The sequence below is a fragment of the Rutidosis leptorrhynchoides genome, chromosome 8, assembly GCF_046630445.1.
Source record: "Rutidosis leptorrhynchoides isolate AG116_Rl617_1_P2 chromosome 8, CSIRO_AGI_Rlap_v1, whole genome shotgun sequence".
Taxonomy (NCBI): domain Eukaryota; kingdom Viridiplantae; phylum Streptophyta; class Magnoliopsida; order Asterales; family Asteraceae; genus Rutidosis; species Rutidosis leptorrhynchoides.
In genome coordinates this window covers 238,212,348-238,284,436 of record NC_092340.1, presented here as the reverse complement: position 1 = coordinate 238,284,436, position 72,089 = coordinate 238,212,348, and the positions used below count along the sequence as shown (strand labels likewise).

General features: G+C 35.2%; 1 pseudogene; it reads right to left on the bottom strand.

The window, feature by feature from the left end:
- Positions 1-33,179: 33,179 nt before the first annotated feature.
- LOC139864044 (ATP synthase protein MI25-like) lies at positions 33,180-34,445 on the bottom strand (annotated as a pseudogene).
- Between the last annotated feature and the right edge of the window lie 37,644 nt (positions 34,446-72,089).

Sequence of the window (72,089 nt, the reverse complement as noted above, 5' to 3'; positions counted from 1 at the left end):
CAACAGTTATATGTATACATATAACATTTATCTCTTAGAATTATGATCTTCCATTCAGAAATTCTGAAAAGCACCCAGTTTAAGAAACAGTTCTTTAAATTTTGAAAAGTGCTGATGAAGCAGTAAAAACTGTAAACGACCCTAACAGTCAGAAGTTTGATGATAAAGAATAGTATGTTGGCAAAGCTCAGAAATGTTGGAACTAGAAAACGGATTAAGCAAACCATGAAGGAGGCTGTGGACAAATCATAAGGACTAAACCTGACTTCAAAGAATCCAAATGATTCAGTATCTGCTGAAGTCATTAACGAATACCTTGTTCCTGACTCTAAACCTTTACGGACAAATCTTCAACATCATCCATCGATGTTAGAAATTTTAAGATATCATCGTATATTTTATTATATATATCCTCAATATTTCTGAAGATATCTTCCTAAATATTCTTGTTCGATATTATTTATCTCTCCGAGCTATCTGTGTTACATCAGAAAGGAAACTATTTTAGTTTCTAAATTCTGGAGCATTCGAATTTAAAATTTGAATGTTTTTGAAGTAGTCTTGGGAACTGAAGCAGGAGTTAGTATAATATAATGACACTTGATCAATGTGATAATATTACAGTAAGTCATGCTGAGTTTCTAATGGGATGTGATGATTCATAGACTCTAACGTCATCATGTGCCATGTTACACAACTCTTACATTCTATCTAATCTATAGACATATCAAGAACATATTTTCTTGATAGTCCTATCTTTTCTCCTGAATTCCGGTAATTTAACCAATCAAGATCGTGCTATTACAATTTCTCTCTTAGAACATTAGTTATGTTCATTTGAAACTCCATACCTACGAATTTTGGACCATTATTCACTTGACTTAAAGTCGGGAAGAGAAAACAAAAGAATGGAACACCAAAATATAAAGGAAACGAAGGGAGTGGATTTATAGTGAAATATCCGACAGAGCAATCGAAATAGATTATTGCATCTAATCAAAGAAGATTCCAATTTCCTTAATTACCGAAGAATCAAATCTTATTACAAAGATTTCCTCTAAATCCCTTGAATTCCGGAAATCAACCATATATACGTCAAAAGATTTGACGAAACACTATTTTCTCATTTCACTCTTTTGTGATAGCTTCACTCGTACTCTTCAACTAAACAAATTGTTTTATCCATATTACTTACTGATGATAAAACTCTAATTTCTAACTCATTTGAGTAATGAAAACATACTTATTGTCATCTATGACCATCCCAATCAAATTTCGGGACGAAATTTCTTTAACGGGTAGGTACTGTGACGACCCGAAAATTTCCGACCAAATTTAAACTTAATATTTATATGTTTCCGACCCGATAAGCAAAGTCTATAATGTTGAAATCTCAAATTTTTTGAACTATTTCATATATTAAATTGAACTTCGACTGTTCTCGACGATTCACGAACCACTATTTGTAAGTAGATACATATATATTTAAATATATGATTATAGGATAATAATTTAAAATATAATTTGAAATATTATATGATTTGGTTATTTAAAAGTAATTATGAAAATTAAAATAAAAATATGATAAAATAATAAAGATAATAAATTTAAAATTTTGGAATTTTTCTGTGAATTTTATCCGCCATTGATTAACAACAGAGTACGATAACCAGTCCGTAGAAGAAATTAAGACACTAATACCCGGTGGCTAATATTTGAGTACTATGTTTAATTGATTGATATTTAATTCATTCAATCACTGTATGTAGATTCCTTGTGTTTCTAATCGATATATTTCACCATCCACGATCACACACCCCTTATTCTATATATTTTGTTTCTTCCTTCTTGTTACCTATCTTTGTCCATCAATCATTCAATAACAAAGCATTAGATAATTTAGTATGCAAACTTCCAATGGCTATACTATTAAACATATATTTAAATGTGAATTATTTATGAAATCCCTGTTTTTGTTTCCTACCATAATCGTTATCAATGATATACTTACATCATGAATCATCACCATCCACAATCTCAATTATATTTATATACATATACAATGAATTACATGATTAAAAACCACAATATCCAATCTCTTCTCTGTATATTTACACGAACCATATGCATATGAGATATATGAAAACACTTTCCTCTATTCTTGTTTCTTTCATGTATCAACACTACACAAGCCTAGAAAAGTTACTAATATTATTACTTGACTACCTTTCTGTTATATATCCCTCTCTATCACTATCTAACTTTATCTATCTTTATATATATCTTCACCTATCTATATAAGGAATATACACATATACACATATGGATTACAGAAAAAGAAAATGGGAAAAACCACTTGAATCAATCAACACACAATCAACCGTAACCACCTTGAATCACCACGTATTCCTACTTTATTTGTTTCCTATTATTGTTCTGCCGCTGCTGTTGGGATTTGTCACCAGAAACCACCCTCAATCCCCTTCAATCTCCTTCTTCAACTCGATAATCACCACCACTGCACCCATCACCAACACTACTTACTACTACTGCTACAGCAGTCCCGTATGGCTGTTTTCACCACCATATCACCACCACAACCACCCTTTTAAGCCACTTGAATGTTGCCATTTATTTTCCTGTTTGCAACTGTAGTGACCCAAACTTTTCCATGTTTATATATATTAAATGAAATTTTTATTTACATGATTAAGTGTTTCCAACATGTTAAGCAATCAAACTTGTTAAGACTTGATTAATTGAAATAGGTTTTATATAGACAATTGACCACCCAAGTTGACCGGTGATTCACGAACGTTAAAACTTGTAAAAACTATATGATGACATATATATGGATATATATATATATATATATATATATATATATATATATATATATATATATATATATATATATATAGTTAACATGATTTTATGATAAGTAAGTATCTCATTAGGTATTTTAACAATGAGTTATATACATAAAAATGAGACTATTGAATTATGAAACTCAAAAACGATATATATAATGATTATCGTTATATCAACGTCATACTAAATACATATGGATCATTTTAAGATATTGTTACATTATATAATCATGATAAATGATAATTAATCATATCATTAAGTATATTAACAATGAACTACATATGTAAAAACAAGACTACTAACTTAATGATTTCGAAACGAGACATATATATAACGATTATCGTTGTAACAACATTTAACTGTATATATATCATACTAAGATATATTAATATATCATAATATCATGATAATGTAATAATTTAACATCTCTTTAGATATAATAAACAATGGGTTAACAACATTTAACAAAATCGTTAACCTAAAGGTTTCAAAACAACATTTACATGTAACGACTAACGATGACTTAACGACTCAGTTAAAATGTATATACATGTAGTGTTTTAATATGTATTCATACACTTTTGAAAGACTTCAAGACACTTATCAAAATACTTCTAGTTAACAAAAATGCTTACAATTACATCCTCGTTCAGTTTCATCAACAATTCTACTCGTATGCACCCGTATTCGTACACGTACAATACACAGCTTTTAGATGTATGTACTATTGGTATATACACTCTAATGATCAGCTCTTAGCAGCTCATGTGAGTCACCTAACACATGTGGGAACCATCATTTGAAAACTAGCATGAAATATCTCATAAAATTATAAAAATATTAGTAATCATTCATGACTTATTTACATGTAAACAAAATTACACATCCTTTATATCTAATCCATATACCAACGACCAAAAACACCTAAAAACACTTTAATTCTTCAATTTTCTTCATCTAATTGATCTCTCTCAAGTTCTATCTTCAAGTTCAAAGTGTTCTTCATAAATTCTATAAGTTCTAGTTTCATAAAATCAAGAATACTTCCAAGTTTGCTAGCTTACTTCCAATCTTATAAAGTGATCATCCAATCTCAAGAAATCTTTCATATTTACAGTAAGATATCTTTCTAATACAAGGTAATACTCATATTCAAACTTTGATTCAATTTCTATAACTATAACAATCTTATTTCGAGTGGAAATCTTACTTGAACTTGTTTTCGTGTCATGATTCTGCTTCAAGAACTTTCAAGCCATCCAAGGATCCTTTGAAGCTAGATCTATTTTTTCTAATTTCCAGTAGGTTTATCCAAAAAAACTGAGGTAGTAATGATGTTCATAACATCATTCGATTCATATATATAAAACTACCTTATTCGAAGGTTTAAACTTGAAATCACTAGAACATAGTTTAGTTAATTCTAAACTTGTTCGCAAACAAAAGTTAATCCTTCTAACTTGACTTTTAAAATCAACTAAACACATGTTCTATATCTATATTATATGTTAACTTAATGATTTAAAACCTGAAAACACGAAAAATACCGTAAAACCGGACATACGCCGTCGTAGTAACACCGCGGGCTGTTTTGGGTTTGATAATTAAAAACTATGATAAAATTTGATTTAAAAGTTGTTCTTATGGGAAAATGATTTTTCATATGAACATGAAAAATCATGGTTAAACTCAAAGTGGAAGTATGTTTTTCAAAATGGTCATCAAGGCGTCGTTCTTTCGACTGAAATGACTACCTCTTATAAAAACGACTTGTAACTTATATTTCTGACTATAAACCTATACTTTTTCTGTTTAGATTCATAAAATAGAGTTCAATATGAAACCATAGTAATTTGATTCACTCAAAACGAATTTAAAACGAAGAAGTTATGGGTAAAACAATATTGGATATTTTTTGATTTTTGTAGCTACGCGAAATATTGTAACGATTCTATACAAATCATATCCTAGCTAACTTATATTGTATTATACATGTATTCTAATATATTATGTAATCTTGGGATACCATAGACACGTATGCAAATGTTTTGACATATCATATTGATCCATGTATATATATTATTTGGAACAACCATAGACACTCTATATGCAGTAATGTTGGAGTTAGCTATAAAGGGTTGAGGTTAATTCTAAAAATATATATACTTTGAGTTGTGATCTAGCCTGAGATGTGTATACACTGGGTTATTTCTGTACATCTAATTTTGGACAACTAGTTGTAGGTTACTAACAAGGACAACTGACTTAATAAACTTAAAACATCAAAATGTATTAAAAGTGTTGTAAATATATTTTGAACATACTTTGATATATATGTACATATTTGTTATAGGTTCGTGAATCGACCAGTGGCCAAGTCTTACTTCCCGACGAAGTAAAAATCTGTGAAAGTGAGTTATAGTTCCACTTTTAAAATCAAATATTTTTGGGATGAGAATACATGCAGCTTTATAAATGTTTTACAAAATAGACACAAGTACATGAAACTACTTTCTATGGTTGAATGATCGAAGCCGAATATGCCCCTTTTTGCTTGGTAGCCTAAGAATTAGGGAACATCACTAATTTTGAGAATTAGTGCACGCCTAATTGACGCGAATCCTAAAGATAGATCTATTGGGCCTAACAAACCCCATCCAAAGTACCGGATGCTTTAGTACTTCGATTTTTATATCATATCCGATGGATGTCCCGGAATGATGGGGATATTCTTATATGCATCTTGTTAATATCGGTTACCAGGTGTTCACCATATGAATGATTTTTATCTCTATGTATGGGATGTATATTGAAATATGAAATCTTGTGGTCTATTATTATGATTTGATAATATATAGGTTAAACCTATAACTCACCAACATTTTTGTTGACATTTTAAGCATGTTTATTCTCAGGTGATTATTAAGAGCTTCCGCTGTTGCATACTAATATAAGGACAAGATTTGGAGTCCATGCTTGTATGATATTATGTAAAAACTGCATTCAAGAAACTTATTTTTGATGTAATATATTCTTATTGTACACCATTATGTAATGATCGTGTGTAAACGGTATATTTTAGATTATCATTATTTGATAATCTACGTAATGCTTTTTAAACCTTTATAGATAAAATAAAGGTTATGGTTGTTTTAAAAATGAATGCAGTCTTTGAAAAACGTCTCATATAGAGGTCAAAACCTCGCGACGAAATCAATTAATATGGAACGTTTATAATCAATATGAACGGGACATTTCAGTTGGTATCTGGGCGTTGGTCTTAGAGAACCAGAAATTTGCATTAGTGTGTCTTATCGAGTTTGTTAGGATACATTAGTGAGTCTGGACTTTGACCGTGTTTTCTTTAAAAATGATTGCTTAACACTTTTGTTGGAAACTATATATTATTAACATGTAAATATTATGTGATATATTAACCTCTTAATGTGTTTGATATTGTGTGATAGATGTCTACCACTAGTACAAATCCCATCGACTCACCTAATAATAATGAAGAGTCGAATATACTTTGGGAAGATTCACAAATTCCCGAAGAGGAACCGGAAGAGGAGGAACCGGAAGAGGAGGAACTGGAAGAAGAAGAGGTTTCAGAGGAAAGAAATATTGATACCTACTGTAAATCGATAAAATAAAAGAAAATCCTCAACCAACGGACCAATTGGATTGAAACGGTGGACCGAGAAGGTCGAATCGGTGTTTGCCGTAAGTAAGTGTACTGAAGAGGACAAAGTTAAGTACGCTACGCATACCTTCACAGGTACGGCGTTAACATGGTGGAATGCCTATTGTGCCTATTGTGTCCCAGAACATTCGAAGACGAAGAAGAGAAGATCGACGCATTTGTAAAAGGGTTACCAGAAAGAATTCAAGAAGATGTGAGTTCACACGAGCCCGCCTCCATACAAAAGGCAAGTCGAATGGCTCACAAATTAGTGAATCGGATCGAAGGAAGGATTAAGGAACAGACGACCGAAAAGGCTAACATGAAACAAGTCAAGAGAAAGTGGGAGGAAAACAATGACAAGAGTCACCAATACAACAACAACAACAACAATCACAACCACAATCGCAATAACTATCCCAATAACCACAACATCAATCGCAACAACAACTTCAACAAATGTCCCAACAACAATTACAATAACCGTCCCAACAACAATAACAACCGCAACAACAACAATAATCAGAAACAGCAATGCCAAAGGTGTGAAGAGAATCACCTGGGGTTCTGCAAAACATTTTGCAACAGGTGTAAAAGAAATGGTCATAACGCGACAAAGTGTGAGGTCTACGGACCAATGTATAACAGAAATAAAGGAACAAATAATGCCGGAACTAGTAATGTCGGAATAAGTAGTGTCGGAGCAAGTACTGCCAACGAAGTCTGTTATAAATGTGGAAAACCGGGCCACATTATTAAAAATTTCCCAAATCAGGGGAATACTAATGGGCAGAGCCGCGGAAGAGTTTTCAATATTAATACGGCAGAAGCGCAGGAATACCCAGAGCTTGTTACGGGTACGTTTCTCATTGACAATAAATCTGCTTATGTTTTATTTGATTCGGGTGCGGATAGAAGCTATATGAGTAGAGATTTTTGTGCTAAACTAAGTTGCTCAGCAACGCCCTTGGATAATAAATTTTTACTCGAATTAGCAAATGGTAAATTAATCACAGCAGATAATGTATGTCGGAATCGAGAAATTAAACTGGTTAGCGAAACATTTAAGATTGACTTGATACCAGTAGAGTTAGGGAGTTTTGATGTGATAATCGGTATGGACTGGTTGAAAGAAGTGAAAGCAGAGATCGTTTGTTACAAAAATGCAATTCGCATTATACGAGAAAAAGAAAAACCCTTAATGGTGTACGGAGAAAAGAGCAACGCGAAGTTAAATCTTATTAGTAACCTGAAGGCACAAAAACTAATAAGAAAAGGTTGATATGCTGTGCTAGCACACGTCGAGAAAGTCAATTCCGAAGAAAAGAACATCAATGATGTTCCCGTCGTAAAAGAATTTCCCGATGTATTTCCGAAAGAATTACTGGGACTACCTCCACATCAATCCGTTGAATTTCAAATAGACCTTGTACCGGGAGCTGCACCAATAGCTCGTGCTCCATACAGACTCGCACCTAGCGAAATGAAGGAACTTCAGAGCCAATTACAAGAACTTTTAGAGCGTGGTTTCATTCGACCAAGCACATCACCGTGGGGAGCTCCTGTTTTGTTTGTCAAGAAGAAGGATGGTACATTTAGGTTATGTATCGACTACCGAGAGTTGAACAAACTTACCACCAAGAACCGCTACCCACTACCGAGAATCGACGACTTATTTGATCAACTATAAGGCTCGTCGGTTTATTCGAAGATTGATTTACGTTCTGGGTATCATCAAATGCGGGTGAAGGAGGATGATATTCCAAAGACTACTTTTAGGACGCGTTACGGTCAGTACGAGTGTATGGTTATGCCGTTTGGGTTGACTAACACACCAGCTGTGTTCATGGACCTCATGAACCGAGTGTGTGGGCCATACCTTGACAAGTTTGTCATTGTTTTCATCGATGACATACTCATTTACTCGAAGAATGATTAAGAGCACGAAGAACATTTGAGAAAAGTACTAGAGTTGCTGAGGAAAGAAAAACTGTACGCTAAGTTTTCAAAGTGTGCATTTTGGTTGGAAGAAGTTCAATTCCTCGGTCACATAGTGAACAAAGAAGGTATTCAGGTGGATCCAGCAAAGATTGAAACTGTTGAAAAGTGGGAAACCCCGAAAACTCCGAAGCATATACGCAAATTTTTAGGACTAGCTGGTTACTACAGAAGGTTCATCCAAGATTTTTCCAGAATAGCAAAACCCTTGACTGCATTAACGCATAAAGGGAGGAAATTTGAATGGAAGGATGAACAAGAAAAGGCGTTTCAATTATTAAAGAAAAAGTTAACTACAACACCTATATTGTCATTACCTGAAGGGAATGATGATTTTGTGATATATTGTGACGCCTCAAAGCAAGGTCTTGGTTGTGTATTAATGCAATGAACGAAGGTAATTGCTTATGCGTCTAGAAAATTGAAGATTCACGAGCATAATTATACGACGCATGATTTGGAATTAGGCGCGGTTGTTTTTGCATTAAAGACTTGGAGGCACTACTTATATGAGGTCAAAAGTATTATATATACCGACCACAAAAGTCTTCAACACATATTTAACCAGAAACAACTGAACATGAGACAGCGCAGGTGGATTGAATTGTTGAATGATTACGACTTTGAGATTCGTTACCACCCGGGGAAGGCAAATGTGGTAGCTGACGCCTTGAACAGAAAGGACAGAGAACCCATTCAAGTAAAAGCTAAGAATATAATGATTCACAATAACCTTACTACTCAAATAAAGGAGGCGCAACAAGGAGTTTTAAAAGAGGGAAATTTAAAGGATGAAATACCCAAAGGATCGGAGAAGCATCTTGATATTCGAGAACACGGAACCCGGTATAGGGCTGAAAGAATTTGGGTACCAAAATTTGGAGAGATGAGAGAAATGGTACTTAGAGAAGCTCATAAAACCTGATACTCAATACACCCTGGAACGGGAAAGATGTACAAGGATCTCAAGAAACATTTTTGGTGGCCGGTTATGAAAGCCGATGTTGCTAAATACGTAGGAGAATGTTTGACGTGTTCTAAGGTCAAAACTGAGCATCAGAAACCATCAGGTCTTCTTCAACAACCCGAAATCCCGGAATAGAAATGGGAAAACATTACCATGGATTTCATCACTAAATTGCCAAGGACTGAAAGTGGTTTTGATACTATTTGGGTAATAGTTGATCGTCTCACCAAATCAGCACACTTCCTGCCAATAAGAGAAGATGACAAGATGGAGAAGTTAGCATGACTGTATTTGAAGGAATTCGTCTCCAAACATGGAATACCAATCTCTTTTATCTCTGATAGGGATGACAGATTTATTTCAAGATTCTGGCAGACATTACATCAAGCATTAGGAACTCGTCTAGACATGAGTACTATCTATCATCCACAAACTGATGGGCAGAGTGAAAGGACTATACAAACACTTGAAGACATGCTACGAGCATGTGTTATTGATTTCGGAAACAGTTGGGATCGACATCTACCGTTACCAGAATTTTCCTACAACAACAGCTACCATTCAAGCATTGATATGGCGCCGTTTGAAGCACTTTATGGTAGAAAGTGCAGGTCTCTGATTTGTTGAAGTGAAGTGGGGTATAGACAGATTACAGTTCCGGAGATAATACAAGAAACTACCGAGAAGATCATCCAAATTCAACAACGGTTGAAAACCGCCCAAAGTCGACAAAAGAGCTACGCCGACATTAAAAGAAAAGATATAGAATTTGAAAATGGAGAGATGGTCATGCTTAAGGTTGCACCTTGGAAAGGCGTTGTTCAACTTGGTAAACGAGGGAAATTAAATCCAAGGTATATAGGACCATTCAAGATTATTGATCGTGTTGGACCAGTAGCTTACCGACTTGAATTACCACAACAACTCGCGGTTGTACATAACACTTTCCACATCTCAAATTTGAAGAAATGTTTTGCTAAAGAAGATCTCACTATTCCGTTAGACGAAATCCAAATCAACGAAAAACTTCAATTCGTCGAAGAACCCATCGAAATAATGGATCGTGAGGTTAAAAGACTTAAGTAAAACAAGATACCAATTGTTAAAGTTCGATGAAATGCTCATAAAGGACCCGAGTTCACCTGCGAATGAGAAGATCATATAAAGAAGAAATACCCGCACTTATTTCTAGAAGATACGTCAACACCTCCACTTAAAATTTCGGGACGAAATTTATTTAACGGGTAGGTACTGTAGTGACCCGAACTTTTTCATGTTTATATATATTAAATGAAATTGTTATTTACATGATTAAGTTTTTCCAACATGTTAAGCAATGAAACTTGTCAAGACTTGATTAATTGAAATAGGTTTTATATAGACAATTGACCACCCAAGTTGACCGGTGTTTCACGAACGTTAAAACTTGTAAAAACTATATGATGACATATATATGGATATATATATATATATATATATATATATATATATATATATATATATATATATATATATATATATATATATATATATATATATATATATATATATATATATATATATATAGTTAACATGATTTTATGATAAGTAAGTATCTCATTAGGTATTTTAACAATGAGTTATATACATAAAAATGAGACTATTGAATTATGAAACTCGAAAACGATGTATATAACGATTATCGTTATATCAACGTCTTACTAAATACATATGGATCATTTTAAGATATTGTTACATTATATAATCATGATAAATGATAAGTAATCATATCATTAATATATTAACAATGAACTACATATGTAAAAACAAGACTACTAACTTAATGATTTCAAAACGAGACATATATGTAACGATTATCGTTGTAATAACATTTAACTGTATATATATCATACTAAGATATATTAATATATCATAATATCATGATAATGTAATAATTTAACATCTCTTTAGATATAATAAACAATGGGTTAACAACATTTAACAAGATCGTTAACCTAAAGGTTTCAAAACAACATTTACATGCAACGACTAACGATGACTTAACGACTCAGTTAAAATGTATATACATGTAGTGTTTTAATATGTATTCATACACTTTTGAAAGACTTCAAGACACTTATCAAAATACTTCTACTTAACAAAAATGCTTACAATTACATCCTCGTTCAGTTTCATCAACAATTCTACTCGTAGGCACCCGTATTCGTACTCGTACAATACACAGCTTTTAGATGTATGTACTATTGGTATATACAATCCAATGATCAGCTCTTAGTAGTCCATTTGAGTCACCTAACACATTTAGGAACCATCATTTGGCAACTAGCATGAAATATCTCATAAAATTACAAAAATATTAGTAATCATTCATGACTTATTTACATGTAAACAAAATTATACATCCTTTATATCTAATCCATATACCAACGACCAAAAACACCTAAAAACACTTTCATTCTTCAATTTTATTCATCTAATTAATCTCTCTCAAGTTCTATCTTCAAGTTCTAAGTGTTCTTCATAAATTCTATAAGTTCTAGTTTCATAAAATCAAGAATACTTCCAAGTTTGCTAGCTTACTTCCAATCTTGTAAACTGATCATCCAGCCTCAAGAAATCTTTCTTATTTACAATAATATATCTTTATAATACAAGGTAATACTCATATTAAAACTTTGATTCAATTTCTATAACTATAACAATCTTATTTCGAGTGGAAATCTTACTTGAACTTGTTTTCGTGTCATGATTCTGCTTCAAGAACTTTCAAGCCATCCAAGGATCCTTTGAAGCTAGATCTATTTTTTTCTCATTTCCAATAGGTTTATACACAAAACCTGAGGTAGTAATGATGATCATAACATCATTCGATTCATATATATAAAACTACCTTATTCGAAGGTTTAAACTTGAAATCACTAGAACATAGTTTAGTTAATTCTAAACTTGTTCGCAAACAAAAGTTAATCCTTTTAAATTAACTTTTAAAATCAACTAAACACATGTTCTATATCTATATGATATGCTAACTTAATGATTTAAAACCTGGAAACACGAAAAATACCGTAAAACCGGACATACGCCGTCGTAGTAACACCGCGGGCTATTTTGGGTTTGATAATTAAAAACTATGATAAACATTGATTTAAAAGTTTTTCTTCCGGAAAAATGATTTTTCTTATGAACATGAAACTATATCCAAAAATCATGGTTAAACTCAAAGTGGAAGTATGTTTTTCAAAATGGTCATCAAGACGTCGTTCTTTCGACTGAAATGACTACTTCTTACAAAAACGACTTGTAGCTTATATTTATGACTATAAACTTATACTTTTTATATTTAGATTCATAAAATAGAGTTCAATATGAAACCATAGCAATTTAATTCACTCAAAACGGATTTAAAACGAAGAAGTTATGGGTAAAACAAGATTGGATATTTTTTGATTGTTGTAGCTACGGGAAATATTGTAACGATTCTATACAAATCATATCCTAGCTAACTTATATTTTATTATACAAATATTCTAATATATTATCTAATCTTGGGATACCATAGACACGTATGCAAATGTTTTGACATATCATATCGACCCATGTATATATATTATTTGGAACAACCATAGACACTCTATATGCAGTAATGTTGAAGTTAGCTATACAGGGTTGAGGTTGATTCCAAATATATATATATATACTTTGAGTTGTGATCTAGCCTGAGATGTGTTTACACTGGGTCGTGGATTGATTCAAGATAATATATATCAATTTATTTTTGTACATCTAACTTTGAACAACAAGTTGTAGGTTACTAACAAGGACAGCTGACTTAATAAACTTAAAACATCAAAATATATTAAAAGTGTTGTAAATATATTTTGAACATACTTTGATATATATGTACATATTTGTTATAGGTTCGTGAATCGACCAGTGGCCAAGTCTTACTTCCCGACGAAGTAAAAATCTGTGAAAGTGAGTTATAGTCCCACTTTTAAAATCTAATATTTTTGGGATGAGAATACATGCAGCTTTATAAATGTTTTACAAAGTAGACACAAGTACATGAAACTACTTTCTATGGTTGAATGATCGAAGCCGAATATGCCACTTTTTGCTTGGTAGCCTAAGAATTAGGGAACATTACTAATTTTGAGAATTAGTGCACGCCTAATTGACGCGAATCCTAAAGATAGATCTATTGGGCCTAACAAACCCCATCCAAAGTTCCGGATGCTTTAGTACTTCGAGTTTTATATCATGTCCGATGGATGTCACGGAATGATGGGGATATTCTTATATGCATCTTGTTAATGTCGGTTACCAGGTGTTCACCATATGAATGATTTTTATCTCTATGTATGGGATGTATATTGAAATATGAAATCTTGTGGTCTATTATTATGATTTTATAATATATAGGTTAAACCTATAACTCACCAACATTTTTGTTGACGTTTTAAGCATGTTTATTCTCAGGTGATTATTAAGAGCTTCCGATGTTGCAGACTAAAATAAGGACAAGATTTGGAGTATATGATTGTATGATATTATGTAAAAACTGCATTCAAGAAACTTATTTTTGATGTAATATATTCTTATTGTAAACCATTATGTAATGGTCGTGTGTAAACGGTATATTTTAGATTATCATTATTTGATAATCTACGTAATTCTTTTTAAACCTTTATAGATAAAATAAAGGTTATGGTTGTTTTAAAAATGAATGTAGTCTTTGAAAAACGTCTCATATAGAGGTCAAACCTCATGACGAAATCAATTAATATGGAATGTTTATAATCAATATGAACAGGACATTTCAGCAACCATCACTCACGATCACAAACAGCCACCTCTGCCACCTGCAGCTATTTTTGTTGTTGTTGTGAACTGTTGCTGCTATAGTTTGATCACGCACTCCCTAAAACCCCTATTAACCGTCACTTATTTCTGCTACACTCCTTATACCTTTTGTTTTCTTTTTGTTCTAATCGAAGGTCACCAGGAAAGCCACCATTTGCAGCTGCTTCTTCCTTCTGCAGTAATGTACAAACATAACCATCACCTTTTCTTATTCAACTTATCATCACCCAACCACCGCCACTACCACTGCAACACTCGGAAACCACCTCACCACAGACTACCATCATTAAATTCTTTTATAAATGTTTGACGAGATAGACACAAGCAAAACATTACTCTAATGAATTATTATGCAGACAGAAGTTTTGTGAATTATTATTGAATTATGTGGACATGATAATTGCCACCAATTGATGTGAATATTTTCCCCCTGATTATTATTGCTTGGTAACCTAAGAATTAGAATCGGGTATGACCCTAATTCACGCGAATCCTAAAGATAGCTACCGGGTTTAACACCCCCACCCAGAATGTTCACTAGACGGAAGAGCTAGTGGGTGTGGTGTTTAGTACTTCGAAGTTTATATATTATACAGACGAGATGTTCTATTTTGGGGATATTATTGATGCGCATTATATGTTAAGGTCGGTTACCATGTTGAGCAATAAAATCGAAATGAATGTTATGTATCGAGAGAATGGTTTTTATACACAGGTTATGTGTATTAGTTTTGTGCACGAGATATGTGCACGGTTATTTAAAAATCGCGAGGCAACCTACGGGGGAGAAAAGGATACGAACCTACTCTGCTAAGCATTATGAAAAATGATTTTGTACACGAGATAGGTGTACTGTATTTGAATCTTGTGGTCTATCAAAATAATGAATTTTATTGTTTATGATAAACTTATGAACTCACCAACCTTTTAGTTGACACTTTAAAGCATGTTTATTCTCAGGTATGAACGAAATCTTTCAATGTGCATTTTCTCATTTTAGAGATATTACTTGGAGTCATTCATGACATATTTGAAAAGACGTTACATTCGAGTCGTTGAGTTCATCAAGATTATTATTAAGTCAATTATAGTTGAATGTATTATGAAATGGTATGCATGCCGTCAACTTTCATTATAATGAAAGTTTGTCTTTTAAAAATGAATGCAATGTTTGTAAAATGTATCATATAGATGTCAAGTACCTCGCGATGTAACCAAATGTAATGTATTCGTCCTGATGGATTAGGATGGGGCTTTACAACGGACGGTCGAGGCAAGAGGATTCACCAGGCATTGGTGGATATTTCTGTGGGTCGCGTGACGAATTGCGAATTTTTTGGGGGAGATAATTTGTTGTTGACGGGATTCTAGTACACGAATAGTTTCCATGCTAGTACTAGGAAGCCGTAATTGTAAGGATGTGTTGGAGGGTTTAAGGGAGAAACCCTGTATCTAGTGTTGGTGTTTCTTCTAACTAGTGGGGTATTATTGTCGTCCTGGATTAATCCAGAGACTAATGGTCGTGTGCGAATCGAATGATGCGAAAGTTTGTGTTCCCAGTGTGATTATTGGGTGATACCAAAATTTCTTCATTGAATGAATGACCCGGTGTTGGAGATGGGGGAAGTTGGTTCTTGATTCAGAGAACATTCGCGATGGGCTGGTTTACGAGTCGTTGAAATACGAAGTTTTGATGCGGCATGAATCCTTCTCGATTTGGATTAATGGAAGACTTGGCTCACGGCATAGTGGATTTAATAGATCGTGTTGGGTGATATAGTTGTAGATGTAGCTTGTTGCGAGTTGTAGCAGAGAGAACTTGAAGGATATATGGTTTTTTCGTATTTCCTAAATGGGCTTTTTGGACGTTGAGCGTATGAGATATTGCTGGTTGCGGTAATGCACGCTAGTGATTATTAGCGTGTGGTGAGATATTCGGGTTAATGAAAATTATTATGAATATCAAGCTTGGATGTGTGTCGGAGGACCTTAGAGTGTGGGTCTGGTAGGCTAAGTAACGGAGATCACGGGGACGTGATCCAGTTTAAGTGAGGGAGAGTTTGAAAGGACCCGTTCATACCGATTATAAACGATTCACGATAGTTGATTTCATTGCGAGGTATTTGACCTCTAAATGATACATTTTACAAACATTGCATTCGTTTTTAAAAGACAAACTTTCATCACATCGAAATTTGACGGCATGCATACCATTTCATAATATATCCAACTATAAATGACCTAATACTATTCTTGATGAACTCAATGACTCGAATGCAACGACTTATGAAATATGCCATGAATGACTTCAAGTAATATCTCTAAAATGAGCAAATGCACAGCTGAAGATTTCTTTCATACCAGAGAATAAACATGCTTTCAAGTGTCAACCAAAAGGTTGGTGAGTTCATTAGTTTATCATAATAATCGTTTTCATAATTTTAATTGACCACAAGATTTAATTTTTATAGTTAACTGCAGGAACACTCATCTGCAAAAATTATAATACAGGAACATTCATCTGTATAAAAATTCATTCATATGGTGAACACTTGGTAACCGACATTAACAATTGCAAATAGAATATCCCCAAATATACAGGTACACTCATTTGTATATAAAATCGAAGTACTAAAGCATCGATAACCTGGATGGGGTTTGTTAGGCCCATAGATCTATCTTCAGGATTCGCGTCAATTAGGGGGTCTGTTCCCTAATTCTTAGGCTACCAAGCTAAAGGGTGATATTCAATTTCGATAATCCAACCACAGAATGTAGTTTTGATTACTTGTGTCTATTTCATAAAACATTTATAAAAGAAGCGCATGTATTCTCAGTCCCAAAAATATATATAAAAAGGGAATAATGAAACTCACAATACGATATTTTGTAGCAAAAATATGCATACGACGGAACTGAACAATGTAGGGTTGGCCTCGAATTCGTGAACCTATATCAAATACATATATTAACACATTGTAAACATATAATGGTAATCGAACCAGTTTATATATATATATATATATATATATATATATATATATATATATATAGTGGTAGGATCAAGAGGGAAGTAACCAATCGGGGGGGAGCGGGGGAAGCAAAAACTTTTTTTTCGCTTTTTGAAAAAACTTTGCACACGAACATTATAGATGGGATGAAAATATGAACATTTAATAAAGACACTTTGTGATAAATTTTTTATTTTGACGGGAAAACGCTCGAAGAGGTAATATATAACAATTATCATGTTTTTCGAGCGTATGTTGAGGTTTTATCTATTGGGGTTTAGATATTAGGGTTTATATATTAGGGTTTAGATATTAGGGTTTATAGGGTTTAGAAATTTAGGGTTTAGGGTTTAGATTTAGGATTTAGATTGAGTTTTTAACACGAACGGTTTAGAGTTTAGGGTTTAGGGTTTAGGATTTGGTGTTTTGGGTTTATGGAATAAACCTAAAACACCAAACCCTAAACCCTAAACCTTAAACCCTAAACTCTAAATCGGGCTAAATTTTACTTCACAAAACATGAAGAAAAAAAACGTTCATATTCTTCACGAACAATATTATCTTGAATGTTATTTTTGTCGATCGTTTTCCCGCCTAAATAATAATATTCATCACGAAGTGTCTTTTCTAAATGTTCATATTTTCGTGTGATCTTGATGCCGGAAAAAAAAATTCTAAAAAAAAATGAAAAAATAATTTTTGCTTCCCCCCGCTTCGCCCCGATTGGTTACTTCCTCATTGATCCTGCCCCTATATATATATATATATATATATATATATATATATATATATATATATATATATATATATATATATATATATAAAGTAGTAATTTAGATATGTATTATTTTTATATGTTATTTTAAAATAGTAATTTAGATATTCTTATGATATATGTAAAAATTATATTTTTGTATAAATATCTTTTGTTTGTTAAAATAGTAATTAATAATTCATTTTAGATTGTAACTTAATCATTTTCATATTAATAATTGTAATCTTAATAATAATAATAATGTTACTAATAATAATCTAAATGATAGTTTTAATAATAACATAGATTTTGATAAAAATAATAATAATAATAGTAATAATAATAATTATAGAAATAATGATTTTTTTCTAATAATAATGATACTAATATTTATAATAATAATAATAATAATAATAATAATAATAATAATAATAATAATAATAATAATAACCATAATAATAATAATAATAATAATAATAATAATAATAATAATAATAATAATAATAATAATAATAATAATAATAAATAACAAATAATAATAAATCTTAATAAAAATCAATCTTAATAATATATATTAATATTAACATTAATAATAATAAAATAGTAATAATAAGAATTAGAATAATATAATATAATAGTAATAATAATAATTTTAATTATAAATATATTTATACCTAATAAAGGGAAATTGGGGGTTTGGTTGTCAGCTCAAAATAGATCGAAGAAGCAGAATCAACACGCAGGAAAAACCACATGATTTTTGGCTTTCGGTTCTTCAATCAATCAAGCAACAATAAAATCGGCCATCGATGTCTCCTCATCATCATTTCATCATCATCATAATTCTTCATCATAACCGAGACAGGGAAGTAACTAGGGTTATAGACTAAATAGTAACAATCACATCGTTAATCAACCCATGACCTCAAGCAGCAGGGAAAGAGATGATCCTGGTGGTGATAGGATTCGTTGATCAGGAAAACAATTGCAGGTAATAGTTCCGGTTATGATTATGGTTATGTTTATGGTTTTAGAACAAGGAGCAAGAATAGTATGACTCACGATAATTTAGTATTGTTAATCTTCATATCGTTGTAGAATGATTTAGTGAGCAAATTAGTCACGTATTCGGTTAAGCAAAGAACATTATTCTAAATCTCTACAAATTTGAAGCTGTTAATAGATTAGAAGGATAGAAGATGTTTCGGTGTAGGATTAGAATCATGAATTCATAGTCAAGTAGGATTAGAAGAAATCAATTGTGAATTTGAGTATTTGAGCCTGAGTTGATGAACTCGAAGAACTGAAGCTGTAGGATTTGAATATATGAATTTGATATTTATGTTTTGATTTTTTTTTTTTTTTGAATCTGAGATGAATTGAAAATGATAATGAATCTGATATGATCTCAGAAGTATTTATGAATTGTGTTTTGTGTTAGATTTTGAATTTGAGTTTTGATATAGTGAAATGGACGTGTTTTTGTGTCGAGCTTGAAACATGAAAAGGTAGTAGCAGCAACAATTATTTGACCATGGTGTTTCGATCAATAAAAGCAACAAACAAGCAGCAGTATCTATAATGAAGCTCGAAACAGAAATAGAATGGTGAAGCTACAGTGACAGTAATTAAATAGCAGTAGTTTGCTCAATGATTTGTGGGGTTTGATCTTTACGATAGAAAATAGAGACAGTACAACAGCATTTATTATCGATACTCACCATATTTTATTGTTGTAGGCTTTGAATAGAACCTGAAACCAGTAGCGTAGCAACACTGGAGTTCACTGGTGATCTTGGTGTTAGTTCTTGGAGGTGATCATGGTGGTTTTGTTGGTGGTGGAAGGTGACGGCTTAAACAGGAAGAGAAATAGTAGTAGCGAACATATAATGGTGGTGGTTTGGGTTGTAGGGTGATAGTGTTTGACCGGTGATTGATGAGTGATGGTGGTGGCTACTTTTGGTGGTTTTAGGATGAAATAGTAACAGAAAGGCATGATAATGAGTTTACAAGTAGCAAGTGATGTTTAGATTTGATTCTATACTCAACAGAAAGAAAGACAAGTAATAGTTAACTTGATGGTTGTTTGGGTTTGTGATGTTCATAATGGTTTCTTGGTTCTATTGTAACCCCAACAAAAATCAGCAATGGACGGGCAAGATGATTTGGTCGTGGTTTGAAAAACAACAAGAAGGTGGTGTCCGGATGTTCATGTGGGTGATTATGGTTTGAATATATTTATGAATTGTATCAATATATTTATATATTTTGTATAATATATAATATATAAAAGTTAATTGATGAAAGGAAACACATATTGGATTCGGTTGATTCTATCTTTGTATATGTCTCATGGATAGTTTAGTGACAGAGATATATCTCTCTATATAGATAGTTAGATAGTGAAAGGAAACCATAATTCAATTATTAATTATAAAATTCATTTAGTGGGAAGTATTGAAAAGAAGAAAACACTTTACAATAATTATACTATCATATATAAACGTGTAAGAAAGTTAGCCGTCACCATTCACGGACTAAATATCGTACTCCGTTGGTAAATATTGGTGGATAAAAGTCTTCAGAAAAATCTCAAAATTTTACATTAATCATCTTTTTTTATTTCAGTCATTTTGGTATAAAATTCGGTCATTAACTATTAAATAAAAATTACATTAATTATTCACTCCCAATCCCTAGTAAAATATAAAAAGTTTTAATATCTAATAACTAGATCTTAGATACATTTTTAGTAAGCCTAAAGTTTATAGAATTCATTTTCGAATCATCGTTTATTTTAAAATCATATAAGTTTGAATTTTATCTTGCTTAATATCAATCGAATGACAATTGAGTGTTACTGTCGTTATTAAATAGATTCGAATTCACAAAATATATATTTCATATACTTTATATATATATATATATATATATATATATATATATATATATATATATATATATATATATATATATATATACATATATATATATATATATATACATATATATATATATATATATATATATATATATATATATATATGTTTTAAATATTAATTATCATAATATCATATTTTTATTTCACATACTTACTTTTAATAACTAAATCATATAATTATTATTATTATATATATGTGTGTGTGTGTATATATATATATATATATATATATATATATATATATATATATATATATATATATATATTTAAACTTATATAGCATTTATTTACAAATAGTTGTTCGTGAATCGTCGGAATTAGTCGAAGGTCAAATGATTTCATAAAATAGTTCAAAAATTTTGAAATTCAATTTAATAGACTTTGCTTATCATGTCAGAAACATATAAAGATTAAGTTTAAATTTGATCGGAAATTTCCGGGTTGTCACAAAAGGGTGATCCGTAAATTAGACTTCTAAACCGTCAAGGTTTCAGCATAACAATAGCATAATTTTCAGATATGATATTCAACATGTAATAAACATTTGCAACGGATATATAAGCATGTGTAACACCCCGTTTTTTTCTCCGTACATGATTTATAAGTGTATTGTGTATGTACGATAGGCGTATGAAGGGTTCGGGACATTTTCTAGTGTTAAGTCTTGTGTGAGGAGAAATTTACTCAGATCGTGCTTTGTGTCGCGGCGCGACAAAGGAGGCCGCGGCGCGGCAATGGACTGAAATTGAGATCAGAAGTAGGAAAAAAATGATCCCAGAACTAGGCAAATGTCGCGGCGCGACATTTAAGGCCGCGGCGCTGCATTCTAGGCAAACTGGTGCCGGATTTTTGTAATATTACATGAGAAGCAAGGGCATTTTGGTCTTTTCACGTTTGAGCCAGATTTGAGGCTTTAACCTCATCCACTCCTTTCATTTTCCTAATTTAATTTTCTTTTTCTTTCCATTTTTCTCTCAAAACTCAAACACCCATTTGATTTCAAAGGGATTTTTGGAAAGGAAGAAGCGGGATTTGATCATTGGCATAGTTGACTAGGTTGTTCTCCTCCTTCTTGGCTACACGGTGATACTAGTGGTAAGCTCTAACTCCGAATTTCATTTTCGTGTTCATCATTCAAATTTGGGGCTTTTGATGGTACGAGTCATAGGTGAAACCCATTTAGTTGTTAATTGGAGATTAACACCAATATTCGGGTTTATTGTTGTTAAAGGCGGGTTTTGGGTTGGTTAATGATTTAACCATGTTTAAGACTTGTAAATGGTGTACAATCACTAGCATTAGTGATTATTGGTGTTTTGGAGACTTTTAGGGTTTTCGTGGTTGACTAATTTTGACTAGAGTCAAAATTAGGGTTTGTTGAGGATTATGACCCGAATGTCGATTCGATGAGGTTTGTAAACTTAAAATGGATTAAGTTGAAGTATAAAACCGAGTTAAACATGTTTTGGTGTCAAGACTTGTAAATGATGGGATTTTGACCTTATGGGTCAAAATTAGGGTTTATGGGCGATTTTGAGAACGATAAGTGTTTAACACTTGTGTTCGGGTTTAATTGGCATATTAGGACCATTTTCACTCATGTTAGTGATTATTGGTTAGTTTGGGCATGTTCGGTGTTTGAAAGTGCATTTGGGTCGAAATTGCACTAAGGGTAAATTGGGTTGGTTTGTAAGTCAACCCTAATTGTGTATTGTTGTATTTGTGATAATGGAATAGGTACTTTCCATTGATGAGTCGCGGATTACTTGAAAGCATTCATCAAGGCGACAAGGTGAGTGTTAATATCCTATATGCATATGTATGTGTAGGATGAGTGCGGGTCGGGTGAAGTGGTTCTCGGTTATAGAGCTCATTTCACATATAGGTGGAATTGATGGACTTGTATACATGTCCAATTGGCACGGATGTGCGTTTTGGTTGACCACCTTTGACGAGGTGCACACTTCGTGTGTACATTATCACATGGGCTTGTGAGTGGAATAATTATATACGTATGTATATGAGTTATTTATTTGTGGGGTATGGGTTGAAGTTCGATGTTGACGATACCATACCCTAGAGTATATTTGTGATGTTGATGAGGGTTTAAAGTTCGTTGTTGACGATACCTCATACGTATGGAATTAAGGTTCGATGTTGACGATGCCATACGATTATTGTAGTGACGTTGATGAGGGTTTAAAGTTCGTTGTTGATGATACCTCATATGTGGGTTTAAAGTTCGGTGTTGACGATACCACATTAATATAGGTGAATGGGATTTAAGTTCGATGTTGACGATACCATTCGTTGGGTTAGCCATGAGATCTTGAGTACTATGGATGTTGTGAACATCGATGTTTGTCGTATTGTTGTATATATATATATATATATATATATATATATATATATATATATATATATTAAAGTATTGTTGTGGTGTAGCTAAACCTTCGGGTGTAGCTTATTAGCGTTGTTCATATCGTCGTTGGTGAACTTATATTTTGTTGATGTATCTTTAGCTCATTGCTTAGTGATCGTACGGTATGCTTAGTATTAGCTTGCCTTTAGGCTTGGATGCTCCGGTATGCGGTATTTGATATTTTGTGGCGTGTCCATTTTATACATATATATGTATGTAGTATATTTCCACTCACTAAGCGTTAGCTTACTCTCTCGTTGTTGATATTTTTATAGGTTCGCATGCTTCGCGGCTCGGGTGAGCTTTGGGATTAGAGATCTTGGCTATGTTGCTTAGAAGATCTTGCTTTTGTATTCGATTAGGATTTGGGTAGCGTAGTCCCAAATCACCATGCTCGGTTTTGTTGGAAACTAAACTAGTCGGGTCGTGTATGTCCGTTTGGACAATTAACTAATGTATTAAATGTTTTAAGGTTATTAAACCTTCTATTGTAATTAAAGATGTTTATGGAAACACAATTGGGACCTAAAGTGTTATTTAAAGCATATTAAAAGGAAAAAATTTTATGGGCCGGTTTTAATACGGGTTGGGTTGTTACAGCATGTTAGATGAAAGCAACTTAAGATAACTTTATTAAATGTAAGATGGGGCGGTGTTATGCGTGTTGTTTTATACGTTTGTGGACTAATCGTTTTGCATTCTTTAGAATGACGACATGAAACGAGATCGAGACAAATGACGAGGAATTTAACTCTAGAGTTGCGGCTTGCGGAGCAAATGAGTGCGTTTCGAGAAGAAATGGATAGGAAGTATTCCGAATTTCGGGGTAGTAGTGAAATGGAGCGTTGTCTTAAGAGCTTCATGAGGACTAAACCCCCGATGTATGACGGGAAACCAGATCCTTTGGTAAGCACAACTTGGATCTCGAATGTCCGAAGGGTGTTTTCGTACTATTGAATGCCCTCCTGAGAAGAAGACGAGACTCGCTACTAGTTTGTTGCGGGGTAGGGCAAAGGATTGGTTGGATGGTAAGATTGATCTTGTGGGTGGTGAACCGTTTATGGCGTTATCGTGGGACGGGTTTAAGAAGGAATTCTTCGAGGAGTTCCGGACTTCAGCCGATTTGTCGGAAATGCGTAATGAGTTGCGAAATTTGCAACAGGGTTCTATGGATTTGAATACTCTCAAGACGACCTTTATGGCGAAGGCTCGTCTTTGCCCGGAGTATTTGGGGAATGATAATTTGTTGATGCAAGATTTCTATCGAACCTTGAATGATGACTTGAAGAATAAGATTAGCCGGGGTCACGCGAAATCGTTTGCGGAATTATTCGCCGTGGCTAGAGGTTTCGAGTCGTATACGCGATCAAAGATTGGTGAACCTTCAAGTGAGAGAAGGTTTGTTTCGTATGGTGCTCCAAGTAAGAGGACTAAGGGTCCGAGTGTGAGCACGGGTGGTAAGCGGACGTGTATACCGGATTCTAGTGCATCTAGATGTTACAATTGTGGCATGAGGGGTCACAAGTCTTGGGAATGTTCGGTACCAAAGGGTGATGGTATGTTGTGTTTCAATTGCCAAGAAGAAGGACATCGTAAGTCAGAATGTCCCAAGTTAGCGGGGACGGGTGCGGCAAGGAGATGTTAAGGTACGTTTCGTTTTAATAAATATGTCCTTTGATTATTTATTATGTGCCATTTGAATTCGGGGTTGTTAAATGCATTGTGTTGTTGCATGTTATGGTTATGGGTGACGTTCCTAATGGAAGTACCCTATGGTGACGTTTTGATTGTCGGGCGAAGGGCGTAAGACTTGGTGCAACCAAGCATTGCTTGATATTTGTAGAGTGTTTATACCAAGCCATGGTTATGGGCTTTGGTGTTCGGATGTTAGAGCGTGTTCGTTCTCGTGTTGAAGTGATGAACCATGAGGTTCGTCGGGAGGATTGAAACCCTTGAGATCGAGTGTTTTGGATCTCAATGTATGTTGGTAAAGGAGTCTACGTAACGCGACATTAGGTGCCTCTTTTATACCTACTAGCATGGTGTTCGACTCCGATTGTGTTGTGGTTACGTTGTACTTATGGTACCGGAGTGAAACCCTTAGGTACATGATTGACTAGGTGAAATTTGACAAACTAAAGCAATTGGATGATTGCGAGGGTATGGTTTGTGTAATTGTAGTACACTTTTCATTCGAAGTGTTTGAGGATTGATTTAAATCCTTCGTGTGCTCAAGATTGGATCAAGGTATGGTGATGGGTCGTGTGAGCCCAATCGTTTGTAAAGTCTACCTTTGGTAGCATTGTACGGTTGTACGAGTTGTGGATATGGGATGTAGTTCCAAGTGGGGGAGTTACACTCCCGCACGAGGAAGTTTTAGTGTGAGATTTCGAATGATGCTTTTGGTAGATCCGGAAAATGTTATCGAGACCTGATTTTGGTCAATTTGTGGTAAATTACAATTTGTGATAAATTGTACTTATGGTTTGGATTTGAATTATCACCGAGGTGGTAATGTGGTAAATCTCGTTGAGAGATAATGGACGTGTTTGGTGAGCAAGGTGAAATCCTTCGGTTAAGGGAGGTGTGTGTCAGATTCTCTTCTAGAGAATTATTATTTTGTACCTATGTTTGATATAGATGGTTCTTGCTCGAGTGTGTGAATGGTTAGTGGTATCCGTTAGGATTCACTATGGCGTAGCAGAGCGCGATGTTACGCTACTCGTCGTTCGAGGCCAAAAGGGCGTTGATTGATGAAGCATGACTTTCGGAGTCCGCTGACTTCATCATGGTTATTGATTGGTGGAGCATGACTTTCGAGTCCGCTGACTTCATCATGGTTATTGATTGGTGGAGCATGACTTTCGAGTCCGCTGACTTCATCATGGGAGTATGCGATTGGTGGAGCATGACCTTCGGGGTCCGCTGACTTCATCATGAGCGAGGTGTTATATTGGTAAAGCATGACCGTTGACGGGGTCCGCTGACTTCATCCGGTTTTGAGATTGGTGAAGCATGATCTTCGGGTCCGCTGACTTCATCATGGTAGTGGGTCGCGTGTGGTTTCAGATTCACGATGACGCGTGTGGTTTCGGTCATCTTATTGTGGAAGTGAGTCGCGTGTAGTTCGGATTCACAAATGACTCGTGTGGTTTCGGTCATTGTATTGAGGAGTGAGTCTCGTGTAGTTCGGATTCACAAATGACTCGTGTAGTTCGGTCATTCCTTTGGGATAGTGACTCTCATGTAGTTCGGATTCACTAAGGCGCGTGTAGTTCGGCCAATCCCGATTGTTATTGTGGTGAAGGTAGTGAGTCTCGTGTAGTTCGGATTCACTAAGGCGCGAGTGTTTTCGGCCAGCCTTCGTGTTGTGTGATCTATCGGTTGTTTTATACACGGATGGTGGGGTCGTAAGGACCGTGTTGTGTGATCTATTCGTTGTTTTATACACCAATGGTGGGGTCGTAAGGACCATGTTGCGTTGGGAATTATTGGTTGTTTATACGCCAATGGTGGGGTCGCGAGGACCATGTTGTGTGGTTAATGATGCGATAGCCGTGTTTCGCTCACATATTGTTACGGGTGTGACAATAGTTGATTTGGTACACCTTGAGATTCGCGTTTCCATAGTCGTTTTGGGCGCTATCGGTTTTAGCCGTTGGATTATGATGTTACGGTAGTTGCGTATTGGTCATATTGCGCACTACAAGGGATGTTTAGTGATTGGTGTTATCCGTAAGGATTCGTTTGGTTCGGTCTTCATCGCTTCGGGATGTTGACCTTAGGTTGAGACTTGGTTGTTTTTAGCGTCGTACTCGGTAAGGGTATGCTAAGGAATTGATATCTCGATACGAGATTAGTTGAGTTTTCCCAATGTGAGGGATTGAGTTAGTACTAGTGCTCGGAATTGTGGAATTGATAAATCGCGGGTGACGATTTAGTTGTCAAAGGCAATTCATTGGGAAGAATTGCTTAGGAAAGTCGGTTGGGACTTATGTTTGAGGACAGTGAAGTGTGGTCCGTTTGGTTAAGTGACGAGGATCACGAGGACGTGATCGAATCTAAGTGGGGGAGAGTTGTAACACCCCGTTTTTTTCTCCGTACATGATTTATAAGTGTATTGTGTATGTACGATAGGCGTATGAAGGGTTCGGGACATTTTCTAGTGTTAAGTCTTGTGTGAGGAGAAATTTACTCAAATCGTGCTTTATGTCGCGGCGCGACAAAGGAGGCCGCGGTGCGGCAATGGACTGAAATTGAGATCAGAAGTAGGACAAAAAATGATCCCAGAACTAGGCAAATGTCGCGGCGCGACATTTAAGGCCGCGGCGCGGCATTCTAGGCAAACTGGTGCCGGATTTTTGTAATATTACATGAGAAGCAAGGGCATTTTGGTCTTTTCACGTTTGAGCCAGATTTGAGGCTTTAACCTCATCCACTCCTTTCATTTTCCTAATTTCATTTTCCTTTTCTTTCCATTTTTCTCTCAAAACTCAAACATCCATTTGATTTCAAAGGTATTTTTGGAAAGGAAGAAGCTGGATTTGATCTTTGGCATAGTTGACTAGGTTGTTCTCCTCGTTCTTGGCTACACGGTGATACTAGTGGTAAGCTCTAACTCTGAATTTCATTTTCGTGTTCATCATTCAAATGTGGGGCTTTTGATGGTACGAGTCATAGGTGAAACCCATTTAGTTGTTAATTGGAGATTAACACCAATATTCGGGTTTATTGTTGTTAAAGGCGGGTTTTGGGTTGGTTAATGATTTAACCATGTTTAAGACTTGTAAATGGTGTACAATCACTAGCATTAGTGATTATTGATGTTTTGGAGACTTTTAGGGTTTTCGTGGTTGACTAATTTTGACTAGAGTAAAAATTAGGGTTTGTTGAGGATTATGACTCGAATGTCGATTCGATGAAGTTTGTAAATTTAAAATGGATTAAGTTGAAGTATAAAACCGAGTTAAACATGTTTTGGTGTTAAAACTTGTAAATGATGGGATTTTGACCTTGTGTTCGGGTTTAAATGGCATATTAGGACCATTTTCACTCATGTTAGTGACTATTGGTTAGTTTGGGCGCGTTCGGTGTTTGGAAGTGCATTTGGGTCGATATTGCACTAAGGGTAAATTGGGTTGCTTTGTAAGTCAACCCTAATTGTGTATTGTTGTATTTGTGATAATGGAATAGGTACTTTCCATTGACGAGTCGCGGATTACTTGGAAGCATTCATCAAGGCGACAAGGTGAGTGTTAATATCCTATATGCATATGTATGTGTAGGATGGGTGCGGGTCGGGTGAAGTGGTTCTCGATTATAGAGCTCACTTCACATATAGGTGGAATTGATGGACTTGTGTACATGTCCAATTGGCACGGATGTGCATTTTGGTTGACCACCTTTGGCGAGGTGCACACTTCAATGTACGTTATCACATGGGCTTGTGAGTGGAATAATTATATACGTATGTATATGAGTTATTTATTTGTGGGGTATGGGTTGAAGTTCGATGTTGACGATACCATACCCTAGAGTATATTTGTGATGTTGATGAGGGTTTAAAGTTCGTTGTTGACGATACCTCATACGTATGGAATTAAAGTTCGATGTTGACGATGCCATACGATTATTGTAGTGACGTTGATGAGGGTTTAAAGTTCGTTTTTGACGATACCTCATATGTGGGTTTAAAGTTCGTGTTGACGATACCACATTAATATAGGCGAATGGGATTTAAGTTCGATGTGGACGATACCATTCGTTGGGCTAGCCATGAGATCTTGAGTACTATGGATGTTGTGAACATCGATGTTTGTCGTATTGTTGTGTATATATATATATATATATATATATATATATATATATATATATTAAAGTATTGTTGTGGTGTAGCTAAACCTTCGGGTGTAGCTTATTGGCGTTGTTCATATCGTCGTTGGTGAATTTATATTTTGTTGATGTATCTTTAGCTCGTTACTTAGTGATCGTACGGTATGCTTAGTATTAGCTTACCTTTAGGCTTGGATGCTCCGGTATGCGGTATTTGATATTTTGTGGCGTGTCCATTTTATGCATATATATGTATGTAGTATATTTCCACTCACTAAGCATTAGCTTACCCTCTCGTTGTTGATATTTTTATAGGTTCGCATGCTTGGTGGCTCGGGTGAGCTTGGGGATTAGAGATCTTGGCTAGGTTGCTTAGAAGATCTTGCTTTTGTATTCGATTAGGATTTGGGTAGCGTAGTCCCAAATCACCATGCTCGGTTTTGTTGGAAACTAAACTAGTCGGGTTGTGTATGTCCGTTTGGACAATTAACTAATGTATTAAATGTTTTAAGGTTATTAAACCTTCTATTGTAATTAAAGATGTTTATGGAAACACAATTGGGACGTAAAGTGTTATTTAAAGCATATTAAAAGGAAAAAATTTTATGGGCCGGTTTTAATACGGGTTGGGTTATTACAGCATGTAAGATGAAAGCAACTTAAGATAACTTTATTAAATTAAGGAAAGCGTTCACCATTTACAGACGAGATCTGGACTATTACAAGTGCTAACATCCTCTAGACCGCTCCTAGTACAATCTTCGGCGTTCGCCTCCGGGTACTTAATTTCCCACTCGGAGGTGAGAAGGCCTTGAAAGCTCTAGTGAGAGAAAGTGTATTGTAGTGAGAGAGTGAAAAGAGGTGTGTGTAAATTAGATGACAAAAAGCACTTTAAATAGACTTGAAAATGGCCTGCATATGGCTAGGAACCATCGACATGTCAAGATCAAAATTCGAATTGGTTCTTGGTCCTGGTCAAAGACCACTGTGTTCGTGCCGGCAATCCAACAAAAAAGCGAAGTAGGGGTCTCTTTCTTTCCATTACGAACTACACGCTTCGCCTGCTCCCTCCCCGTGTCCCTATCGCTCCTGTCCAGAGCGAAGAGAAGGCGAAACACCGCCGAAGCAACACAAGCAGGGATCTATTGCTACGTAATAATAGAGCAGGATAGCCATTTACACCCACATGTTTGAATTTGTAGGTAAAGAGCTTGCTTGTTCTACGGGATCCGACGCATCCAGCAGAGCAAAAGAGCCTTCCATTCTTTTTGGCGTCATCCTTCCGCATTGGCGGCAAGTGGAGTGCCACAATCTCATTCATCATTTTGGATCTACATAAGCCGAAGCCCATAGCACTGGCGACAGCTCCGGCATGAATTCAAGGAGGATGTATAGCTGATATAGGATCTTGTGGAACAGGATTTGATTATGCAAGCGATTCGGTATGAACGAAGAAATTTTGAACAAAAGGGTCGGAAGTTGCCGATAGGAAAGGAGAGAAAAACAAAGCAATGCCAAGAGCTGCGTCAATCTGATGTTCATCGATAGACGAAGCTCTCTCTTTATCATCTAGCGCCAGATGCAATAAAGGATGAGTCATTTTTCCTTCTTGCGAACCACAGGAGCGCCTAACACCCAGAGGAATAAAGCTTATTTGGGAAAACGGCGCATAAAAAGGGCTGGCCCATTAAAAGTCCTGTGCCTTCGCGAACGAAGTTCATAATCAATAAGGGTTCGTAGAACGAAGGGAGTGTACAACTGGGTTGTAGCCCTAGTTTTTTGTTCATAACTAGGGAGAGATAGAATGGAGTTCTTCACGAAGTTCGAGACAAAGGAATAAATAAGACTTTCTCTATGGCCTCCTCGTTTTGAGGCATTATGGCTTTGGGTCAACCCCGGTAACAAAGAAGGAATCCATAAAAACTTAGGATCTGACACCATGATAAAATACTACCCTCATGATTAGACCATGTCCCTGAGATTTGATAAAAGAAAGGTGCATTTGCGGTTAATTCATTGTCATTAGATAAGTTATTAGGAATATGACGGAACGGAAGACCAAGGAAAGAAAGAAGAATGCACCAAAATGCAGGTGCTACACCAAACACTGGTGGTTCTTTCTTGTTGTAAGTGAATGCAATGAAAAGACCCAGAAATAACGAAAAATAAAACAATTCATATATTGACGTGCTCATTTCAAAATTTCTGCTTTGTTATTCCCATCATCCTGTGGTTTCAGGATGATCTACAAGAAAGGTGGCAGGATTCGAACCTGTACTCTGACCATGCATCACCGCCTTCAACCCATTAGTCTCCGTTACAAGGTAGGGCGGGGGTGAGGAAAGGTAGAAATTAGTTCATGCCACAATGATCCCTATGGAAGGGAAATTTCTCGAGATTTTTGGCTCGCAATAAAGCTAGGGTCTTGTTCGGGCAAGCTATTGATTCCATTTATGAACCAAACAAGATTATTCCATTAGTCCTATCTATCCTCCTCTCCACCTCTCTTTTTCTTAGGAAAGCCTGGCCAGAACCACACATGCAAGTTTCCCTGCATGTCTCTTCCTCTTACGATTACGCCCAACAGCCCACTTGAGCAATTTTCCACTCTCCCATTGATTCCTATGAAGATAGGAAACTTGTATTTCTCATTCACAAATTCATCCTTGTTTATGCTGCTAACTCTCAGTTTGGTCCTACTTCTGATTCATTTTGTTACTAAAAAGGGAGGAGGAAACTTAGTACCAAATGCTTGGCAATCCTTGGTAGAGCTTATTTATGATTCCGTGCTGAACCTGGTAAGTGAACAAATAAGGGGTCTTTCCGGAAATGTTAAACAAAAGTTTTTCCCTTGCATATTGGTCACTTTTACTTTTTTGTTATTTTATAATCTTCAGGGTATGATACCTTATAGCTTCACAGTTACAAGTCATTTTCTCATTACTTTAGGTCACTCATTTTCTATTTTTATTGACATTACTATAGTGGGATTTCAAAGAAATGGGCTTCATTTTTTAAGCTTCTTATTACCCGCAGGAGTCCCACTACCGTTAGCACCTTTTTTAGTACTCCTTGAGCTAATTTCTTATTGTTTCCATGCATTAAGCTTAGGAATAGGTTTATTTGCTAATATGATGGTCAGTCATAGTTTAGTAAAGATTTTAAGTGGGTTCGCTTGGACTATGCTATGTATGAATGATATTTTTTATTTTATAGGGTATCTTGGTCCTTTATTTATAGTTCTTGCATTAACCGGTCTGGAATTAGGTGTAGCTATATTACAAGATTATGTTTTTACGATCTTAATCTGTATTTACTTGAATGATGCTATAAATCTCCATTAAAGTGGTTATTTATTTATAATTGAACAAAAGAGAGGAGGCGAAGCCGCTTTACCGAATTGTAGAGGTGAAGGAACGAGAACTTCCCCTGAATCGACAAAAGTAAAAGTATATAGCATTTATAGCTTTAACGCTTATATTTATACACTAACATACACACACACACACACACACACACACACACACACACATATATATGTTCAAAATTTTGGGTTCTTTATACACCAACACACACACACACACACACACACATATATATATATATGTTCAAAATTTTGGGTTCTTTATAAATTTTGCTAGATCTGGGCTTTGGCTCCAGGCTTCAACTTGATCTTGTGGTAGACTGGCTTCCTAGGGGGCACTTGGAAACTCACTCATGGGGTATGAAATCCCCAAATTCCTAAATTACTTGCTGCACTTCTTCGGAAAGAAGTCGTCTTGGTATTGGATCCGCTCTTCTCTTAGCATGAACATGAATTCTATTCTATTCGTCTTCTTTATTCAGCCCCCACCTGAACCATTCTTAAGACCACCAAGCCCTCCCGAATGAGTTCTACTATAGAAGCTTTCAACGTAGACCCGGGGACAAATTTTTCACTCATTGAGAAGTGAAAACCTGTGACTAGAATGTCCTGAAGACGGATGTGATAGGAAGAAGTGGCATTTGGAAGTGTTGCTGACTTAACATTTAGGTTTCGACATAACAAAGCTTGCACTGTCTATTCACACTTAGGCGCACTGTGTGCCATTGGTAATGATTCTACTACGGTGCCACAAATTCGCAAGCTGATCCTAAGTAATCGTTGTTGTTCATTGGATTCTGGAGGAACTACTTTGTTAGGATTGAGGAATTGCTGTGATTCTTCCTTAATAGCCTGGATTCTCCCGTCGAGAGTCACTTTGAAAGTCTTACCTAAACTCTTCCGACTGAATATGATAAAGCCTATAAAACAACGACCTACTATCATTTCTTCATTATAGATTGAGATCTTCTTCGAACTTGATGTACAAATAGATAGAATAGCATCAAATAGCATCTTTCTAGCCTGCATATTCGTGGAACTCAATCTCATTTAGAAAGCCTTCTCTCTATCTTTCAGCAACTGAACGGGAAGTGGTTTAGGAAAGGACTTTAGAATCGGCTCGGCCAGCGAGAAAGGCCCTGACCCTGCCAACCAAGTAAAAATAAAAAAGAAAGAAGAGAACAAAAAGAGAACTTCGTATTTTGGTCACTCTCTAGGAGTCACGTTTAACCTTGAATGCTATTAATAGATTCTACAGCAATAGTCCCTCGGACTCGGAAAGTAATAACGAAAATGGCTAACCCAATAGCAGATTCCGCAGTTGCCACCGTTGGATCCAATGAAGCAAATGATTGAACCATCATATCATCCGAAGAAATGGAAAATACCAAAAAGTTCGAATTCACAGCTAATAACATTGATTCAATTGGCATTGACATAATATGATTATTTCGTCTATTAAGGAGGATTCCCCGAATACCTAAAATAGAGATGATCATCAAAAATGTGAAATATTTGATAGGATTCGTTTCGGGAACGTAGAATGTAAGAGAAATTCAAATGTTAGAACTCCAGTACGTATGGAACCAAAAGAAAAAAGACTACCCTCATGATTACCAAAGGTTATTTAATAGGCGAATGGTAGTATGATATAGGTTAAACTGTGTACATCACGAAGCTTGTACTACTAGAACTAGGAGTTGAGTTAGATAACTCGGAACACCAACCCCATCGAGATGAAAAAAAGAAAGAGTAGCAACTACATCAACAACTTAGATTCCTGACGTGAACGGCCGCTCACTCACTAAGTTCTGTAATTCATTTCCATTTTCCGATTGTTTTTTAAGTCGAAGAGTGACTACTGACTTCTGCTTGTAGTTCCTCTCTTGTTAGTTCGTGATACAGTACTCGCGCAACAGCGCTTACAGCAGCTCGTAGCTATTATACGCAATGCATGGGGCTTAGGTACATTGGGGCTATGCTAGAAAATCAAAACCAAATGAAATTCTTACGAACCTATCCACGAATAGCTAGAAAACCCTTTTTCTTTATTTACGATAATTTATGTGCTTCGATGTTTTTCCACTTGGCTGTACAACAAGAGTTTCAGGCCGACAATGAAAAACTCCACCAAAACTATAGTAGATTCGGGATTTGATTAGATAACGTTAAAACTTTTTTTGGAAGTAAGAAATTGTTTACGTTTGTCGTAGCCAATCCTGTAGGCGCTTTGAACTGAAGGATGAACGAATGCCCTCATCTGCGACTGACTCTCATTTAGAAAAAATTTGACCCTACCCACTTCTTTAGGCTACCCACCTTAAATGGGCTGGGCTCTACTTCACAAATGAAATTCATAAAAGCCCGTTGCAACCACCTTTCGAGGAAAGGCAGGGCACACATCGCTTTCTTCTTCAATCTCTCATCTGGATAGAGGCCTATTCCTCACCATAACTGGACATTCTCTTCTTTTTACGGGGCATAGAGTGTCAGCTAAATGCACAGGTAGGCCCTTTTGACCCTTTAGGAGGAAAGCGAGTTAGCTGGTACGGGCGGACCCAGAAAGAAGAGAGGAGGGTTCACCACCAGTCAAGAAAGGAAAAAGTTGGTTCAGGATGGCAAGCGCAACCTCTCGCCTAGATCGAGATCCTTGGATAGAAGATCTCAATGCGACCTCTTCGTTATCATATCAAAGCTGCTTTCCACTCTTTTCCCGGGTGGAGCTTCTTTAAATGCAGCAAGCCCCGCGAGTAGTCGAACAAATGAGAGGTTGTCGACGAAGGGGTCAAAGGTTGCGCTTGCGACAATCTGAAGGTTGCGCAAGACCCCTTCAACCTCGCCCGTGTGTTAGCTTGCTTGTACTATCGCTCGCCTGCCTGACCTGCTTTCTGGAAAGCTTCTTTATGGCAAGCGCTACCGTAACCTAGAAAGCGCTACATCTTGCTAACGTCGTCTGAATTGCCTTGCAAGTGCTACATATATATTGCAAGCCCACATCGCCTTCGTCTCCCATTGTAGTCGCCTTCTTCATATGGCAAGTGCTACCCGTCGCTTGCGCTACATTGTCTAACGATAACCTTGCCTGACCGCTTCCACTCTGACTGAGCTGACCGTCGCACCTGACTTCTATATCCCATTATCCATAGATCTCCATCCTTATCATTGTCAGTCTAAGCAAAAGGTTACTAAGTCAGATGTTTGGTGAACACATTCGTAATGTGTATGGGTCTAGTAGGTGTACTAGAAAGTAAGCGATGATTGGTCTACCCCATTAAGCGTAATCCCGCTAGCCAATGAAAGGTTCTTCTTGGACTGTGAGCGACGACACCAGATCCGAGCTAAGTGAGAGAAGATAAATGCGATTAAACTGCTTTATAACTGCTCGATTTATAAGTCTTGCCTAAGTCCTAGACTTGAATGAAGCAGCCTGGCTGAAAGTCGTATTTGCTTTTGCTTTTCTTCACTTGTTCTCTTTTCTTAGTTAGGCCCAGGAAAGTACAAGATATAGCTCAACAGTGCTAGAGATGTCGGTAGTCTCAAATCTGTCCCTTCCCCCACTCTCTATTGGCTTGTTTCGTAGGTATAGAGTAGTATAACATAATCGTGTCTATCACTGAAGGATGGAACAAGATGATGAAGAAGGCGGCGAAGGTATGGAGGAAAATATGGGAAGAGAACAAGGAGATCTCTGAAAAGAGACGGGGGAGGCAAAGAAGTAGTAGAAATTTTGAAGAGGATACATCCCGCTCTTGGACTTAAGACAATGTGCGTCGCGTGCTCGATCTAGTAATACATACCAAAAGGTTCGAAGAAGGATAATGAGTGAAGATCTGCCCAGCCAAGTCGTCGACCGATGCGGTACCTGAACTGAATGCTCTGAGGTTGAAAGGCAAGTAGATAAGTAGATTCCTACCTGTATTTTTATTGTCTCGATTCATCCACTGCTGCTACTGATAATGGAAAAGGTTATGAAGTTGACTTCTTTGCCTTCTTGAAGGTGGTTGGGCCTAATTAAATGGAAAGGTCAGCTGGAGCGAAAACCAATCAAACTCAGAAAGATAGGTAGATCGAGCGCGCTCAATCTGTCCCTCCAACGTGAACTGACTTAATTCACTAAGCAAGGCGCGATCTTCCTCATTCTCCTTGTCTTGGACAAATCTTTTGATGAACTGTCACTAAACTAAAAAAGAAAGAAGAGAATCTTGTTTAGAGTGACTACCCAATGGGAAAGAGAAAGGTAACTTACGCATCCAAGGATAACATATATTCAAAATACTAAAATAGCGTACGCGTAGGTTATATAGTATAGACTCAAGCCGCTTCGATCTTCTATCGCAAGTCCTTCTTCACTGGAAGAATGGAACCCTGATTGGTATGCCAACCTTTTCTCTGGACTGGATAGGTTGACCTATTGGAAAGAACTGGGTACCGGGCTTGTTACCATGTCTCCCGAGTGATGACTCAGTACATATGGCGTAAGATGTGATTCCACATCTCGAGTGTCGCACGGTCGGCACTCTTTAAATAATCCCATTTCGTCACCACCATCAACCAAAAATGATAATAATAAGCCCATCGCATCAACCGAAAAATTGATAATTTTACCATACAGAACATCTCAATAATTCTCTATGAGGGCTCAGAGACGCCTCCAAATAGCGCTCTCTTCATTCCCTATCGCTCTCCTTACTTCAGATAGATGCCGTCTACGATCTGCCGACGTGGGGAAATCGTAGATGTCTGCGAAGTAAGAATGAAAACCTTGCTCTATAGCTTCAGCTCCGTTACCGCGTATAAGTAGTTCTATCCTTTCCCACTTATAAAGACTTTGGGTGTATGTAATCAACTTCTCTATTCGCCTATTGCATTCTCGCATGTGTCGTTCGAAAGCTCTTGTTTCCCTTGCCTCGTCAAAGGTCGATTCCCATTGAGGAGCCCCTTGCTGGACTTGCTCTTGGGGGTGCTGGCCCGCAATCACAAAATGGTTGTTCACCTCCACTTGGGGGGCTGACCCGCAATCACAAAATGGTCGTTTGTAGGAGGCGGTGGGGGATTGAACCCACCCCCGCCTCCCCCGCCCAAGGCAGGAAGAAACGGAGCTACCGCTTGCCGCAACTCGTCCATCATGAGATACCCACCCCAATACAACACCTTCAATAAAATCCATTAGAAAACCTTAAAAAAATGAGATTAAGAAAAATGTAGATGGATACAGAAATGACGGGTGATGATATAGAAATGATGGGTGACGGAACAAGTTTTCCTAATCGAGATTTAAAAACAACTAATAGAACAATCGTCCTCAGTGAGAGGTCTATTGAACTCAATCTCATTTAGAAAGCATTCTCTCTATCTTTTAGCAACTGAACGGAAATGGTCTAGGAAAGGACCTAAAAATTATAAAGAACCCAAAATTCCTCTAGCGCATTATAATATATATATTGAAGATAATATACAACCTATATGAATGGGAAATACGTAAAAAAATTAGTATTTTTTAAGAACGACAATTCGTACACTCAACACCTATTTATTTATCGATATGCCTACGACGGCGCATGAACCCTCAAGCTTTCTAGTTGAAATTTTTTTCAAATACCGTAAAACTTTAAGCCCTTTGATTTTGAGAAAATAGTTAATATATGAAGTTGTAAAATAATTATTGTAAAAGGTTAGTTGACATCAAAAAAACATTAAGTTACACTGACATTTAAATCCAGTCTTATTTTCAAAGATAGTGATTACTTTATACGTCACCGAAAATATAGATGCCTTAAATTATTACCTTAAAAAGAAAGAGAACAATGTTAACTATCTATAGATACCGTACAAATTTTATGCAAAATTTATTGATTGCGGGTTCAAAGTTGTTAGAAGTTACTGTATGTTATTTTAAATGGTGATTTTTGCATCTTTAAATTTGGGACATATAGCTCAAAAGTATAAGTTTAAAGTCAAAATTTTACAAAATAAAAAGTATCACTTTTTGTATTGTCTTAAAAGGACATCGATTTCGATTTAGTGCACAAAGAGGATTCGAATTCAAAAAAAGTTACAATCTACGTAATATTTGTCCACATATGCATCCACATAGACGCCACCTCATCAAATATACTGAGGTGGAAGAAACATCATCATCTTTTCCAAAATTCCGGCCAATTTTCTGTCAAAATGTCACAAAAATGGCTTTAAAGGACCTTTTGTATATGACAATACTAAATTAGTGTCCTACAGAAGCACATAAAGTTGTTCTAATATAACCCAAATCATTCATAAAATGTTAACATTATAGCACCCGTTTTTATGACCTAGATTTAGTAAGTCTCCTATCACATTCTATTAATATGACCTTTTGTATAGGACAATACTAAATTAGTGTCCTACAGAAGCACATAAAAATGTTCTAATATAACCCAAATTATTCATAAAATGTTAATATTATAGCACCTGTGCTTATGACTTAGATTTACCAAGTCTCCATGTGATATTCTATTAATATAATTTTTATAAGATATTTAATTATATTTAATGGTTGGAGATTTTAATCATAAGGGAAATAGTAAATTATGATTAGATAATTTATTAAATGGGTAAAGGAATTGCTTTGTGACAAAGGTCACGAAGAATACCTCGTTGACTGAAATAGACTTTGTAAGCATTGTAGTTTGGATTGGAGATAAAATGCTATATAGCTTACGAGCCGGTTCCCTCCGATCTGAAATATGTGTATCTTTCTTGCTTATTCCATTTCTTTGCAAAACATAAATAGATATGTGTGCAGGTCCTAGTCACACGTGCGCGTGTTTAGTCTTTCACGCGTGTGATTGTACACACACACACGTATGATTAGTGCTAGTAAATGTGTTAGGTGTAATTTTGACCAGTGTTTAGAATTTCACTATATAAACCGGCTTACAATGTTTAGACGTTATGAATATGATTGGATGTGTATTCTAACTTGGAACATTTTGTTCTAGGGTGATAAAAGGGAAAGAGGAGAATCGATAATATTAGACCTCTGAGTTCTTGTTGATCACCAGGTGAATGGAAATATCCTAATGGATATCATTAGTAGTAACAAGTGTAGTTACTATCAGTTGGTATGACTAGCTATGAATTATAGCTTATGGTTATATGCGCACTATTTGTTAGACAGTGATATCATTTGAAAAGTCGTAAAGTTTATCATGGGATGAGACTAACAGAGTGAGTCCGATGAAGTGACCAGATTGTTTTAATTCTATAATAGCGGGTTCTAAGTCTACTACGACTACCTATGAGTTAGTAAGGGAAGTATGACCTATGGTCATTCTTTAGATGACAATAGTATTGTGAAGCACTTATGTTAGTAAATTAATCTTGACATAATATATGGGAAATACGGAGTAGTTTGGGTTTTTTGTTAGTTACTTAGTATGAGATCTTGAAGTGCTTGACTCATGGATACGTAATGATTTAAAGGCATTTTATGCTTTATCCTACCATCCATGTAAAATGTTTAACATGTCACATGGAATTACGTAGATTTGGTGATTCTGATTAGATGATAATGTCCATGAACCTGAGTATCCACTGGTACATCTACATATCAGTGTAGACGACTCTATGTCCTTCAGGAACGGAGTGAGCTATCGCAATAGGTGGCATTGTCTATAAGGGATTCCTACTATTTACAAAAAGGTATAAATGTTCATAGCATAACCATAGAACCTGATTCATACCGATTCGAGAGACGTGATAAATTCTTTGACAAGTGGTAAAATGATAAAGAAGGAAGGTTCTATTTACAAAAAAATAACTGTTACACCATGGACAAGTTAGATACTAACTTCCATGAACACACTTGGTTAATCCTAACATTTTCATCCCTTTTTGAATTGAACACCCATTTCCGCAAATTTAACCAATAATCCCATTGAATCATTTTTGACTCAGATCGTGTTTTGGTACAATGTACATTATCTATTAAGAAATCATTTCCAAAGTCTATGTACGATCACGATGTAAATTGAGGTGATTGTGTAGCAGAGTTATGACTTGCTAAGCCGGTGTCCCTCTGTACGTTCATACTAGGCATCCTCCGACAGTTACTTATTGAAAGTGGCAGCATAGCATAGGAGTTAGTTTTATACAATCATTGTACCTCAGTACGTTTATACTAGTAGATTTATTACTTACTACAATTGATGTGCCTCAGTACGTTCATACTAGGCATCCTACAATAGTTAGTTATTGAAACTATATATATGGTGAACTCTTGATAGGAGAAAAGCTATATAATCATTGGAAAACAACGACGCACTGCGACGTACTTGTGAGATTTTGCAAAAAAATAAAAATAAAAAAAATCAAATTGATTGAATTAAACATTAAAAATTAATTGCAATATACTCCATATGTAGCGATTAAGTATTATGGTGAAGGATTCTGATGATACGCATAATGATTCGTCTCCACAAGGCATACTACACCCCGGACATAGTGTATCTGGCATACATCATCACAAACAGAAAATGTCTTCCCGGCCTCATCTTAGTAGCTGGCCACAAGGTTACTAGTAAACACATCCGGGAAAGGATCACATCAGATAGGGCTCAGCAGGGACATCACAAGAAGTCCCGGCTTTGACAAGAATGCAAGTTACCGACACCGACTAGTCGAATGCGAAAACATTAAGAAACCGAGAACCATGTCTGAAAGGACTGCTAGACCATGAATATCAGGCACCCAGTAACTCCTACAAGGTCATTTGTGTAACGTCCTCCCAATAGGGTCTGGAAGGAACGCCACTAATATCAAAACATACCAACATATTATAATAAACGAGAACAATACTAAATGATGAATTTAACTTTAATGAGTATGCAGCGGAAAATGAAATGTTGTTACAATGACAGGAATAACAATAACGTAAATGTTCACATGCAGAAGTAATAAATGCGATATCTCTTGATCCTATGTCCAAGTAGCATCACATAAGCAGTAAGTATAAGAGCTTGAATCAAACAGCACCTGAGACAAAACATGCTAAAGTGTCAACCAAAAAGGTTGAGTGAATTTCATAGGTTTAACAAAAAGTTTGTCGTTGTTTTAGACCACAAGATTTAGTTTGTAAAGTTGATCTCCCGCAGGATCAAAAAGTTATGCCAATGCGTGATATTTAGACTAAACGTTTAAGTTTGCCCCATGATAAGTTGTGTCTGTCCTTGTCGGTTTAATTTCATTATTAAGTAATACAAAGACTTAGTCAAATGTATCGGGGACGTTACTCCCGATAGGCCTACCCCCAATAATTAAGCATGCAGCAGCAATTAAAAATATCACTGTAGGGACTTAGTCGGACATAGCCGGGTATAGCATAGTTTAACAGTTTGGTACTTGTGTCTAAAGTGTAAAAAGTAAAAACAGCATGTGTCTCACCCCAAGTAAAAGTAAGTAAGTTTGCTAGCAATTAAAGAGGGGCTATGAATTCACCTTAGTAAGTAGAGAGAGAGAGTTATTCCTCGGAATAAAGAGTTGAACGAGTGAGCAGGAAAGTCAACCTATTGACATTTAAGAGTAGTTAAGTGTTTTGCCCATGTTTAAGTTTAAGTATGTGTTTAAGTATAGTTTGTTTTACTAAGTTTCTATTCCTAGTAAGTTACTATTTTTATAAAGTTTCCATTTTTAGAAAGTTTCTTATTTTACTAAGTTCCTATGACTAGAGAGTTTCTACTTTTATCAGTGTTTTCCATTTTAGGATACTTGCCGTATTAGATAAGCTTCCAATCACCCCTTTCCCTTCGAATGGCTAATTTAGATCTAGGGGCTTGAGCCATAGGACCCTTTAAATCGGATATCCAAACCCTCTGCCTAGAATCTCATAGAAACCATTCGTCAAGAAAGTTCGAAGATCTATACATCTCTAATACATATCCCAAAATGTTTTTATGTTACAATATAAGTAGTAGGTTATAGGTGCTAGTAATAGTAATAGTGTATACACGTTATTTATTTTATTTTTAATTGCATATAATTTATAACATTATTTACATATTTCGATAAAAATAATAACCGAAGTAAAAAGTAAAAAGTAAAAGTAAAAAGTAAAAAAAATAAAAAGTAAGAAAAGAATACTTACTAGTAGTAATTCTTCAAAGAGAGAATGAGAGAAATTTTGGTGTGAGTTTGAATGAGAAATGAGGGGTATTTATACTTAAAAAAATTAGGTAAAAAGAATAAAATAATTAAAAGAAAAAGAAATATTTAATTCTTAATGGGATTTTAAAATTAAAAAGTATTAAATGTTAGGTCATGGGATAATGCACAAAATAAAATAATAAAAGTAGTTTTTCCATTAAAATTTTTAATTAAAAAGTAATTTATTTATTTATTTATTTATTTATTTATTTTTTATTTATTTTAAGGATTTTTTTTTATGTAAATAAACAAATTTATTTAATGTTTTTCCAAGAATATTTGTCAATAATATTTTATTTTATTTTATTTTTATTTTTTTATTTAATTAATAAATACAAATTTTGCATAAAAATAATAAATAATTCGGTATTTTGTATTTTTAATAATAATTATGATTTTAATTATTAAACTATAGCTTTAGTAAGTTTGTAAATATTATTACATTTATATATAATTGGATTTATTATATAGTTAAATATATAATACATTAACTAAATAATAAAAGTGATACAAAGTTTATATACTTAGTTAAATTATTTCAAATTATATAAATTAATAATATATTATTTATTTAAGCGTACATTGTTGACTAAAAATTACTATTCGGTCAATATTTAAATGAATATAACAACCCTTAATACATATAGTCAGACATATAACCCTAGGGTTAATTCAGTAATTTAGAAGTCGAAAAGTGAGGGTTGTTACAGTACCTCCCCGTTAATAAAAACTTCGTCCCGAAGTTTTAGGTAGACTTCTCGGATGCATCAGCGGTTGAGAAGAGATGGGGATATTTTTGTTTCATTTGGTCTTCACGTTCTCAGGTATACTCGGGGCCACGTCGTGAATTCCAACAGATCTTAACAATAGGTATGGTGCTTTGTTTTAAGCGTTTAGCAGATCGGTCCATGACTTCTACAGGTTCCTCTATGAAGTGCATTTTATCATCAATGCGAATGTCATCCAAAGGAATAACGAGAGTGTCATCAGCGAGACACTTTTTAAGATTCGAGACATGAAATACGTTGTGTACGCTGCTAAGTTCAGCAGGTAATTCTAATCGATAAGCCACGGGTCCGATCCTTTCAGTAATCTTGAAGGGTCCAACAAAAAGCGGACTTAGTTTGCTTCGTTTACCAAAATGAATGACGCCTTTCCAAGGGGATACTTTTAACATGACTTTGTCACCAACTTGGAATTCCAAATCTTTCCGACCTTTATTAGCATAGCTCTTCTGTCGGCTGCGGGCAGTTTCTATTCGTTTCTTAATCTGAACTATCTTTTCGGTTGTCTCGTGTATGATTTCAGGACCAGTTAACTGTCTGTCCTCTATTTCATCCCAGCACAGTGGGGATCTACATTTTCGTTCGTATAAGGCCTCAAAAGGTGCAGCCTTAATACTTGAGTGGTAACTATTATTGTAAGAGAATTCAACCAAAGGCAAATGTCTATCCCAGCCTTTGCCGAAGTCGATAACACAAGCACGAAGCATATCTTCCAATGTTTGAATGGTTCGTTCACTTTGACCATCGGTTTGCGGATGATAAGCAGTACTCATGTCGAGTTGAGTTCCAAGAGCAGATTGTAAATATTTCCAGAATCTGGAAGTGAATCTACTGTCGCGATCGGATATTATTGATATTGGAACACCATGACGAGAGACAATTTATTTGATATAAAGTTGTGACAATCTCTCCATCTTGTCAGTCTCCTTGATAGGTAAGAAATGAGCAGATTTAGTAAGACGATCTACTATGACCCATATAGTATCATTGCCACTAGAAGTCTTGGGCAATTTAGTAATATAGTCCATAGCGATACATTCCCACTTCCACTGCGGAATATCGGGTTGTGTCAATAGACCAGAAGGCTTTTGATGTTCAGCCTTGACTTTCAAACAAGTGAGACACTTACTAACATAAGTAGCAATGTCGGCTTTCATATTAGGCCACCAGTAGAATTCCTTCACATCGTGGTACATCTTATTGGAACCCGGATGAATAGAATACCTAGTCTTATGTGCTTCATCCAAGACTAGTTCACGGAGATTACCGAAGCGAGGAACCCAAATTCTGTTGCCAAAGTACCGTGTGCCATTAGCTTTTACTTGGAGTTGGTTCTCGAAACCGATAGGTCCTTCACCTTCGATAAGTGTTGGTTTAATAACTTCCAGTTAAGCTTCGCAGATTCGTGATATAAGATTTGATTTAATTTTCAGGTTTAAGGCAGGAACACGTTAACATCGTCTTTTCGACTGAGGGCATCGGCAACTACGTTTGCCTTGCCAGGATGATATTCCATCTTACAGTCATAATTGTTCAATAACTCGAGCCATCTGCTTTGCCTCATATTCAGCTGTTTTTGATCAAAGATGTGTCGAAGACTTTTATGGTCAGTGTACACCGTAAACTGGGTACCATATAGATAATGTCTCCATATCTTTAATGCAAATACCACGGCACCTAACTCAAGGTCGTGTGTGGTATAGTTCTCCTCGTGTTTCTTCAACTGTCTAGATGCGTAGGCAATAACCTTTTCACGTTGCATTAAAAAACAACCAAAGCCTTGCTTTGAGGCATCGCAGTAAACAACAAAATCGTCAGTACCTTCAGGTAAAGATAGAATCGGGGCTGTGGTCAACTTCTCTTTCAGAATCTTGAAAGCAGATTCCTGTTCTTCGGACCACTCAAACTTCTTCCCTTTTTGAGTTAGCTTCGTAAGAGGTTTGGCAAGAAGGGAAAAATCCTTTATGAATCTCCGATAATAACCGGCAAGTCCCAAAAATTGACGAATATGCTTCGCAGTCTTTGGTATCTCCCAGTTCTGGATAGCGGTAATCTTAGCTGGATCAACATGTATTCCATTACTATCAACAACGTGTCCAAGGAATTGTACGGTTTTGAGCCAAAACTCGCACTTAGAAAACTTAGCGTAGAGTTGTTCCTTTCGTAAGAGTTCAAGAATCACGCGCAGATGTTGCTCATGTTCCTTCTCACTCTTGGAGTAGATCAAAATGTCATCAATGAAAACAATGACAAATTTATCGAGATAAGGTTTGCAGACACGGTTCATGAGATCCATGAAAATGGCAGGAGCATTGGTCAAACCAAAAGGCATGACACAGAATTCATAGGGCCCATAACGAGTGCGAAAAGCAGTCTTAGGAATATCAGATTCCTTGACTCTAAGTTGGTGATATCCGGACCTCAAATCAATCTTTGAATAAACAATTGACCCTTGAAGTTGGTCGAATAGATCATCAATACGTGGCAATGGATAACGGTTCTTGATAGTAAGCTTGTTAAGTTCGCGGTAATCAATGCACATCCTTAACGTACCATCCTTCTTTTTAACAAATAGAATAGGAGCTCCCCATGGGGACGAGCTTGGACGAATGAAACCTTTATCCAATAGTTCTTGGAGCTGGTTGAAAAGTTCCTTCATTTCGGAAGGTGCTAAATGGTATGGTGTTTTAGCAATAGGAGCAGCACCGGGAGCTAAATCAATTTGAAATTCAACTTGTCGAGGAGGTGGAAGACCTGGAAGATCTTCGGGAAACACATCGGGAAAGTCTTTAACCACTGGTACATCTTCAATACACTTCTCTTTCGATTCGATCATCTTAACGTGGGCTAGAATAGCTGGATAACCTTTCATAAGATGTTTGCGGGTTTTAATACAGGAGATAATATTGAGATTGGAACCACTCTTTTCACCTTGGATGATAAGAGTCTCTCCATTTCCCAATGGAACATGAATGGTTTTATCGTAACACATGATGGCAGCTCTCAATGGACGTAACCAGTCCATTCCAACTACGACGTCAAAACTTCCGAGCTCGACCGACAAAAGGTCTATCTTAAATTCTTTATCGGCTAAGATTAGGTTGCAGTTTTTATAGACTTTATCGACTTGCATGACCTTTCCATTGGCTACTTCTACTAATCTTTTAGTTTCTAAGGGTTGAGGCTTTTCAGCAAATAGGGTACAAAAATCACTAGACACGTAACTTCTGTCGGCACCAGTATCGAATAAAATAGTTGCATAGAAATTATTGACAAGATACGTACCCGTGATAACTTCATCTTCATCTCGGGCTTCAGCAGCAGTAATAACAAACGCACGACCCTTCGTAGCAGTAGCATTAGCTCCAGTAGCGGGATTATCTTTCTTCTTGGGACAATTCGGACTAATGTGTCCCTTCTCTCCACAAGTATAGCATGTAGGAGGAGCTTTGGCCGGAACAATAGCCTTATCCTTCGGAGGAGTCTTACACGTCTTAGAAACGTGTCCCACTTTGTTACACAACGCACAAACCGCAGTACACTTCCCCGGGTGATGCCTTTCACAACGAATACAGAAAGGATAAGTACCCTTATAATTCGACCTTGAACCATCCGCAGGCTTCTTATTATAATTCTGAGCCGAACCTTGAGATGACTCAAACTTCCTCTTACCATCATTACCCTTAGTTTCAACTTGCTTATTGGTCGACGCCCTTCTTCTCTTGGCCAACATGAGATTTTGTGCCATGAGAATCACAACATCCAAAGTAACCTTCTCAGCAGCAATAACATTCCCTTGAACATCCTCGGGAAGACCTTCAATATACCGCTCAATTCTTCTAGCTTCAGTAGGAAACATTTCAGGACATAGAGTAGATAGCTCCAGATAACAATTGGTATAGTTCTCAATGTCAGTACCCTTGACCTTGAGTTCCCAGAACTCAGCTTCAAGTTTCTGAACTTGACTTCGAGGACAGAATTTGTTGACCATCATGCTTTTGAGTTCATCCCATGAAATTGCATTAGCATTATCAATTCCTATGGACTTGGCGTGAGCAGTCCACCAAGTTAAAGCATTGCCACCCACTGAGCTAGTGGCATAATTTACTCGATCGTTATCACCACAGTTGCAAATACGAAAAATAGATTCCATCTTCTCGAACCAACGGACTAGTTCGACAGCTTCTTCAGTCCCCTTAAATGCAGGAGGATGACAGTTTGAAAAATCCTTGTAGGAACAAGGTTTCGGTTGAGTATTAGCATGATTAGCTTGGGCGTTGCCTTGGGCGGCAGCGAGTAACTGTTGAAATTGTTCAGTAGTTAACACAACGTTGTTAACGGTAGGTACAGCTGAACGAACCATGATGTCACTACATAAAAGTGAACATAAGTCGGATAAGTTAACAAATTTGAGCAATTACAAGTAGGAATAAGATAAAGTAGTAATATCACATGATATAAATAAAACACTTTATTTTATTAAGGAACTAGGCATTAAATAAGCCTTTTAATATATGATTCGGAAATAGAAATAGTTTTAAGGCATAGCCTTTACATAGATGGAAAATAGAAAGATAACTAAAGAATATTAAGATTCATATTCCTTCTTCTCGTCCTCAACCTTCTTCATAAACTTCTCAACTTTCTCATTCTTCGCCTTTTGTTTCTCATGCAGGAACTCGAGATTATCATAAAGGTTAGAAACTTCATTATTGATTACATGGTACTTGTGGTCCCTTATAGAAAGTTGATTATTCACGCAGTTTTCCTCCATCTTCAATCTAAGGTCAACATCTTCTCTTAGGCAAGAGAGAGATTGCTTCCCCCATTGGGTATTTCTATCACCTTCATACTTCACCAACTTTATCTCTTTCTTTAGTTCAGCATTTTCCTCCATGAGCTTCTTGATCACCAGGTCTTTTTCCTTCATTTGAAAATCGATCCTTGCAATATGGCGAATTAGGTCATCGGTAGTTTTTCGCAGATTCATGAGCTCGTACTTGGCATCAACTTCATCGTAGAAAGGAGATCGGGATCTTTTCTTTGACGGCCCAGTTTCTTCAAAACATTTCCTCTTGTCTTTATTCCTCGGGGTTGGATAGTATTCAGGAGAACAATGTAACTTTAGAGTAGTATTTGGGCTATAATTTGGTGAGGGAGGACCACCAAAGCCATAAGGTGGACTTTGGACTGGTCTTTCTGTGGAAGACCTTTCAGTATCTTTTTCGGTTGGCTTGAAAAGATTCATTTTGGTCGTTTGATGATAATTAGACATCCTAACATTAGGAAGGATATTTTGATTAGAATCTTTAAGTCAAGTTTATTAAAGCATAATCGTTAAGATTATGGGGCAATCCTAAGTGCTTTAATTCTAAGGCAGGAAAGGTTATAGTTTCCTAGATTGCTAAGGCACCTTAGCTAACAAGTAAGGCACACATAAAAATGCAATCCTGGTTCTCTATAACAGCCTGGTTATGCTCTGATACCAATCTGTAATGTCCTCCCAATAGGGTCTGGAAGGAACGCCACTAATATCAAAACATACCAACATATTATAATAAACGAGAACAATACTAAATGATGAATTTAACTTTAATGAGTACGTAGCGGAAAATGAAATGTCGTTACAATGACAGGAATAACAATAATGTAAATGTTCACATGCAGAAGTAATAAATGCGATATCTCTTGATCCTATGTTCAAGTAGCATCACATAAGTAGTAAGTATAAGAGCTTGAATCAAACAGCACCTGAGACAAAACATGCTAAAGTGTCAACCAAAAAGGTTGAGTGAAGTTCATAGGTTTAACAAAAAGTTTGTCGTTGTTTTAGACCACAAGATTTAGTTTGTAAAGTTGATCTCCCGCAGGATCAAAAAGTTATGCCAATGCGTGATATTTAGACTAAACGTTTAAGTTTGCCCCATGACAAGTTGTGTCTGTCCTTGTCGGTTTAATTTCATTATTAAGTAATACAAAGACTTAGTCAAATGTATCGGGGACGTTACTCCCGATAGGCCTACCCCCAATAATTAAGCATGCAGCAGCAATTAATAATATCACTGTAGGGACTTAGTCGGACATAGTCGGGTATAGCATAGTTTAACAGTTTGGTACTTGTGTCTAAAGTGTAAAAAGTAAAAACAGCATGTGTCTCACCCCAAGTAAAAGTAAGTAAGTTTGCTAGCAATTAAAGAGGGGCTATGAATTCACCTTAGTAAGTAGAGAGAGAGAGTTATTCCTCGGAATAAAGAGTTGAACGAGTGAGCAGGAAAGTCAACCTATTGACATTTAAGAGTAGTTAAGTGTTTTGCCCATGTTTAAGTTTAAGTATGTGTTTAAGTATAGTTTGTTTTACTAAGTTTCTATTCCTAGTAAGTTACTATTTTTATAAAGTTTCCATTTTTAGAAAGTTTCTTATTTTACTAAGTTCCTATGACTACAGAGTTTCTACTTTTATCAGTGTTTTCCATTTTAGGATACTTGCCGTATTAGATAAGCTTCCAATCACCCCTTTCCCTTCGAATGGCTAATTTAGATCTAGGGGCTTGAGCCATAGGACCCTTTAAATCGAAAATCCAAACCCTCTGCCTAGAATCTCATAGAAACCATTCGTCAAGAAAGTTCGAAGATCTATACATCTCTAATACATATCCCAAAATGTTTTTATGTTACAATATAAGTAGTAGGTTATAGGTGCTAGTAATAGTAATAGTGTATACATGTTATTTATTTTATTTTTAATTGCATATAATTTATAACATTATTTACACATTTCGGTAAAAATAATAACTGAAGTAAAAAGTAAAAAGTAAAAAGTAAAAAAAATAAAAAGTAAGAAAAGAATACTTACTAGTAGTAATTCTTCACAGAGAGAATGAGAGAAATTTTGGTGTGAGTTTGAATGAGAAATGAGGGGTATTTATACTTAAAAAAATTAGGTAAAAAGAATAAAATAATTAAAAGAAAACGAAATATTTAATTCTTAATGGGATTTTAAAATTAAAAAGTATTAAATGTTAGGTCATGGGATAATGCACAAAATAAAATAATAAAAGTAGTTTTTCCATTAAAATTTTTAATTAAAAAGTAATTTATTTATTTATTTATTTTTTATTTATTTTAAGGATTTTTTTTATGTAAATAAACAAATTTATTTAATGTTTTTCCAAGAATATTTGTCAATAATATTTTATTTTATTTTATTTTATTTTTTTATTTAATTAATAAATATAAATTTTGCATAAAAATAATAAATAATTCGGTATTTTGTATTTTTAATAATAATTATGATTTTAATTATTAAACTATAGCTTTAGTAAGTTTGTAAATATTATTACATTTATATATAATTGGATTTATTATATAGTTAAATATATAATACATTAACTAAATAATAAAAGTGATACAAAGTTTATATACTTAGTTAAATTATTTCAAATTATATAAATTAATAATATATTATTTATTTAAGCGTACATTGTTGACTAAAAATTACTATTCGGTCAATATTTAATTGTATATAACAACCCTTAATACATATAGTCAGACATATAACCCTAGGGTTAATTCAGTAATTTAGAAGTCGAAAAGTGAGGGTTGTTACAATTTGCAAACCGGCCACATCTATCCCAGTCATAATACTACCGTGAAGAAACATTTGGAATAAAACATCAAGTTATAACCTTCTTGACTGAACAAGGCATCAACCCGTCATACCCTAGTCGGATCCTCCACGCTCCCGGAATAGACACTTGATCCCGGAATAAGTGCATTGTCCCAGAACAGACACTTGACCCCGGAATAAGTGTACCGTCCCGGAACAGACACTTGATCCCGGAATAAGTGCACCATCCCGGAATAAGTGCACCATCCCAGAACACACCACGTTAGCGCACGAATCTAGGAAAGTTTGTTAGGATCTGTTCGTTATTCCTATGAAAGGGATAGGTGCCACGTCAGTCTTTGGGATTAACAATGTTTTTTTACAACCAAGAAATGGACATGTGCCACGTCACCATTCCCTCGTATCACCTATAAATACACATTCAAGATCATTCAACCATCAACACTGGATGCATTAATGTTACTCAGCCAAAATTAATTACGGTAGGATATTCTCCAGCTGACAATACAACTCCGATTAAGATTCTGGTCACTATCGCAGTTGATCTCAACTCTAAGATATTAACTTACTCGATTCCGATTGAGTAAGGTTAATCCCATCGATTGTTTTACACCCTTGAAATCCAAATTTCAAATCGAGGTTTGCACAATTATTAGGTTTAAAACATTCGATCCACTCTTTTTCCCCAATCAAGCACTCAAACCCGAAATCTATTCAAGCATAACAATTTTGGTTTGATCAAATGGCACCACCTAAAGGTACGAACAACACAGTGAAACCAAGTAGCGAAACGGCAAGTAAGAAAGGTACGACCGATGATGTTCAGCCACTTTTGAACAAAGGAAGCTCGCCCGCGGTGGAACCACCTCAACCTCAAAAGAAATCAATCGCTCACATTCACTCCGGTGAAGCGTCGGGAGACGAGATGAATGTCTCCGATGACGATGAGCACACACACGAGGGCACACCACCTAGCGGGGAGAGGTTGAAACTCGGCACCCTTGGTCTCAAAACTGGTGGTTCGAGTGGCATCGGATCATCTCACAATGACACAGACATGATCACCAAGATGATCTCAGCTGACGTCGAAAAGCAAGTAATTGAAAAGCTAAAGGCCTTGTTGAACGACGGCAACAGTCTAGCAGAAAGGCAGCAATTGCAAACTCTTGACATTATGAAGACCAGCCCACTGCCAAACATCGGCGCAGGAAGCGAGGTTGTCACCAAGGCTGCCACAAATGCATGGTTAATCGAGCTCCTTGTGCAGGCTGCGCCGCCGGCGTATAAACACTCTCTGTCACAACCCGCTGTCTAGGGGACTGCGCTTGAGAATCTGTTCGCCTGATCACCGGTAACAAAGAAAAGTGATCGGTTGAGATGTCAGCTACCAGCCAAAAGCTCTGCGAACGAATTTCTGGTTGTATACTTCCTGCTAACATCGTCATACCAGTCACTTTGAGGGTGTACAATGGCACTACTGTAGTGACCCGAACTTTTCCATGTTTATATATATTAATTGAGATTGATATTTACATGATTAAATGTTTCCAACATGTTAAGCAATCAAACTTTTTAAGACTTGATTAATTGAAATAGGTTTCATATAGACAATTGACCACCCAAGTTGACCGGTGATTCACGAACGTTAAAACTTGTAAAAACTATATGATGACATATATATGGTTATATATATAGTTAACATGATATTATGATAAGTAAACATATCATTAATTATATTAACAATGAACTACATATGTAAAAACAAGACTACTAACTTAATGATTTTGAAACGAGACATATATGTAACGATTATCGTTGTAACGACATTTAATGTATATATATCATATTAAGAGATATTCGTACATCATAATATCATGATAATATAATAATTTAAAATCTCTTTTGATATTATAAACATTGGGTTAACAACATTTAACAAGATCGTTAACCTAAAGGTTTCAAAACAACATTTACATGTAACGACTAACGATGACTTAACGACTCAGTTAAAATGTATATACATGTAGTGTTTTAATATGTATTCATACACTTTTGAAAGACTTCAAGACACTTATCAAAATACTTCTACTTAACAAAAATTCTTACAATTACATCCTCGTTCAGTTTCATCAACAATTCTACTCGTATGCACCCGTATTCGTACTCGTACAATACACAGCTTTTAGATGTATGTACTATTGGTATATACACTCCAATGATCAGCTCTTAGCAGCCCATGTGAGTCACCTAACACATGTGGGAACCATCATTTGGCAACTAGCATGAAATATCTCATAAAATTACAAAAATATGAGTAATCATTCATGACTTATTTACATGAAAACAAAATAACATATCCTTTATATCTAATCCATACACCAACGACCAAAAACACCTACAAACACTTTCATTCTTCAATTTTCTTCATCTAATTGATCTCTCTCAAGTTCTATCTTCAAGTTCTAAGTGTTCTTCATAAATTTCAAAAGTTCTAGTTTCATAAAATCAAGAATACTTTCAAGTTTGCTAGCTCACTTCCAATCTTGTAAGGTGATCATCCAACCTCAAGAAATCTTTGTTTCTTACAGTAGGTTATCATTCTAATACAAGGTAATAATCATATTCAAACTTTGGTTCAATTTCTATAACTATAACAATCTTATTTTAAGTGATGATCTTACTTGAACTTGTTTTCGTGTCATGATTCTGCTTCAAGAACTTCGAGCCATCCAAGGATCCATTGAAGCTAGATCCATTTTTCTCTTTTCTAGTAGGTTTATCCAAGGAACTTAAGGTAGTAATGATGTTCATAACATCATTCGATTCATACATATAAAGCTATCTTATTCGAAGGTTTAAACTTGTAATCACTAGAACATAGTTTAGTTAATTCTAAACTTGTTCGCAAACAAAAGTTAATCCTTCTAACTTGACTTTTAAAATAAACTAAACACATGTTCTATATCTATATGATATGCTAACTTAATGATTTAAAACCTGGAAACACGAAAAACACCGTAAAACCGGATTTACGCCGTCGTAGTAACACCGCGGGCTGTTTTGGGTTAGTTAATTAAAAACTATGATAAACTTTGATTTAAAAGTTGTTATTCTGAGAAAATGATTTTTATTATGAACATGAAACTATATCCAAAAATTATGGTTAAACTCAAAGTGGAAGTATGTTTTTTAAAATGGTCATCTAGACGTCGTTCTTTCGACTGAAATGACTACCTTTAAAAAAACGACTTGTAACTTATTTTTCCGACTATAAACCTATACTTTTTCTGTGTAGATTCATAAAATATGGTTCAATATGAAACCATAGCAATTTGATTCACTCAAAACGGATTTAAAATGAAGAAGTTATGGGTAAAACAAGATTGGATAATTTTTCTCATTTTAGCTACGTGAAAATTGGTAACAAATCTATTCCAACCATAACTTAATCAACTTGTATTGTATATTATGTAATCTTGAGATACCATAGACACGTATACAATGTTTCGACCTATCATGTCGACACATCTATATATATTTCGGAACAACCATAGACACTCTATATGTGAATGTTGGAGTTAGCTATACAGGGTTGAGGTTGATTCCAAAATATATATAGTTTGAGTTGTGATCAATACTGAGATACGTATACACTGGGTCGTGGATTGATTCAAGATAATATTTATCGATTTATTTCTGTACATCTAACTGTGGACAAGTAGTTGTAGGTTACTAACGAGGACAGCTGACTTAATAAACTTAAAACATCTAAATATATTAAAAGTGTTGTAAATATATTTTGAACATACTTTGATATATATGTATATATTGTTATAGGTTCGTGAATCAACCAGTGGCCAAGTCTTACTTCCCGACGAAGTAAAAATCTGTGAAAGTGAGTTATAGTCCCACTTTTAAAATCTAATATTTTTGGGATGAGAATACATGCAGGTTTTATAAATGATTTACAAAATAGACACAAGTACGTGAAACTACATTCTATGGTTGAATTATCGAAATCGAATATGCCCCTTTTTATTAAGTCTGGTAATCTAAGAATTAGGGAACAGACACCCTAATTGACGCGAATCCTAAAGATAGATCTATTGGGCTTAACAAACCCCATCCAAAGTATCGGATGCTTTAGTACTTCGAAATTTATATCATATCCGAAGGGTGTCCCGGAATGATGGGGATATTCTTATATATGCATCTTGTTAATGTCGGTTACCAGGTGTTCACCATATGAATGATTTTTATCTCTATGTATGGGATGTGTATTGAAATATGAACTCTTGTGGTCTATTATTATGATTTGATATATATAGGTTAAACCTATAACTCACCAACATTTTTGTTGACGTTTTAAGCATGTTTATTCTCAGGTGATTATTAAGAGCTTCCGCTGTTGCATACTTAAATAAGGACGAGATTTGGAGTCCATGCTTGTATGATATTGTGTAAAAACTGCATTCAAGAAACTTATTTTGTTGTAACATATTTGTATTGTAAACCATTATGTAATGGTCGTGTGTAAACAGGATATTTTAGATTATCATTATTTGATAATCTACGTAAAGCTTTTTAAACCTTTATTGATGAAATAAAGGTTATGGTTTGTTTTAAAATGAATGCAGTCTTTGAAAAACGTCTCATATAGAGGTCAAAACCTCGCAACGAAATCAATTAATATGGAACGTTTTTAATCAATAAGAACGGGACATTTCAGTTGGTATCCGAGCGTTGGTCTTAGAGAACCAGAATTTTGCATTAGTGTGTCTTATCGAGTTTGTTAGGATGCATTAGTGAGTCTGGACTTCGACCGTGTTTACTTGAAAAATGATTGCTTAACAAATTTTGTTGGAAACTATATATTTTTAACATGTGAATATTATGTGATATATTAATCTCTTAACGCGTTTGATATTATGTGATAGATGTCTACCTCTAGAACAAGTCCCATTGACTCACCTAATAATAATGAAGAGTCAAATGTAAATTGGAATGATTCGTGGACTGATTCACAAGTTCCCGAAGAAGAACCGGAAGAAGAGACGGAACCGGAAGAAGAATCGGAACCGGATGAAGAAATAGAACCGGTGGGGGAAATAATAAAACGGTTAAGTAAAAGAAAATCCTTAACCAACCGACCAAGGTTAATTATGGTCAATGGTGTTTCCGCCAAGGAAGCAAAATATTGGGAGGATTACCAATTCTCCGATGAATCGGATTCCGACGAGAATTCCGATGATGTTATAGAAATTACCCCAACTGAATTTAAAAAGGCAAAAGAAAATAATAAGGGAAAGGGCATAAAAATAGAGAAATCTAATTCCAACCCCGATGAACTGTATATGTATCGTCAACCCCCTAAGTCCTTAAGTTGTAACAATGACCCGGGAACCTCTAAACCACCAAGTTTTTCTAAACCAATGTGGATAACGACGGCTCGTATTAGGGGAACATCATATATCCCTAGAAACTTGGTAAAACGAACCAAAACCGAAGAAGAAGAAACAAGCGAGTCGGAATAAGATAGTTGTATTCGTGTGGTGTAATATATGTAATATAGTGTGCTTATGCTTTATGATATATGTAAAAATTGCTTGTATTAATTAGTATTTTTTTTTTATGAATTTAACTCTTGTCTATTTTACAGTATAAAAACACAAAATGGATAGACAACCCAATATTTTAAGAGACCTACCCGGAGACATGATTGATGAAATCTTGTCTAGAGTCGGTCAGAATTCTTCGGCACAACTATTTAAGGCGAGATCAGTTTGTAAGACATTCGAAGAACGTTCCAAGAATGCCTTGGTTTATAAAAGGCTTTCGTTCGAAAGATGGGGGATATCACATTGGGAAATCCATAAGTTACGATGTGTTTACTTTGACGCATATATTGCGGGGAACCCAAATGCTATTTTACGCAATGGGTTAAGAAATTATTTTGACTCAATATATCCGAATATTGGACTTCGTGATTTAGAAAAAGCGGCTAACATGCAACATAAAGAAGCATGTTATGCTTACGGATTAGTAATGTTCGCTTCTCACCAAAGTGAGAACAAGAACATCGGGCTACAACTATTAAACAAAATGTTCCCACAAGTGACGGAGTCGGTAATTGGGGTAAGAAATGAGGTTTTTAGATTGTTACGGGACTGTTGGACATTACGTAACCCTCGTCCCTTTGACGACGTTACAACACGCTGTCTTATCAACGGCCATAACGATTATGTTCCACAAGACCAAGGATGGGAAGTAGTCCTAGTAAAACCAGAATGCATGACTTGTTTCTGGACGTATGAATTACGTGTCTTTATTGCCTTTGCTGAACGACTTGTGTACTAGCTAGAATTATCTTCACAACCATCTTGTATCAAATTTATTGTGTGCTATATTTCATGCTATATGTAAAATAAGCGGTATTGTAAGTTTGTAAAATATTGTGTAAAAGTTTGAACGCGAAATATTATTATAATCAGTTTTTCATATAGAATTGTAGTAGTTGAATTGTATATTAGCTACTAAGTATGAACTTAACGGGTAGGTACTACCCGAATTTAAACTTATAAAACGCTAATATGAAGAAAAAGCTTTTATAAATGAGTTCATATTATGCTACGAAATACTATTAACTACTCTTAATATTCTGTATGATTAACTTGTTCCATTTAACTATTTTGAAGGAAATGGCACCGACTACTCGACACACCGTGAATATGAATGAAGAGGAATTCCGTACTTTTCTAGCTTCAAACATAGCCGCAGTACAGGCTGCGCTACCTACCAACAATAACCTTGGATCTAGCAGTACAGGAAATCGTGTAGGATGCACCTACAAAGAATTCACTGCCTGCAAACCTTTGGAATTTGATGGAACCGAAGGACCGATCGGATTGAAACGGTGGACCGAGAAGGCCGAATCGGTGTTTGCCATAAGTAAGTGTACTGAAGAGGACAAAGTAAAGTACGCTACGCATACCTTCACAGGTTCTGCGTTAACATGGTGGAATACCTATCTAGAGCAAGTGGGACAAGACGATGCGTACGCACTACCGTGGTCAGCATTCAAGCACTTGATGAACGAGAAGTACCGTCCCAGAACCGAGGTCAATAAGCTCAAGACAGAACTTAGAGGGTTACGAACCCAAGGATTTGATATTACCACGTACGAAAGACGATTCACAGAATTGTGCCTATTGTGTCCGGGAGCATTCGAAGATGAGGAAGAGAAGATCGACGCGTTTGTGAAAGGATTACCGGAAATAATCCAAGAAGATATAAGTTCACACGAGCCCGCCTCCATACAACAGGCATGTAGAATGGCTCACACACTCGTGAACCAGATTGAAGAAAGAATTAAAGAACAGACTGCTGAAGAGGCCAATGTGAAACAAGTCAAAAGAAAGTGGGAGGAAAACGGTGATAAGAATCACCAATACAACAACAACAGCAATTACAACAATAATCGCAACAATTATCCCAACAATCGCAACATCAATCGCAACTACAACAAACGGCCCAACAACAACAACAACAACAACAACAACAACAGCAACTACAACAATCATCCCAACAACAATAATAACCGCAACAACAACAACAATCAGAAGCAGCTATGCCAAAGGTGTGAAAAGAATCACTCGGGGTTCTGCACCAAATTTTGCAACAAGTGTAAAAGAAATGGTCATAGCGCGGCGAAGTGTGAGGTCTACGGACCAGGGGTTAATAGAACGAAAGGAACAAATGGTGTCGGAACGAGTAATGGCGGAGCAAGTAGTGTCGGAGCAAGTTATGCCAATGTAGTTTGTTATAAATGTGGAAAACCGGGCCACATTATTAGAAATTGCCCGAACCAGGAGAACATGAATGGACAAGGCCGTGGAAGAGTTTTCAATATTAATGCGGCAGAGGCACAGGAAGACCCGGAGCTTGTTATGGGTACGTTTCTTATTGACAATAACTCTGCTTACGTTTTATTTGATTCGGGTGCGGATAGAAGCTATATGAGTAGAGATTTTTGTGCTAAATTAAGTTGTCCATTGACGCCTTTGGATAGTAAATTTTTACTCGAATTAGCAAATGGTAAATTAATTTCAGCAGATAATATATGTCGGAATCGAGAAATTAAACTGGTTAGCGAAACATTTAAGATTGATTTGATACCAGTAGAGTTAGGGAGTTTTGATGTGATAATCGGTATGGACTGGTTGAAAGAAGTGAAAGCAGAGATCGTTTGTTACAAAAATGCAATTCGCATTATACGAGAAAAAGGAAAACCCTTAATGGTGTACGGAGAAAAGGGCAACACGAAGCTACATCTTATTAGTAATTTGAAGGCACAAAAACTAATAAGAAAAGGTTGCTATGCTGTTCTAGCACATGTTGAGAAAGTACAAACTGAAGAAAAGAGCATCAATGATGTTCCCGTCACAAAAGAATTTCCTGATGTATTTCCGAAAGAATTACCGGGATTACCCCCACATCGATCCGTTGAATTTCAAATAGATCTTGTACCAGGAGCTGCACCAATAGCTCGTGCTCCTTACAGACTCGCACCCAGTGAGATGAAAGAACTACAAAGCCAATTACAAGAACTTTTAGAGCGTGGTTTCATTCGACCAAGCACATCACCGTGGGGAGCTCCTGTTTTGTTTGTCAAGAAGAAAGATGGTACATTCAGGTTGTATATCGACTACCGAGAGTTGAACAAACTTACCATCAAGAACCGCTACCCACTACCGAGAATCGATGACTTATTTGATCAACTACAAGGCTCGTCTGTTTATTCAAAGATTGACTTACGTTCCGGGTATCATCAAATGCGGGTGAAAGAAGATTATATTCCAAAGACTGCTTTCAGAACACGTTACGGTCATTACGAGTTTATGGTCATGCCGTTTGGTTTAACTAATGCACCAGCTGTGTTCATGGACCTTATGAACCGAGTGTGTGGACCATACCTTGACAAGTTTGTCATTGTTTTCATTGATGACATACTTATTTACTCAAAGAATGACCAAGAACACGGTGAACATTTGAGAAAGGTGTTAGAAGTATTGAGGAAGGAAGAATTGTACGCTAAGTTTTCAAAGTGTGCATTTTGGTTGGAAGAAGTTCAATTCTTCGGTCACATAGTGAACAAAGAAGGTATTAAGGTGGATCCGGCAAAGATAGAAACTGTTGAAAAGTGGGAAACCCCGAAAACTCCGAAACACATACGCCAGTTTTTAGGACTAGCTGGTTACTACAGAAGGTTCATCCAAGACTTTTCCAGAATAGCAAAACCCTTGACTGCATTAACGCATAAAGGGAAGAAATTTGAATGGAATGATGAACAAGAGAAAGCGTTTCAGTTATTGAAGAAAAAGCAAACTACGGCACCTATATTGTCATTGCCTGAAGGGAATGATGATTTTGTGATTTATTGTGATGCATCAAAGCAAGGTCTCGGTTGTGTATTAATGCAACGAATGAAGGTGATTGCTTATGCGTCTAGACAATTGAAGATTCACGAACAAAATTATACGACGCATGATTTGGAATTAGGCGCGGTTGTTTTTGCATTAAAGACTTGGAGGCACTACTTATATGGGGTCAAAAGTATTATATATACCGACCACAAAAGTCTTCAACACATATTTAATCAGAAACAACTGAATATGAGGCAGCGTAGGTGGATTGAATTGTTGAATGATTACGACTTTGAGATTCGTTACCACCTGGGGAAGGCAAATGTGGTAGCCGATGTCTTGAGCAGGAAGGATAGAGAACCCATTCGAGTAAAATCTATGAATATAATGATTCATAATAACCTTACTACTCAAATAAAGGAGGCGCAACAAGGAGTTTTAAAAGTGGGAAATTTAAAGGATGAAATACCCAAAGGATCGGAGAAGCATCTTAATATTCGGGAAGACAGAACCCGGTATAGGGCTGAAAGGATTTGGGTACCAAAATTTGGAGATATGAGAGAAATGGTACTTAGAGAAGCTCATAAAACCAGATACTCAATACATCCTGGAACGGGGAAGATGTACAAGGATCTCAAGAAACATTTTTGGTGGCCGGGTATGAAAGCCGATGTTGCTAAATACATAGGAGAATGTTTGACGTGTTCTAAGGTCAAAGCTGAGCATCAAAAACCATCAGGTCTACTTCAACAACCCGAAATCCCGGAATGGAAATGGGAAAACATTACCATGGATTTCATCACTAAATTGCCAAGGACTGCAAGTGGTTTTGATACTATTTGGGTAATAGTTGATCGTCTCACCAAATCCGCACACTTCCTACCAATAAGAGAAGATGACAAGATGGAGAAGTTAGCACGACTGTATTTGAAGGAAGTCGTCTCCAGACATGGAATACCAATCTCTATTATCTCTGATAGGGATGGCAGATTTATTTCAAGATTCTGGCAGACATTACAGCAAGCATTAGGAACTCGTCTAGACATGAGTACTGCCTATCATCCACAAACTGATGGGCAGAGCGAAAGGACGATACAAACGCTTGAAGACATGCTACGAGCATGTGTTATTGATTTCGGAAACAGTTGGGATCGACATCTACCGTTAGCAGAATTTTCCTACAACAACAGCTACCATTCAAGCATTGAGATGGCGCCGTTTGAAGCACTTTATAGTAGAAAGTGCAGGTCTCCGATTTGTTGGAGTGAAGTGGGGGATAGACAGATTACGGGTCCGGAGATTATACAAGAAACTACCGAGAAGATCATCCAAATTCAACAACGGTTGAAAATCGCCCAAAGTCGACAAAAGAGCTACGCTGACATTAAAAGAAAAGATATAGAATTTGAAATTGGAGAGATGGTCATGCTTAAAGTTTCACCTTGGAAAGGCGTTGTTCGATTTGGTAAACGAGGGAAATTAAATCCAAGGTATATTGGACCATTCAAGATTATTGATCGTGTCGGACCAGTAGCTTACCGACTTGAGTTACCTCAACAACTCGCGGCTGTACATAACACTTTCCACGTCTCGAATTTGAATAAATGTTTTGCTAAAGAAGATCTCACTATTCCGTTAGATGAAATCCAAATCAACGAAAAACTTCAATTCATCGAAGAACCCGTCGAAATAATGGATCGTGAGGTTAAAAGACTTAAGCAAAACAAGATACCAATTATTAAGGTTCGATGGAATGCTCGTAGAGGACCTGAGTTCACCTGGGAGCGTGAAGATCAGATGAAGAAGAAATACCCGCATCTATTTCTAGAAGATTCGTCAACACCTTCAACAGCTTAAAATTTCGGGACGAAATTTATTTAACGGGTAGGTACTGTAGTGACCCGAACTTTTCCATGTTTATATATATTAATTGAGATTGATATTTACATGATTAAATGTTTCCAACATGTTAAGCAATCAAACTTTTTAAGACTTGATTAATTGAAATAGGTTTCATATAGACAATTGACCACCCAAGTTGACCGGTGATTCACGAACGTTAAAACTTGTAAAAACTATATGATGACATATATATGGTTATATATATAGTTAACATGATATTATTATAAGTAAACATATCATTAATTATATTAACAATGAACTACATATGTAAAAACAAGACTACTAACTTAATGATTTTGAAACGAGACATATATGTAACGATTATCATTGTAACGACATTTAATGTATATATATCATATTAAGAGATATTCGTACATCATAATATCATGATAATATAATAATTTAAAATCTCTTTTGATATTATAAACATTAGGTTAACAACATTTAACAAGATCGTTAACCTAAAGGTTTCAAAACAACATTTACATGTAACGACTAACGATGACTTAACGACTCAGTTAAAATGTATATACATGTAGTGTTTTAATATGTATTCATACACTTTTGAAAGACTTCAAGACACTTATCAAAATACTTCTACTTAACAAAAATTCTTACAATTACATCCTCGTTCAGTTTCATCAACAATTCTACTCGTATGCACCCGTATTCGTACTCGTACAATACACAGCTTTTAGATGTATGTACTATTGGTATATACACTCCAATGATCAGCTCTTAGCAGCCCATGTGAGTCACCTAACACATGTGGGAACCATCATTTGGCAACTAGCATGAAATATCTCATAAAATTACAAAAATATGAGTAATCATTCATGACTTATTTACATGAAAACAAAATAACATATCCTTTATATCTAATCCATACACCAACGACCAAAAACACCTACAAACACTTTCATTCTTCAATTTTCTTCATCTAATTGATCTCTCTCAAGTTCTATCTTCAAGTTCTAAGTGTTCTTCATAAATTTCAAAAGTTCTAGTTTCATAAAATCAAGAATACTTTCAAGTTTGCTAGCTCACTTCCAATCTTGTAAGGTGATCATCCAACCTCAAGAAATCTTTGTTTCTTACAGTAGGTTATCATTCTAATACAAGGTAATAATCATATTCAAACTTTGGTTCAATTTCTATAACTATAACAATCTTATTTTAAGTGATGATCTTACTTGAACTTGTTTTCGTGTCATGATTCTGCTTCAAGAACTTCGAGCCATCCAAGGATCCATTGAAGCTAGATCCATTTTTCTCTTTTCCAGTAGGTTTATCCAAGGAACTTAAGGTAGTAATGATGTTCATAACATCATTTGATTCATACATATAAAGCTATCTTATTCGAAGGTTTAAACTTGTAATCACTAGAACATAGTTTAGTTAATTCTAAACTTGTTCGCAAACAAAAGTTAATCCTTCTAACTTGACTTTTAAAATAAACTAAACACATGTTCTATATCTATATGATATGCTAACTTAATGATTTAAAACCTGGAAACACGAAAAACACCGTAAAACCGGATTTACGCCGTCGTAGTAACACCGCGGGCTGTTTTGGGTTAGTTAATTAAAAACTATGATAAACTTTGATTTAAAAGTTGTTATTCTGAGAAAATGATTTTTATTATGAACATGAAACTATATCCAAAAATTATGGTTAAACTCAAAGTGGAAGTATGTTTTCTAAAATGGTCATCTAGACGTCGTTCTTTCGACTGAAATGACTACCTTTAAAAAAACGACTTGTAACTTATTTTTCCGACTATAAACCTATACTTTTTCTGTGTAGATTCATAAAATAGGGTTCAATATGAAACCATAGCAATTTGATTCACTCAAAACGGATTTAAAATGAAGAAGTTATGGGTAAAACAAGATTGGATAATTTTTCTCATTTTAGCTACGTGAAAATTGGTAACAAATCTATTCCAACCATAACTTAATCAACTTGTATTGTATATTATGTAATCTTGAGATACCATAGACACGTATACAATGTTTCAACCTATCATGTCGACACATCTATATATATTTCGGAACAACCATAGACCCTCTATATGTGAATGTTGGAGTTAGCTATACAGGGTTGAGGTTGATTCCAAAATATATATAGTTTGAGTTGTGATCAATACTGAGATACATATACACTGGGTCGTGGATTGATTCAAGATAATATTTATCGATTTATTTCTGTACATCTAACTGTGGACAACTAGTTGTAGGTTACTAACGAGGACAGCTGACTTAATAAACTTAAAACATCAAAATATATTAAAAGTGTTGTAAATATATTTTGAACATACTTTGATATATATGTATATATTGTTATAGGTTCGTGAATCAACCAGTGGCCAAGTCTTACTTCCCGATGAAGTAAAAATCTGTGAAAGTGAGTTATAGTCCCACTTTTAAAATCTAATATTTTTGGGATGAGAATACATGCAGGTTTTATAAATGATTTACAAAATAGACACAAGTACGTGAAACTACATTCTATGGTTGAATTATCGAAATCGAATATGCCCCTTTTTATTAAGTCTGGTAATCTAAGAATTAGGGAACAGACACCCTAATTGACGCGAATCCTAAAGATAGATCTATTGGGCTTAACAAACCCCATCCAAAGTACCGGATGCTTTAGTACTTCGAAATTTATATCATATCTGAAGGGTGTCCCGGAATGATGGGGATATTCTTATATATGCATCTTGTTAATGTCGGTTACCAGGTGTTCACCATATGAATGATTTTTATCTCTATGTATGGGATGTGTATTGAAATATGAACTCTTGTGGTCTATTATTATGATTTGATATATATAGGTTAAACCTATAACCCACCAATATTTTTGTTGACGTTTTAAGCATGTTTATTCTCAGGTGATTATTAAGAGCTTCCGCTGTCGCATACTTAAATAAGGACGAGATTTGGAGTCCATACTTGTATGATATTGTGTAAAAACTGCATTCAAGAAACTTATTTTGTTGTAACATATTTGTATTGTAAACCATTATGTAATGGTCGTGTGTAAACAGGATATTTTAGATTATCATTATTTGATAATCTACGTAAAGCTTTTTAAACCTTTATTGATGAAATAAAGGTTATGGTTTGTTTTAAAATGAATGCAGTCTTTGAAAAACGTCTCATATAGAGGTCAAAACCTCGCAACGAAATCAATTAATATGGAATGTTTTTAATCAATAAGAACGGGACATTTCAACTACTGACCCGGACGATTTTCTGCAAGTCTTTGAGGGTGCCATGAAAACCCAACACTGGAGTGATGAGGTAGCGTGCCATCTCTTTCCGACTGTCCTAAAGTCTGCTGCCAGGGAATGGTTCGCCAAACTACCACCAAATGGAATCACATGCTTTGCAGACTTGCGGGAAAAGTTTCTCATGCAATATCAAAACCTCCGCCGACACACGTTTACGCACCTGTATTGTGATGGCCTATCAAGTACCCTTAACGGCTCCGTCACTTGGTCCCACAGCTTGATCGTAACTCTATATGAATTTAATAAATAACATTGCATTCTTTATTTAAAAATGATTTCCTATAAAGGAAATCTACCAAAATGTGTAAGCTTAGAAAAACTCATCATATGAAAATATCCAAAGTTGACCAAAAACTAAGTCAACAAAATGCCCACAAGGTATTAAACCCAAAAGTAGAATGCAATGTTTTATGTTTAAATTAAAATCAGTGACAGACAATGCAGACTCTCTAAGCACAGTGAAAGCAGTCAATCATGAACCTGAGAATAAAAAATGCGAGTAAACTGTCAACAAAAATGTTGAGTGAATTATATGTTTAATATTGCGAACAATAATTAATTTAAACCATAAAAATTTATGTTTGAAAACATAAAGACTCATTTTGGACCACAAAATTATATGCTCGAAAATATATAAAATATTATTCCATTAACCCGTGAGCCACCTGATAATCACTTAACAACTTCATACCATTAACAAAAACCAGGATAAAAATATACACTAAACAGGTGAATCTTCCAAAATACGAAGTACTAATACATTCCATCTATAACTGCTAGCGCGACTAGCACAAAATGAGGCTGCCAGGCCCGATAGATCTATCCATAGGATTCGCGTTCACCAGTAGAAACCAGTGATTAAAATTACCAGATTAGGGAATATTTTCGTTCGACTCACAATGAATAATTTAAACCAATTTTCACTTGTGTCCAATATATAAAATAAATTGCATGTATTCTCATCCCAAAAGATTTAAAATAGAAAAATAGGACTATAACTCACCTTAACGTAAATGAAGCAACAACACATAAATGCGAACAGCGAATGGTAAAGTGATCAAGAATGATCACAACGCCGACCTTTAAATAAAGTAGGTCGATATAAATAACTAACTTAGGTCAAGTCTTAGTATCATAGCTATAGTACTTGTTTCAAATAAGTATAAAACAATACTCAGTATGTTTCGGTATGATCAGGACAACGATTAACACGTACTTTCTATTTTTAGAAAGTTTATATTCTTAGCAGGTTTCCATTTATTGAAAGTTTCTATTTTAGGAAAGTTTATATTTTAGGAAAGTTTTCATATTTAGAAAGTTTCTATTTTTGGAAAGTTGTTAATTTAGGAAAGTTTCCTTAATTAGAAAAGTCAACAAAAGTCAACTGAAAGTCAAAGTCAACCAAAAGTCAACTCAAAGTCAACCTTGGTTAAACCTAGTTAACATTGAAATTAAAGTGTAATTTATATTAATAATATAAGTTATAATGTTATTTAAAGTCATATATGTATAATCATGTCATATCATAAGTTTAATTAAATTAAATTAAATTTATAAAGTTAACATAAGTTTAAACGATATAATTAATATAACATAAGTATTTAATTAATTAACTAAATATTAATCATAACATAAGTATTATTAATTAATAATAAATTTTTAATCATATCATAAGTATTATTAATTAATAATGAATTATTAATCATATCATAAGTATTTAATTATAATTATTAAACCATAAGTATTTAATAATTATATTATAATTAAATAATAACTAAACCTTATAATAATTAAATAATTAATTAATCTTTATTATAAGTCTTGATATAATAATCTCATAACATAAGTTTAATACTTATCATAAGTATTTTTCATTAATAATGAAAGTATTATTAATCATTAGTTTTAATTATAAGAATAATTAAATCATAAAGTAATTATTAAATGATATAATAAATATATATATATATCATAAGTCTTAATTAAAAATAATTACTTTTATATCATAAGTAATTTAATAATAATGAAAATCATTATTTATAACATAAGTTCAAATTTTAGAACCATAAGTTTAATTAAAAGTTCGCCGGGTCATAACATGAGACTCGAGTGTTGGTTTTCGATGAATTTTAAATATATCTTCGTCTAACCAATCAACCCTACACATTAGTGCACTCAAGGACACCCTAAGGTCAGTTCATGAGTCATGAAAAACAGCCATGAACCAACTTGAAACATTAATCCGCTTTAAATCTTGTTTTAGCCATTCCGGGTGATCCGTGGCTCGGATTTCGATGACCCGAACATGACTGTTCATCCAATCATCAATCCTAATCGAACGGTACACCATAGAGACTCCAAAAATGGTCACAAAGTCGGACCAAAACATATTACACACGTTTTTACATTTTAATTTCATCAAAACCCTAAATCAGGCATAACTTTTGATCCTAAACTCAAAACAACATGAATCCAAAGCCTAAATTATTGTCTTGATGAGATGAACTCAACTAAAAACTTTATTTAAACAAAAACCACTATTAAGTTTACTGATTTTAATCAAAAGTCCACTGTCCAAAAATTATCAAACTGAAATCATACACAAACGAGTATTTCTACGCATAAAATCATCAATACAATAATACACAAGTACTATACTATTATAATATGATTAAATATAGTAAAAATGAATAAAAATGAAAAATCTAGGGTTAGAGTTTATACCCTAATCAAGAAATGATTGATATAATCGCGTAGATGATGAAGAGAGCAATCCGATTATGCAAACAATCAAGTGATCCAAACTATTGATGATGAAAAAATGAAGATGATGATGATGTTTGTGTGGTCATCCGAGAAAGGGAGGAAGAATAGAGAGGAGAGAAAAAATAAGTTGTAGGTTAAAAGATAAATGAGCTAATTAAATCAAATGGATTAACACTTTGGCAAAATGGCATAATCACCCCCCTCCATGGGGACTTGCGGCCGAATTTCACAAGGTTTGGGCCCCTTGTGGCCCAAATTTGTTAAATGATTATTAGTTTTTAGCCCGAACGCCCGAACGAAACCTGAAACACGAAAACGCCGCTACGCGATTAAATCTTTGGAGGAATAACGCACTCGCGAAAAATAAAATATATAAACACTATATATAATCATATGACATAAAAATATTGTATTTAAAATAATTTAGATTTAAAAATCTCAAAAGTCTGACCGTTGGTTTGAAACCTGAAAAGATTCGCCGGATAGAAATCCACGACACGTAGAAACGTACAACTTTAAATACGAATACAAATATTCATATAATTGATATTGCTCTAAATGAACATATATTTAGGCAAAATATCCTTCCAATATGTAAAGATTTTAGTTGTAATTGTTCTATTTTTATGTAATATTTGTTTAAATAAATAAGTGCGAAGACAAAAGAAGAAAACGACGATTTGAAGACGCAAATGACCAAAAAGCGCAAACGTACAAGATATAATTCAAGTGGTTCAATTTAATGATGAGAAACGTCTAAAAATTACAAGAGTGCAAGCCGCAAAACGCAAAGTACAAGATATCTCCGCGTACGAAAGGACGTTCGAAAATTCGAAACCGGGACCTGAGCCAACTATCAACACACGATGCAACTGACCTAACATTACAAGTCAACTATGCACAAGAATATAATATAATATATATATATAATTAATATAAATTATATATATTTAAATAAAACGTCGGCAAACCAGAAAACAAAGTGATTGAGCTGGATCCAGATGGCCATGCGATCGCATGGCCTGGCTGCCTTATGTAACATCCCGCATTTTTTCGTTAAATTTATTTTTAACACTGTCTTTTTTTTAAATAATATATTTCGTTATTTAAATTCGTATTTTCCGTTAGCTAACGTTCATAATATTCCCGTTATTTAATTATAACATCACTCGTTTACTCGAGCGTTTTTAAAATATTCGTTTGGTTAATTCTTGCACCCGCTTTAAAACTCGAGGGACCAAAGTTGCAAAGGGGCCTAACTAGTTGACTAGGTCAACTAGTCAAACCCCACCATCACCACTCATTCACTTCACCTCTCTTCTCTCTTTTTCTCTCTAGCTCAAGAACACTCTTTTTCTCTTAATCAATTCAATCATCATCTAAATCCGATTGGAGAAGCAAACATCAAAACAAATTACATATTCATGATCCTCTCTTCATCCTCTACATTTTGGTACCAATTTTATCAAGTTTGGGTAACTTTCTAAAAATACTAGATTTCTCTAAATTTGTTTTATATACTTGAAATGGTGTTAGTTAGTGTCTATGGCTCGTGTCTAGCATGAATATATGATTTATTTGCTTGATTTGTTGTTTTGAGTAACTAGTATGAACATTTGAAATGGGTGTGCTTAATCTTTGATTTTGGCGGATTAAATGTTGTTTAAATGTTAAAGTTCATGTTTTAATTCTGTTACTAGTATCACTAGCTTCATTTTGATGTGTAGGTTGATTAAGAAAACTTCAAGAACATGATTAATGAGTTTGTGAATTTTAGTTAGGGTTTGATAAACTTAAAACGAACTTTTGATGCATCGAATGCTTGTTAATGTTGTTGATAAGTGTTTAGTTGCCATGTATGTTTCATTACCTTCAAAATGGCGTATCGTATGTGTAAATTGGATTCTCGAGTCAAGAAATGCGTTTTTGTGAACTTGAAACCTTGATTTTGAACGTTTAATGATCATTTGATGAGGTTTTCATTGTTGTTAATGATGGATTTGATTTATTAAATGTATTTAGTTGTATTCCTTGTCAAAATACCTTTCCAACGATATAAGATACGTGTTTTGAATGTTTACGGTTCACAAGTTATGATTGTTTGAAGTTAGATTCGTGCTTGAGTGTGAAAACTGCCAGACTTGCTAAACAGTTAAATGGAGCGGCGCGCCATAAATGGAGCGGCGCGCCATTTTGGTCTGTCCCAAATTCTTTTAATTTTCACGTTTTTACCCCCGCTTACTCGTAACTCCGATTAACATGAAACTTGGCCAACATGCTTATATATACTTTCTCATCATGGAAAAATTGTCGGATACCCGACCCGACCCCGTTGACTTTGACTTTGACTTTGACTTTGACTTTGACCAAGTTTGACTTTTAGTCAAACTTAATCAAACACTTATGAAATCGTTTTAATCGTATTTTATACTTGATTCTTGCATGAAACTTGACAACGTGATTCACATGCTACATAATCGAGTCGTAACGAGCCATAGGACTAATCGAACACATTTCGCCCGACCTTGCGTCGTAACCGGTTAATTAATAGAACTTACTTGTTTAGGTCAAGGCTAAGCAACTTTCATGCACACATTTACTGTGTGAAGTACATTTATACTCGTGCACTTGAGGTGAGATCATAGTCCTACCTTTTCAACAACTTTTTATACTTTTAAATTGTGGGCTGAGAAACAATACTTTGTTACATTTTGTACTACTTACTTTTATACTTTGAACATAAGTACGATGAAACAAACATTCCACAACGAGTTAGAACAAAAATCCTCAATTCGATTATCATTAGTTACACTTGCAGGGTGTAAGCGAGAACTTATATTGTGTGGCCATACGGGTTTGACAAACCCTCATTTCGGACGGTTCGCTACCGTCTACGGATGAAATATATTTTTGAGAAAAAGTGTATGTTCTAACACTATTGTGATGGGGTTCTATGGAAGGATACGTTAAGTCTTGATAATTGGGTGCTCAGGAACAATACTTTTGGAATGCAAACGATTTTGATAATCAACGTTATGGGAATACTAAATCTTGTGGTTCAAAAACAACGTTTATTACAAACACCTATGATTTCACCAACGTTTTTCGTTGACAGTTTTCTATATGTTTCTCAGGTTCATACTTGGCTATTTGATACATGCTTCCACGTACACTCATACTTGCTTGGGGTCAAGCATACTTGCATACACTCTGATTTCTTGCTTGGGGTCAAGCATACATACATACATACGCTAGTGATAGCACCTTTGGATTCAAACTTTTGTCTACATACATACGCTATTTATAGCAACCGTGATTTTAAACTTATTATGTCGCAAGTTATTTCATTTATACTTTATACTTTTGTAAAATTAAACGTGTTGTCGAACCGTTTGGTAAACTAA